The 72,089-nt window shown below is 25.1% G+C and overlaps 1 protein-coding gene across 1 annotated transcript; it reads left to right on the plus strand.

Moving 5' to 3' along the window:
* The first annotated feature begins 15,126 nt into the window (after positions 1 to 15,126).
* LOC145836535 (uncharacterized) lies at positions 15,127 to 50,169 on the plus strand. The gene is made up of 13 exons (XM_082944330.1): positions 15,127 to 15,230; positions 18,086 to 18,209; positions 18,344 to 18,401; positions 23,526 to 23,597; positions 24,775 to 24,838; positions 25,499 to 25,580; positions 25,719 to 25,766; positions 26,116 to 26,163; positions 26,593 to 26,840; positions 26,931 to 27,065; positions 49,373 to 49,513; positions 49,709 to 49,765; positions 50,126 to 50,169. Exons 2-13 carry the CDS (start codon positions 18,088 to 18,090, stop codon positions 50,167 to 50,169), a joined length of 1,119 nt encoding a protein of 372 aa, XP_082800456.1. The 5' UTR covers positions 15,127 to 15,230; positions 18,086 to 18,087.
* Positions 50,170 to 72,089: the final 21,920 nt, after the last annotated feature.

A 72,089-nucleotide genomic window follows, 5' to 3' on the forward strand; every position in this document is an offset into this window, starting at 1 on the left:
GCTAGTTGCAAGTTTTCAACTAGTAAGAATGTTTCACAATAATGTATGTCGCTAGTATATACGTATGTAAGGATGTTTTTTTTTTTTGAAACAAAATTTGTTACATTGAAATCAATCTAACATCTTTAAGCAATAACAAAAATTTAAAAATATTTTAAATTTTTGTTGAAAAAAACGAAATATAGCTAGGTTTCGTTATTTTATGGTAAGAAGTGTTTCTTAAGCAAAAGGTATTGCATATCCAATATAAAACGTCTTTTCTGAATTATTAGTAATAAAACAATATTAAACGTTTAAAAAATAAAATTATGAGCTATCGCTTTATAAAGCTCTAGATTATTTTTCTGATTAGATTTGTTTATATTCTACAACTGAACAAAGTCTGTTTGTAATTTTTCGAATAACCTCGAAAAAACAAGCATAAAAATAAATGTTTAACTTTGTAAAGGTAAAATATACTTGTAACACTATTTTTAAGCTTTTTATTTACTGTCCGACCATTTTTTTTTTTAATATTTACATACATTGTTTTAATTTAAAAAAAAAGAATCTAACATTTAATATCGTTGATTCAACTCTTTCCCGTTGTTGTTAACTTTTTCTTTTCTTTCTTATTTCTTAACTATCACTGTTACCTTTAACCTTTACCCTTGGTCGGTATTTTTTTCTTTTGTTCATTTTTTTTGTTGTTAAAATTGACCATCCATGCAAAAGTGACCCTTCGTGCAAAAGTGTCTTCGTTCAAAACTAACCCGTCTCTATTTTAAATAAACAAAATGTGTTATAAAACCTAAGTTTTCACAATGAGTTCAAAGTTTATAAGAAAATTTAAGTTTAATTTTTTTTTTAAGAGTTATTTATATATATATACATATATAACTTATGGAGTTGCTGTAATGTAATACATCATAGTTATCAAAACAAAATTTTAGTTTTATTTCTTTATAAAACGGAGATACAGAATACCATTACGTTAAGTGTAATTGTAAAAACAAATTTGTTCAAAAAAAAGTTAAAAGTTCACAATTGAATTAGCTGATAGAAAACCAATGGAAAAAATACAACGTGAATCTTTGTGTAGTTGATAAACTCTGTGTTTGTTTTGAAAATTACTTTAAATTTAATATTTGTTTTAAGTTCTAAAACAGTTTTACTTGTATTTGATCTAATAAACAAAACTGTACAAAACAGTTTACACAAAAAATTTCTCGTTTTAAAAGGGACTATTTTTTAGTTTTGGATTATATATAGTGATAAACATAACAATACGCAATAAAATTAATCGTTTAAGTAACTTATATTATTTATCTTGTTTTTGGAAACAGGCAATGCGTACAGCTAGTAAACAAACTTTAATACCGTATAATAATTTAATAACAAAACTTAAAAATCAACTTTGCACTGTTAAAGCATAACACAGGTAAATATTATATTTGAATGCGAATTAAATTCAAGTAAGTTTGTCAACAACTTATTCACTAAAGATAAATTTTATTAAAAGAAAAGTTTATAAAGCAATTACTGTCTTATTATTATAACTTAAATAAAGTACTTAATAATTTTTCATATACAAAGGTTCGGTTTTTATTGGTGTTACTAAACACATATATCTTTTAGTGTAAAAATTAACTTAAAAGATGTTTAAAATACTTGTTAAGATTTAGGAAATGCAGCCCTCGAATGTACATATTTTCCATTATATTAAAAATCGTTTTAAATTACATAAATTATTTTTATTACACCAACGTTAATAACAAAGCACGCCACATTTGTAAATAAGTTTTAAATAACTTCTGTTTAGAACTATTCGAACTATTAAAGTAATTTTTTTGAGTATACATATCTATAAAAGCATATTTTTATAATTAAAGACTTTATGATTAGGAAAATTAAAAGATATTTCTAGTAAGCCTTTCTTATTTTTTAAAACAAAGTACTTGAATCATGCTGTTTGAAATAGATACTGCATGAAATTACTTTACTACTGAAAATAAGTTAAACTTCATTTCTTTTAATATTTAAAAAAAACACTTTATAGCAAGGCTCTAAAATAAATTTGACTTCATCTAGGTTTTCGCTGGATTTTTTTTTACATATATTAATTACAACTAAAACACAATAGGCACAATTTAAGTTTATTTAATTTAAGTTTTATGATCGCAACCCACAATTTTACGTAATTTTTATCACTTTTGGTAAGTTATGTTGAATGTCCTTTTATTTCAAAAAACAAAGATGTGCCACGATAAAACATTTTTAAAAAGGTCCTACATTGTGCACATTGTGCTTTTGTGGTAATTGTTGCATATTAAAAAAAAACCTATTAAAAACTCTAAGGTAGGGGTGGACAACGTACGGCCCGCGGCCCGCAGAGTGAAAATTACAGGCCCCCGACCGTTTTTTAAATTTTAATAGGATCGGGCCCGCAAATTAAAATAAATGGCTCGTGAGCGAAGTGACAGGCCCGCAAAGGCCTTTTTAAGTATCAAAAAAACTATAAAGTTTTGTATCATACTTTTACTAAACAAAACTGTAAGAATTTGACTTTAAAAACATGTTTGAAAATGGCTTTTCAAATTAATGTGTACTAATAGATACACAATTCTATCCTAATACTATGTGTTGTTCTAACTTAGTTGGAATAGCTTTTTGTCAAATTACCCCAAGCAAAGCGTTTATCTCTAAGTACGATATTTTACATACGTACCTATGTCAATTACCATGTCAATTCTATTTATAGACATTATATAAACATCTGACATATCTCATCTACGTCTTCAGTTAAGCTTTTATTTGAAATATAATTCAACCAGATCCGAATCTTGATTTAAAATTAGTATAAAGTTGAATCCGGATAACACTTTCAAACTAAGATCCGGCCGGATCCGGATATAAAAAGTTATTAGTTGGCTGGATCCGGATACTGGACCCGGTAAATAAGTAATTCGAAATGCTCCGGCCTGCTAAAGACTAGTTTTTTACTGATCCGGCCCGTTGATTGAAAAACGTTGCCCACCCTTACTCTAAGGCTGCATTTTTGTGTCCCATAAAGTTTGCACTGGGGTGGTTTTCAGAAAATCGAATTCCATTAAAGTGAAAGTTTTTTCAAGTCATCTAAATTTTTACACTGGTTATATTTATAGTATTTATTTTTTATTTTATTTCCAGCATAACACTCCAAATTCGTCGTATTTATAAGCACCCTACAGTACATACTACAGTTGTTTAGCTTTTTACCTGAACACTTAATTATTAATTATGTAAAAGGACAAACTGTTAATTAGTTTAATTAAGTGATTTAAGACTTAAAATAACATAAATGTTAAATAAGTATTTTTTGATATATTACAGACAATTCAATTTAAGACATTTGAAATTCTGACGAACCAAACTTCGACAATTTAAATTCCGTCAACTTCATTTTGACAAATTCTGACATTTTAAGCTCGTGCTTTTCAATTTTTTATAACTTAAATTCCAAAAACTCAAACTACGACATATTTATTTCAAGCAATTCAAATTCCTACAATTCAAATTCTTAAAACTTTAATATTACACATTAAATTTCTACAACTTACTTTTTCAAATCAAATGCGTAAATTAAAACTTCAAGACATTTTATGTTCTGAAATTTTTAAGTCGAATATTTGAAATTTCAAAAGATTCAAATTTTGTCATTTAAATTTACATTTGTTTTTACGTGGAGTTTTGTTTGTTTAGATAAAGATTTCTTAAATAATCTTTATAATTGTCCTTAATCAAAGTTCTATGTTTTTATTTGTTGTCGTTTACTAAGTTTTATTCATAGCTGTAAACAATAATTTTTAAAGTGGATTATTTTCTAGAGACTACCTTGGACAAATCAAATCAAATTTTGTTCTTATAAATTAGTAATATTTTCATTTTCATTTTTCTTTATTATCTTAAACAATTAGATTTGAGTAAATTAGTGCCATTAAAAAAATTATTAAATAGTTATAAGACAATATCTAAAAAAATACAGTTTTACATGCTTAACCCTTACAACTTTTTAATTATTTAAATCCTTACATTTAAAAAATAGGAGATTTTTTGTATTTTTAATTAACAAAAGTTGTTACTATGCTAAATAAAAAATAAAAACAAATCAGATATAATGATGTATATTTTAAATAAGTCATATTTTTTACCAATATTTTTTTCAAATTGGAAACGAACAGTTTGTTTTCTAGTTAGTTTTTTAAAAACTCGAAGTTAAAAATTAGTTGAAAACCATATTGTTTAAGTAAGCTAGCTAGAATGATTGAACCTTATATTTTTTAAGTTGTAATCGGAGAAAAATTCTTAACATATTTTATTTAATTAAGATGTCTAAAAATTTATTTCTATTAATGACAAAAAAAATTTATTTTTTTATACTTTTCATACTTTTCTCGATTAAAAAAAACTTAACTTAGTATATTTAAATATTAGTAGTAGTACTTTTTTTAAGTATCTTAAATTAAAGATTAGGCTCTAACAAAAAGTTATTATATTTTTGGAGATTAAATTTATAACTGTTTTGTCTATAAAACCAAATAAAAAAGTTAAAAATAATAGTAGTATCAAAATATAGACAAATATTTTGTAAATCAATTCCAAGAGAAATGCTTAAATGATTAAAATACTTAAAAAGATTAAATTTTAGCAGTTAAATAATCTTCAAAATATATGATAAAATGATGCTGTCTTAGAAAAAATCATTTTTCTTTAAGCAAATAATAGAGTTTAGATATTTGAACCTAATAACAAAAATAATGAACAAAAAATCAAAATTTAAGTTGGTTAGTGTTAAACTGTCTGCGGACTAAATGTATATAATGGTATAAGGCATTTGTTATAATAATTTATTTGTTTAACTCTGTGTTATGCTTAGTTTTGCAAATGCCAATTGTAAAATTTGAAGCCGTACAAAAGTGACGCTCTGAGCAAAAATAACACTTATGCAAAAACCACGACTCGTGCAAAATTGACACTAGTTCAAAATAAATACTGTACAGAATCCATGATTATTTTTAACTACACATCAAAACTATTTAAAAACAGTATACTCCAACAGTTTATTTTAACTTATCAAAAATAAAAAGTCATACCATCAAAAATGGAAAACTATCACTGAATGTATTCATAACGAATTAAAATTTTTTGTCAGTTCAAAGTAAACGTTGTAATCAAAAATGTTGTAGAGCATGTTTTCGTAGCCTGAAAAGTAACAACTTTAACAAAGAAATCGCAAATTTCTTAATTTTTATAGAAAAATTTAAAATCCGTTATTTTCGAAGAAATAGTACATATATTATCAGAAATCTTAAAAGTTTTAATTTAAACTGCCGTTTTTTTAATCTTTGAATTTGAAATGTCTGAACTTTATTAATAAACAACAGTTCATAATTAAATTGAACTAGTCAATATTTGTCGCTAGCTATTATCACATACTTAAATTATTTATGGAACATTTTTTATTTTCTTATTTTAGATTGTAAATTTAACCATAATCAAGTACAGTCTTATTCTGCCTAAATACACACTTTAAACACAGCCAAAAACTGCAGGCTCAAGAAATCCTCATAGAGAATCTCATACATTAAGGCTTTTCTAAGTATGTTGAAAATCGCATGTTTTTTAAAAATTAGTTAATGAACCTTCTTTATAAGATTCGTTGTACTGTGCAGTCATAACACAGATAAAAGTGAATTCATAATTTACGTGCATAAAGGGCAATTATAGATTGATAATACAATTTTTTCGCTTATAACAACTAAGTTTTTCAACTTTGCGTGATTAGTAGTTTAGTTGGGTCTTAATTTGTATTATCAGTTAAATAAATCGAAAAGTTAGGTCTAAGGTTCGTTCTAAGGTCATTCAAGAAACAAACTTTCAGTTATCGAGTCATACACAACGATTAAAGTTAAATGTGTTGTCCTGATTTTTTTAAAGTAGGTTATTGAAATCAAAAAATTATAAATTTTAAACTGAATTTAATAACGATTACTTTACCACAGATGTTTTTGTCTCAAAACTTTATTCCGACTAACGGCGTTTCACTGCTCTCAAATAAATTTAAGAACAGATCTACGGAGTCTATAAAATATTAACACACATTAGAAAAAAAGCATGTACAATTATGTATAATATTTATAAGAGTAGTAACTATAAACGAACTTTATGGTTTAAAAACAAAGTTTGGAATAAAAACATAAAAATATAAAATTGTCTACAAAAACTACAAAATTAATAAAAGCATATATTAACCTCAAAAAAGCTCTAAGAATAGGCGAGTTTTTTTTAAATGAAACATAAATTAACTTGTGCAGAAATGTTACGTTATAATAAATTTAACAAATTAATCAATAAGTTTTTCAGCTTAAAAACATATAGTGTTAAACTTAGTGTTTGTGATTGTATATGTAAATGTTGTGAAACAAATAAGTGCATAAGTTAACAGAGTTATTCAAAGTAGAGTCGTCGGTTATGAGTACAAATATTCGATAAATCTTGCCGCTTGTTCAAAAGTAGGTCTTTGTCTTCTACTGCAATTACTGCTTTTTCTGTATTGAAAGTTGGGCAAATTCTACTTACTCCGTTGGATGTATGTTTGATCTTTGAAACAATACTCTACTCCATTTTTGGCCTTTTACCTCCACTCCATGTTTGGCCGTACCTGTGAAAAAAGCTCCAGACATAATCCGATAAACGCGTGCTTTGTTTTTTAATTATATTTTTAAAAGTATGTTTATGATTAGCATATCTATCTTTGAAACTACCTGCTGTACTTCCGATATAAATTTTATCAGGGCCCTTACTTTCAACTTTAATTTTATAAACTACATTTTTAATTAAACAATTACCTTTTAATGGGCAGTTATCTTTATTTATTTTACGGCATTTACAAGTTTTAAGCATGTTACTTAACTTATCACTATTAGGCTTAGCTGGTTTTGTATATTTATTTAAACTATTATTGTTATGCATTTTACTTAAATTTTTGGCACGATTATCACTTACTTGTTCTAAGTTTTCTTTTATCATTTTAGTAATACTTATAGTTATAGGTTGATTATTATAATCTACACTATTATTAGTATTATTGATATCAATATTTTCATTATCATTACTTTTAAAATTATCATTACAGCTTATATCTTTTATGTTAAAGTTTTAATAGGTTTTCATTATTGTTTACATAATTAAAGTTACTACTATTAGGATTATCATCATTACTACTGTTATTATCGCTACTATTAAAATTATTATTTTTATTTTTACTGTTATTATTAATATGATTAGTATGATTAGAAGTATTATAAATATTCACATTATTACTAGAATTATTGTTTGTATTAGCTGTGATATGTCTATTATTAAAGTTTTAAATTACTGCTTTGTTGTGCGATTGTATTAAAGTTTTAACATTACTCATGCAACTATAAGAAAATTTAACTGTCTTTCTATTAAAAATTTTATTGAAAAAGTGGCTATCGGAGAAGTGTTTATCAACTAGCTTTAAAAATTCTTTTCCTAAGTTTATATTATCTGAAGAGCAGTATGGAGGATTATACCACATTGTATGTCGATTGTGCGGTCTTTTGCGTTTTTTATCTACATCTAATTTTTCATATTTTAAATTACATTTAGAACATCGATTTTTAATTTAGTTTCGTACGGTGCTTTTATTTCGTTGAATATCCTTTCATTCGAAGAGAGGGTACTTAATTGTTTAAATTAAAAATATAACTTATAAAGTTAAAGTTGAAAGTAAGGGCCCTGATAAAATTTATATCGGAAGTACAGCAGGTAGTTTCAAAGATAGATATGCTAACCATAAACATACTTTTAAAAATATAAACAAAAAACAAAGCACGCGTTTAACGGATTATGTCTGAAGCTTTTTTCAAAGATACGGTAAAAGGCCAAACATGGAGTGAAGTATTGTTTCAAAGATCAAACATACATCCAACGGAGTAAGTAAAATTTGCCTAACTTGCAATACAGAAAGAGCAGTAATTGCAGCAGAAGATAAAGACCTACTTCTGAACAAGCGGCAATATTTATCGAATATTTGTCCTCACAACCAACGATTCTACTTTAAATTACTCTGCACACTCATGCACTTATTTATTTTACAACATTTACATATACAATCACAAACACTAAGTTTAATACCCTAAAAGAACTTAACCTAAAAAAACTTATTGATTAATTTGTAAAATTTATTATGACGTAACATTTCTGCACAAGTTAATTTATGTTTCATTAAAAAAAACTTGCCTATTCTTAGAGCTTTTTTGAGGTTAGTATATGCTTTTATTAATTTTGTAGTTTTGTAGACAACTTTATATATATAGTTTTTTATTCCAAACTTTGTTATTAAACCATAAAGTTTGTTTATAGGTGCTACTCACAAAAATATTATACATAATTATACATGATTTTATCTAATGTGTTTTAATATTTTATAGATTCCGTAGATCTGTTCTTAAATTTATTTGAGAGCAGTGAAACGCCGTTAGTCGGAATACAGTCACAAACATCTGTGGTATATATTCCGACAAGCTTAGCTCATCAGATCTCTAGAACTTAACTCCTTTTAACGTTACATCTTATAACTATTACTTTATATTTTTTAAATCTACTACCAAGTTTTTTGTAAAACAAGCGCATAAGTCAACTCGTATTACAATTAAATTGTTTAACGACCAAAAAAAGATGCTCAAAATATTTGGTCCTAGGATTTGGTGCACAAAGAAGCTTTCGGTTATCGAGTCGCATACCACTTGGATACCTTTTAACGTCTTGTTCAGGACAAACTTAACTTCACAAATTAAACAACTTTTGTTTAGTTTTTTTGCTAAATTTTAGTTATTTTTTCGTAATTTTACGTTTTTCGAAATTACAACTTTTTATCTTTTTGGTATAATATGATATAATACTTAAGTTTAAAATAATTTAAATGATGCTATAAGAATTTTTTAATGAATTTTTGATTTCTCAATAAGCCAAATAAAGTTTGAATTATACGCTTGACTGAAGTTCAACTCAGAAAAAATTATACAATTTGATCTTTTTCTCTTTACTAATTTTACTTATCGGCTGTATTTTAAAACTGCTGAATAATCTCAACCAAACTGTCTGCACATAAAGACGCCTCTCACATTTAACTGATAGCACTGGCAAAAGTAAGTGTTTTTACTTGTTGTTTAGTTTGTAAAAAGTTTTTAAGAGCTGTTTTTTTTATACTATTAATGTATTTAATAAAAGTTTTAATTACTTTTTCAAAAAATTTTATTTGGTGTAGTCAAAAGTTTATATTTGTTTTTAAAATGTTTCTATTCTAAAAAAGTATTCCACAGAAATAACTTAGTTTAACAAAGGTATATTTTTAAGGTAACAATGTTTACAAAAGTTTATTAAAAAAAAAAAAGCAAAGACCCACAAAATTGTTTTTTATAGATAAAGTTTATTGGTAGAATAATAATAGTGTATATATGTATTTTATTTTAATTAACAATTTAGAATAAAACTTAATAAATCCTAAGTAACAAAATCACTTTAATTAAAATTATCTCAATACATCTAGGACTTTTAACAAAGGATTAAGTTGCTCAAGATTAAATTCACTCAGTTTACTCAAAACTCTAAAGCTAGGTTTCCCAATATTTTTTTATAACAACCCCTTATGAAGAAGTAAAAAAGATATGGCCTCCTCCAATAAAATTTCTCAAAAAACTAACTTTAAGTACCACTAAGGTTTTCTTTTGCTCATCAGTATCAACTCCAGAATATCAATCCAACTAACATATCTTATGTAAGTTTCAAATTATGGCCCACTGACCACCCCCTCCCTTTGGCCCCTTTGCAGCTTATGGCCCTCAAAGGGCTTTAGTTTAGATTGTTGGAAATTCTAAAGTTAAGGTCATAAGAGGTAATTTTTACATGCTGATCTCATTTTTAATATTTTGAGCTTGGCTAGCAATTGCTTTTTTAGTGTTTTAAAATATCCAAATAAAATATTTAAGGGTACAAAGTTGAAAAGTTCAATAGAATTCTTATGGAATGATCAAATAAAAAGACAGACAAATACTATTTCATTAGAAATCTATCTTGATCTATAGTTTTAAGTAATAGTTCTTAAACATTCTCGGCCTAAGCGTAACTTTTTAAATTTTAAATGCTACATTTTTATAACATATTACAGAGAATTTTTTCTTACATTGCAAGGAACACTCCCTGCAAATTTGAAGTAAACTGCTTAATAAATGAAGTAGAAATTTTTTTTTATTAAATTTTTCTAATATTTAGAAATAATGCAATAAATAATATTCTCTCCATACATTTGCAATGGAAGTTTTTTATTAAACTTATTATGTATCAAAATTTAAGTTTTGTGTTGTATAAAAAGTATTTTATAGTTCTTCATAACAAATAAAATAAAGCAATGTTTAAAACTGTTTAGTTCTGCTCTGTTTAAAAATATTTTTTTTAAATTTAAAACTTATCTAAGCACATGACTTTGGTTATTTATGTATTATTAATAAGTTTTGTTTTTACTATAGTATTTAAATTAAAGTTAAGTTTTAACTTTCTACTTACCACTACTAAAATAAATAAATTAATTTACTAAAGGTTTGTGAGTAGCTTATTTACTCAGGAAAACTAAAGTTATTTTGCTTCAAAGTAGTGGTGACTTGAACTTTATTTCAATTTTTCCTTAATTAATTTGAAAATTGGTCAAGAATTTTTAGTTTTTAATGAAGTTAAAATCTATGAAGTTTGTAAGTATAAGAATGATAAAAAATGTAAAAGTTTATTGGTTAGTACTTGGGGTATTGGGTGTTGCGTGTTAAAAATTAAAAAAAATATATAAAGGCTATTTGACATTGAAACCAATAGACTCCTCCTTAAGCTTATATATGTAAAGTAAGTTGTATAAAACGACTGTAGTTCTAAACATGCTTTGCCTTGTTTTCTTTGTCAAAATTTGCATACATAATGTGTCTTAATTACAAAATTACATATAATCTCTTATTAAGATTTTATTTTGACAGCATTGTTAATTTTGGAGTAAATTAAATATTTATGCTAGTATAGTGTGTGTTTATTACAAACATACAATTGTTATCTTTTACATGTTGTTTTGCCATTACATGATATAAAAACGCTTTTTTGATTAATTGTAAAAAATTTACATAACAAATAAAATTTTAAGATTTTAGTTAAAAATTCTAAGACAAATAAATATATTAAAGTGTTATTTTCATTTTAAATTAAATCTTTTTTAGACTTTGAACATTTCTTAGAAGTCTAGTATATTGTTAGAATATACTTACTTGTTTTCTTTTTAAATTGTATCTAGGACATAAATTTTTATAGTGCAATATTAAATATTGGTTGCCACAAACTCAGGGTATTCAGAATAACTCAGAATATTTTGACTTTTTTTTTTTTAACTTAGGATGACTCAAAACAATTTTGATTTTTAATAAAATTCTCAATATAGTTTTTTTTTATCTTAGTACAGGTTTTTTCTTAGGTCTAAAAAAAATTAGTTGATCCAGTTTTAATATTTTGTTTGTTCAAAAACATGATTTTATTAAATTTGAAATGCATAATTCAATAATTTTAACCTTTGCAGTTCTACACTTAACTTAGAATTAACATTGTAGTTTTTGATTTGATCTAAAATTAATATTTTTTTTATGATTTAAGTTTGTTCATGCAAGTTAGTACTTTATGTGGCAAGAATTGAGTTTGTCAATTAAAATGTGAAAAAAAATAAAATTGTTTTCTGTTATATATAAAGTTAACTAATATGGTTACATAAAATTATACACAATGTTTGTTTTTTAATTTCTATTGGTCTAAACTTTTAATGTGGATCTTTAAAAACAGTACAATTTTACTTATAAAACATACAATGCATACACAAACAACCTCCCTTTTAATTTTAAAGAAGAAAAATGTTTATGAGGTTTAAGTAGTTTGCGCTCCAGAAGCAATTTTTTTTAGGTTTGAAAATAACTCAGGATGACTCTGAGCAGTTCAAAATCACTTAAGGCAGTTTTAGTGACTCAGAGAATGGTAACTACTTAAAATATTAGTAAAATATTATAATTTTTTAAAAAAGCTAATTATAAACAACTTTTAAACAAATATTTTCCTTAACTTAATTAAAAGCAAAACAGTCTTTTTCCTTCACAATCACAATGATTTTTATAGTAGCTGTAAAAACAAAGGTTAATGTAAGTGCTATTAAATTATTGAACTCTATTTGAAAAGTCAACATTAATTTAAACCTTTTGCTGTGCTAAGTTCTTCACAGAGTTATAATTACTAAATTAAGTTGTGACCAACTTTAAAATAAATTTTATTGCTAGAAGGTAATTACATGTTACAAGTCTGTGCTGATTTATAACATCTTCTTAACACTCTCCATTATTTAAATATAAACTTTTACAATTAATTATAATATAGTCATCTACTAAGTGTATAAATAATAATTCAAAAAAATTAAAAGTTTTTTTTTCACTTTAGAACAAGGTTACCACATACTCAAACTATTTTAAGAATGCATTAAAAGTATGCTGGTACAGGTTAATTTGATAAACAGAAAAACTATTAAAAATTAAAAGAGGCTGAATTGGTTTAATTTTTGTTTCTGTTACTTATTTTATAATAGATTACTTGTTCTCCCATTCAATTTTGTTAAATTTACCATGCTGATGTCCACTATTTGTCAAAATTAAAAAAATTTCATCTTAATATTGAAATATAAATTTTAATTTAGAATTCAGTTAAGACTTCAATAACAAATTTAGTGTTATAAACTTTTTGTAACTTGTTATTTTTAGTTTAGAAATTTTACTTTAATGTGTACATGTTTATACTTAGCTAATAAGTTGTCAAGTTCTTTATAACAACCATTGTTAAAACTGATTTTTCTATAAAGATAAAACAACATGTTTACTCCCAACTTTGTATTACATCTTCAATGTTTTGAATTCTTTAGGCTTTTTCACTTTTGCAAGGGTTAGTAAATACATCATTGTTGACACAAAGTGAATAAGCATATATCTTTAGTCGTTCCCAAGCAGATTAAAAACAATTACATTTGTAGAAGTGTGTGTCAAGGGAAATTGCTCTAGAAGGGCAAATAACTTTTGAAATGTTTTTGATTTAACTCAGAATAGTTAATACTGACTTAAGTCATTCAAGCTAGTTATTTTTTGCTCGCCCTGCAAATATGTTTAAGATTTGTTTTTGTTTTATAAATATAATAAGTAAAAACAAAAAACTGCAGGAAAACACAGGGAGTTCATTTTATTCTTTACTTGCTGTAAGAGTTTTCAGTTGACAGACTACTTACATAGTAGTTCAGTATTTTCAAGCATGTAATACTTAAAAGTTATTAGAAATTGCAGATGAATTACTTAAAAATAAATCAAATAGTCTATATAAACTCTTCACTATATTAAAAATGAGTTCTAGCATATAACTTTTATTATGTATGCAACTATTTCATTTACAGTTTAGATTTTAAGTAGGATTGAAATATGCTTAATATTTATTACAACTTTTTTTGATATGTTGTAGTAAAATTTCAATAAATAAAAATATGTCAGTTCCCTTTTGATCTTAAGTTTTTTTTAAAGTGTAAGCATTTTATATTATTTCTATTTATTACATAGTTGTCTACTATGCCAGTTGTTTTTACTGTATGGCACTAAAGTAAATTTAAAAAGGTGAAAAAATATATTTAAATGACTATTTTTTCTTCCTTTTGATAGAAAAATCTAACTTTTTTATAAACTTCTAATTCTTAAGATGTTATTTATGAAATAAGACAATCAGTACAAAACAAACAGTGCTTATTAATAACATTTCATATTTTTTATAGTATACTTTGCAGTAATTTCTACACCGCTTTTTAAAATATTGAGAACAACTGCTCTAAAAGTAGTTTCCACAGAAAATTTTCCACTAGGTTTAAATAACTTTTGAATGTATATCAATTGTCAAATATTATTTCTAAGAGTTTTAACATTTTTCTAATCAATAACTATATTAACTTTGAAAAGATTTATGATAATATTAATTTATTGGCAGTAGTCTAGTGTGCTCCAAAGTTTTTCTTAGTGATCTACTGTGAATAATTTAATATACAACAGTTCTATACTATTAGCAACCATAATGTAAATAGAATTAATTATTTAATGTCAACCAAACCTAGTTTACTAAAAGTATTTGAAACTTTTTACAGTCGATTATTTTGTGTAGAAAAATTTATGTGAACACTAAACTGTTAAGTATATAACCATTGACTCTACATTTTTTATTTTCTAAAAGAAAACTAATAATTGTTGTTTAAAACTAAAAGCTAAAAATAGTATTACAGATTACGAGAAACATTTATTCAAATAGTTCTTTTAATACTTAGCTTCTCTAAATATATTTAGTGAGAAAATCTGAAAGTACAACTAAAATATGTCAAAGTTTTACTAAATTACTGTTAACATGTATAGGTAGTTTTTCAAATAAAAGTTTTGTGGATATAGTTTTTGCAGCTAACTTTGAAACATTATCTTAAGTATCAATAAGACATTAAAAAAACTCTTTTTTAAATATTTTATATTTAGCCTCTTATACTTAACTAACTGTTTAAAATACACTTGAGTTAAATGTTTTTTATTATTAAAAGATTTGATCACATTTAAGTATATTTGTTCAAACTAATAAAGTTAAAGTTGTCACTGTGAAAACATAAAATGTTCCCTTTTAAGAAATTAGAAATTTATGTTTTTTTTTTAATTAGTTTTCATAATACTATATTATAAAATATAAGTTAGAAAGTACATGATAAATAAAAAAAAAAAAATTGAAATACTTTGTCTTGAAATCTAGAAATTGTTTTATTAGCATCCAGTAATAAATAATAATTTTTATGAGATTGCTAACTATACAAAAACTTAACAACCAATAAAAGCTAAAATCATTCAAATTCCTAGTAATTAATTTATAACAATTATTGTTTAGTAACGAATAATATCTTTTAGTTATGTAAAATAATATACATTAATTAACAAGGTTTTAAAATTTATCCAAGCATAAATAATTTAAAAAAAATTCTGTAAACACTGATGTTGATAAATGTTCATTTGATGATTTGATCAACACCAAAACATATCACTAAGTATATTATCAAGATTTGCAATACTGTGAGTTTTACAAATGTTCTTATTTACAGACTTTCTACATTTATAAGACATAAAAAAAATATTTTTGTATAAATAGCTAGTAGGACAGTCTTTAGCTTATAAATTAGTAAATCTGTTCATTTATAAAATCAAAGTTTTTTATCAAATACTATCAATTAGGTGTGTATGCCTACTTTTAAATATGTTGTTTAACTTTTTTAAATTTTAGTTTAAGACTAAGAAAAATTTACTTAACATATTTATAAAAAAAATAGTTTTGAAGTATCTTAATTCTTTGTTGTAATTTAAGAAATCAATGAATTTCGGAAAATAATTTGAAGAATTTAATAAATATGTTTAAACATATTTTTTCCATTTTCTTAGATAGTTATTAAACTATAATTTAATTAGAAAATTGTTTAAACCATTATTTATATGTTGAAAAAGCTTAATTAAACATATTTCACTTTTTTTTTTAACACACTTTTTTTATACACTAAAAACTACTGTGTAAAATTTTAATAGGTTTTTTTTCTAAAATTATTCATTTTAAACTACTATTTTTTTCATTTTTTCATATCTATGTGTATCTAATTATATTTTTTTAATGAATTCTCAATATCAATTAGTAGATAAATTGTATACTGAAACATAAGTTTGACTATTTTTAAATTCAAAATACCCTTCATTTAAAAAAAAAACTTTTCATGGCCTTCTTGATAAATTGAAATTTTCAGTCTTTTAATTTTTTTTGTAAATCTAATTTTTATAGTTCTTTTGTTTGTTAACAAAATGATTTGGTATTTTTCTTGTTTAAAACTGTTAAAAGTTATGTTTTAATAGTTATATTAGGACTCAGTATTTACATATTCTATTTTTTTAGATTTTAGTTTTGAATAACTGTTAGAATTATTTGTTTACATACATATAAATATATGTTTTATTAACAATTCTGGATTATAAATTTAATATTACTTACAAAGTATAAAATTTGTAAAGCCCTTAAAGATTTTTTTTATTTAAATAAATTCAATTATGTTCATCTCAATTTACAGGATATACTAATTTTAATTAAAGTTAAGATTATGTTTTATTGCAAATTAAAATTATTACTTTTCAAGTAATATTAGGAGTGTTCTAAAATAAATAACAGTTTTGTTGTACATCCTTAAAACTTAGTAGTTAAAATTAACTTTATTTTTATATGAATGTGAGAAAAACCATTCTTGTTTATTAATTTGTTGTATTAAAATAAATTCAAAAAAGTTTTAGATTTTATATTCTTAATGTTCTTCGTTTGTTCGACATGTAAAGACATTTATATTATTTGAATCAATATTACTCTAATGTTTAAAAACAAAATTTTACAAAGGTAAATAAGTCAGTACTTGAAAATCTTATATAAAATATGCTTTTTCCTTTGAAAAATTGTATACTCCAATCTGTTTTAGCTATATAAAAAAAAGAAAAAAAAGACAATAAGTTTTACAAAAGTGACTAATTTGAAAAGTTTCAATAAATCAAATTTTCTCTTTATAGTCGGTACAGAGATTAATTGACAAAACCAAAGTCAAGAGCATGTTGCTGTTTGTATTTACTTTGTGGTTAAAAGTAACAAACCTGTTTTATAAGTATACTGTGTTATAATATTGGATAAAAAAAAGTTTTGATTTTAAAAATATATTTGATGTCACTATTGAATTTATTTATATTTTTGTTTTATACATACATACATTTTAATATCTCAATAAGTTAAATTTTTTTTAAATGTTTTAAATACTTAAGTTACAATAAGCATTAAGTATGTTTATAGCTTTTAAGTGTGACAAGCAGTACTAACCACAATCAAATTTTACAAATGTAGTTATTCGCTATATTAAAACTTTTAATATTATTTATAAGTTAAGTTCTAAATATAAAGTTTGAAATAGAGTTTTATTTTGATAAGTAATTTGTTTAAATATAATTTTATCTGACATGTTAGAAGAGAAAAAAATGTTGGATACATTCGTATGCTAAACAATATGGTAAAAAAATAATTAAATTCTGAGGTTTTTTACTATAAAATTACAAAACACCAGTAAAACTGTATAAACATCAAATGTTTAGGTAAACTGTTTCTTATTTTTTACCTTTTTTTGTTTCATGTGTTACTTATAGTTTTAACTTTAAATATTATTTAGATAATAAGCAACTTTCAAGTTAAAGAAATAGTTAACCTAGTTTGATGCCACACTTTAATAATTTAAAATATCTTTCAAGCTAAATATTTAATGATTTACAAAGGAATCTGTTGAGTAAATAGAAAAGTAAATTAGAAAATTGCATTTGTCGCAGTAGTCAGCTGCATAAATTTTCTTGAATTTAGAAATAACTGTTTTTGTCAACTTTTATGTTATATTTAGCTAAAATTTGTAAAAAGAAACTGTTTTAATTTTCATGAATCCATTTAACAACAATATTATGTCTTGCAACTTGAATTTTTATAATTTTCTGACTTCATCTAATCTTTATGTAAAATAATTTTAATTGTACCAGACAAGACAATTAAACTGTATCCGTGGAGTATGACTCAATAATCGAAAGGTTTTTTTTTGTACACCAGGTCCTTGAAAGAAACTTTTTTTAGTGATTATTTGTCGTTCAGTAAACATTATATATTAGTAGATAGTTTTATGTGTTTTTTATTTTTTAAAACTTAACTTAATGTATTAAAAAATATGATCAAAACTCATTAATAAATGACAAAAATGCTTAAAACACATAATTGTTTACGTGTTTTGACCTGCATTCAATATGTGAAATTGTGCTGTAGTTTACTGTATTCTACTTTTAAAAAAGTGAATGCTTATCTTTAAGCATAATATTAAACGCAGAGATGATGACAAAAATTTATCTGCCAAGGTCTTACGCGCTGGGGGTGTATATTATGATATACTTGTTTCTGATGACATGGACCACCTACGTCATCAAGTTTCCGGATAGCTTATTGAGCCCAGTGTTTGTTTTTTGTTGTTGTTTTACTTCATAAAATTCGATAGTTTAGTTGATAAATTGTATACTTAACTTCACCAAAATGCAACATAGCTTTTTAAGCTTGTGTTTGATGTTAAAAAAAGTTCAATATTTTATAGGCTTTTCAGGCCAACTGTTGCGAAAGGTGAAATGGAAAAGAGCATTGACATTTTAAAAGTTAGTATTGTTTTGTATTTTTTCTTGTATACTTTTGTATTATAAGTAATTTTATGCAAATATATATTTGAGAGTATGCTAAATTGATGAGATTGTATTGTTATTATAGAGGACAACAATATGATATTATAAGGTAGAAATAAGTTGGGTTTTAATAAATCAGACGAGCAAAGTACGTCTGAAGTTAAAAAATGATATATAGTAATAGAAAGTTTATCTTTGATTCGAACAAAAGTTCTTTATACTGAAATATTTTTTGTTATGATTTTTAAAAGGTCTTCTTTAAGCCAATGATAGTATAAATATTTGAGTTCGGTCTTTACAGGATCAAAAATAGTATAAAAAGTGATAAACAAATGTTATAAAAAGTAACTCCAACTAAGAAATATGGCTGTAAATTAATTTCTCAAAACTAAGTGTTTATTATGTATAAATTGTTTTTGCATGCAATCTGTTTCACGTTTTTAAACTTTGTACTTAAGGAGCTGTTTGTGCTGTTTTATAGTGTTTTTATTAGCAGATGTAAAACTTTTGAATTTGAGTAATGTTTATATTCTCATGAATTATATTAGGTTAATAAAGATATTTTAATGTATATTGTAGTTATTTTAACTACTCGTCATACTATTTAAAATTACTTATTATCAAATTATTTAAGATATTTAAGAATATTTCAAGTGTGTAATATTTTAATATTATGTTTATTTCAGTATTTCTGATGCGACTGTTTTAATTTTTTTCCTGAAAGTATTAGAGCCTTTTTTAGATAAAAGTTTTCTAAACAATCACTACAATCAAGCCATAACATGTATTAACAATCATAATTTGTTTTAGTCAACAAGTAAACTACATATTATTTTGTTTTAAACTTTTACTAATACATACAAACCAAATTTTAATGTTATAATGTTCAGTAACAAAAAAAGGTTTATGGCTTTAAAACTAAATAGTTTTAGAAATTATATGTTATATGGACACTTTATGTTTTATGTTGCCAAGTTTTGTATTGATTTAACAAACATTTTTTTAATTGAAAAACTATATATCTAATTTAGTTAAGTCAAAATTTTTTCAGAAAGGAAACATAAAGTTTTTACTTAAAATATTATTAATAACTTACGCCAATATTTTTAATCAAGTAAAATAAAACTAATTAAAAAGGGGTATCTAAAAAAAAAAGGTTTATGTTTGCTTATTGGATTATTACTTGGCTTACAGATAAACTTTTTTGTTTTTTGAGTTCAATAATATTATTTAATTGAAGATTTTTTCTTTACAAATGCATTTTAAAGTTTTCAATAAATTATTAAATTATTACTATTTTATTTATCATTAGTACTTATTATTTTAATGGAAGAAAAATCAAAAATAAAAAGTGTACCACTAACAAATTTATTTCCGAATGTTTTTGTAAATACTGAGTTACTGAACTCCTTTTATGATTTCTTTGATGAAAATCATAGGATTTTCCAATGTCCACCTTGTTTTCAGGTTAAACTTATTTTCTAGAGCTTTATCTTAAATATTTTAATAATTTAAATATATACTATGTTACCAATTCAGTGAGTTCAATATGTATAAATTATAAGTAAGCAATATTGTAGTTCTTTATAAATGGCGTTTGGTTTACCAAAAGAGCGATAATGATATTTAACAAAAGTTTGTTTCCTTTTTTAATCAATATTTTAATTTTACAGTCAGTCGGTTACTAACATTTAACTAATTGACTAATTTGCCCATAAGGTAGTTTTTAGTTTAAAAAAAAAAACGACCTCTTTTTGTTTAAAAGTCATTAATGTGTTCTACAAAATGAGATCTATAACTCAAAAAATTAAAGAAAAGGATTTGGTGAATATTTTAACATCCTAGAAAATTGAAACTTAAAAATTTTCTGTCCATACCTTAGCACGGAATTTTTTTTACAAAAATTAACATTTCCAAAAGTTAAATGTTTTTTATACTCAATAAATCTGCCTTATATTTTAGACTTTAACCTTTCAGATTTTACGAGCTCGTATTAATATTATAAATATTTTTTTTTTGTTACCCCACTTAGATTTTAATTAACAGTATTCCCAAAACTTCTTCTAATCTAAATTTATTTAACTTGGAAATACTAATGCGATGAAGTAAAGTTTCTTTACAACAAAATATTCTTTTTTCAAAATTAAACTGAATTAATTTAAATAATTCTTTAAATAAGGCTATTGTTTAAGACTTGGCTAAAAATTAGGCTTAAATGTTATACTTATAAATAAAATATTTAAATAAATTCATAAAGAAAATTATAAAACTTAAAAATTTTATTGTTACTTTTTTATTTTTACCCTTGTTTCTAACGAAGAGGTATTCAGAGTGACATGTTATAAGATTTTTTCTCTTCAGATATGATAAACAAAATTAGTTTTAGTTAAAAAATGCATGAAAACATATGTATTATAGTTTAGTTACTTGCTGAAATATATTTTGTTTAGTGTAATACCACTTAATTTTTAAAAGATCATGTTTGTGACAACAAATGTAGCAATGAGTTGATGATTTAGATAATTTCAATCAATTTTATCATAAATAACAAAATTTTAAGTAATTTGAACACAAGTGTCTTATTAACACAAGATGTTGTAGTTTGTAAATTACGTTTTAATTAAACATTTCTTACTGTAAAAAAGAGTACGCAATTATTGTTTTGTCTAATTATTATAAATTACTTGATTAAGTTAATTTTTTAATCAAACTACATAAACCTTAAAAGGTCCAAATTTAATTACCTAACACCATCTGATTGTATTTAAGTATATTAAATTTATAATTAAATTAACTACAAATATAATGAAAAGTAGTAGTTAAATTAATAATAATACAAAACAAAATTATGTCTAAGTTAAACACTTGGTAAAAAAACATAAAATCTGTATGGACAACAGTCTATTTGAACAGCTTGAAACTTGAGTTTTGTATAGTAAAAAAAAATGCTTTTTTAATTTAATGATTATTAATTGAATTAATGATTAAAACGATAAAACACACTTTTTAGTTTTAGTTAATTGATTCACTTGTAACTTCCTTTAGTTTAAGCTTTGTGGATGTTATTTGAATAATTTCCATGTTTAAATTTTCATGATTATAATGGACCAATGCTTCTTAAGTATAAAAATATCTACGAAGTCTCTTCATACTAAATGAAATAAAAAAGAAAAGTATGTGCTACACAGGTTCTTAAACTATTCTAAACATTTTTATTTTTAAGATTTGGCCTTCAAATTAGTTCGTGAAAAACACATGTAATTTAAATGCTTATAATAGAAAATTACATATGGCTATGTCATAATTCGGGTTTAAGCACAAAACGACAGTAAGAAAAATTAATAAAATTTTTGTGCAAAGTATTAAAATCATGTTAATTTATAACCGTGTTTTTCAGAAAGAGGCAATATGTGGTATAATAACGTACAATTGCAAGTAGGAATTCCGAAATATAAGTTTTTATATTAAAACTTTCAACTTGATTGTTGTAAGCACTGATTAAAATCGATCCTATTAAAATTTACCAAGGAAGTGTATGGGCATTTGTTGAACAATAAACTAGAATGTTTTTTACTTTTTTGAAAACAATAATCACAAGTACAATTAATTTATAAAATTATCATGAAAAACAACCTTTTCTAAAGTTCATCGACATCAGGTGCTAGTCTGTGCTTGTTTTGTTATTTGTTTTATTGCACAAAAATGTGAAGTGCTTTTTAATTGTTTTTCTTCTCAAATAATTATTCTGTACAAATGATGCAATTTTTTTCTCATGAAAAACAAGTGTTTTTGGGACAAAGTTATTGCAGCTTTTTGTCTTGCTGTCACATGCTAGTTTTTGTCTGCATCACGTCCATATTTTCACTCGTCTTTTTAATTGTTTTCCTTCTTAAAATAGATTGCACGAGTATTTCTTACTAAAACAATTTGTAACACGTCAATCAAGTCTCTTTTATAATGGAGGCAATTTTTTAGTTAGCTAAACACTTGTTAGTTCGTTTTATTATTAAGATTTAAATATGACTAATTATTTAATTTTCACGGTGGTACATAGCAGTTGCTGATTTTAATGCAAAACATACATATTGTGCTTTTACAACTAGATATCGGAAATAAAATTTCATCTAGTTTTGTTATCAGTGTTTATTGCACTTTAGGTCACTTATTCACTAATCACTATACAGTACACGTAGATATTTAGTTTATTTAATTATAGTTTTTGTTATCTTTAGTTGAATTATATTTCTACTGCAATGTTTCTAAATTGTTTAAATATGTACACAGTTTTTTCCTGACTGAAAAAATCTGTTCACAAAATAATTAAACATCCAATTATTTTCACTAAGAATAGTGTTATACTTGTTTGGCTGTCTTTATTTGTGTTGACTATTACAAAATATCCAGAAAAATTAAGTAAAAAGTTATAAATATAATAAAAACTGTATACTAAGCAACTTTTTTTTAATGCATTGTTAATTGATTTATACAATCACTGTTGTTCACAATTTTGAAAACACTGACGTAGTACATAAATCTAGATTATACCAATTCATCGAATGTAACTGAAAATAGGAGGTATATTGAACAATGTTTGTTTCATTTTTAGTGAGGTATATAGATAAATAATTAAAAACTTATGGTGTTTTTATTTTAAACAATTTAAATCGAAAAGCTCCAGGGTTGAAAGCTCCAGGGCATTATTACTCTTTCATATTAAAAGGTTTGAAAAAAATACACCCAATCTTTATTATTATTATCTGATTTTAAGTTTGTTCCGATTACGTTTAGTTTCTTACATTTAATAAAATAAAGAATTTCAAACTTGATTGAACTACATAGAAGCAAATATCACTAAACTTATGAAAAAATAAATTAAATAATAAGTGCTTGATATTTTACTAATTTCATTAGGCTAATTATTAAGTTATGATGCCATGAGATTACTTAAACTAATGTTTTTCAGTCAATAAATTAGTTTGTAATACAAAATATCAAAAATAAAAACAAAAGTTATTTTCATATAAATTTGAATGCTGACTGTTAATGAAACATTAACTTTCTTGGCATTTAAGAAAATAATATTGAAAATTAATTTTTTAGATTTTCCGCCAATCCTTTTGCTCATTTGTGATGATATGGATTTTGACGAGCTGGATTATTTTGAGTGCTTTGGTAAGTATGTGTTAGTTAAAATATAATAATAATATAATTAATAAGAAGTACAACAACACAAAATGTTTTTCTAACTGTTCTCCCTTGATATAATGTTTAGTCAAAACTAATCACTTAAGATAAGCTAAAACATTTATTTTTAACAACACTTGTTTTTTGAAGTTTAAATTCTAATATAATTCACAATAATTATTTTTAAACTTATATACTAAGTAAACAATTAAAATTATAACCTTTGTGTCGACTATAAAGTTTTTCAAAAAAAAAAAATTAAATGAAACTAAGTTGCCTATAAATTTTGTTAATTAGTTTTTTATTTCAAATATTGTATATAAATACTAAACTAATTATCAGTATAAGATAACATATTAACCACAGATGTGCAGGGATTAGGCAGCCTTTTATAAGTCGTGAGCTAATTTTATTAAAAAAAGATATTAAAAAGTCTTTGCAGACCGTAGTCATTCTAAAATAGTTGTAACAGTTAATATAAAAATACTATCACAAGACTAAAATATCATAATTTAGCAATAAAAGAGCAATAGTAAAATATAATTATAAATTAAGAGCCTAATTTTAAGGTTTTACCACCGAGGTTTTTCTTTTTATTGTTTTAAAAAAGTACTTTGCGTTCCGTATATTTTGACTTTGAAGGCCGCATTTAGCCCGCGAGCCCGCGTTTGCCGATCCTTGCTTATAGTTTACTCTGGTAAACTCCACAAATTTATTAGAACTAACTAAAATATTCATATCTATGTAGTATAATTTTTTGTTTACATTTTTGTAGGGTCTAAAGTAGTTTATTTTGTGTATTTGTCCAAATAAACTTTGGTTTAAAATTTAACTGTTTAATTGAATAATTTTTTTTTGATTAAGTTATTCGATTAGTGTATTTAAAGTCGATTTTTAGTTAAACTAATATTTTAATATAAAGTATTTACTAAGTATTTTAAAAACTTATGTCGCAAATAAAAAGTTTTTAATTAAAAAGTAATTTGGCACAAATACCTAAAAATACATTGACAAAATAATTCGTTCTATACTTCTACAAAAAGGTTAAGTCAATAAATTTGAATTAAAGTATTATTTTACAATTTTGTTTAACTTATAGTAGAAGTTAGGATTTCGTTTCACAACCGAAACATTAAAGTAAACTTTTATACTATTTTTATTACAGTTGATTGGAATAAATTTACCACTGTTTTCACGGTACATTAAGATTGGTGAAGCTCCTAAAAAATGTTTGTTTGAGTTTTTATTAGCTATGATGAATTTATTAAAAAGTTTTTCCTTAAAAGTAGTTACTAAGTATATTGTACAAATCTGTACGATTGATAATACCATCGAATGTAATTTCATTTAAAATTTATATTTTATGTGATCATGTTTATATTTGACCGTTTTTAATTCACACCTTTGATTTAATTTTTTTTTATTTTTTATTTATAAAATGAAGATAAAAAACATAAGTTAACTTTTTTCAAATTTAAATGTGAAGAAACACAGTTTAAAAGGTAAATTTGTTATTTATTTTTGCTTAAAATTATTACTAAAGAGTTTTTTGGTTGTAGAAGTCACAAAATTAGCAAAGCCGTAAAGTTTTTTTTTTGTTAGCAAGTATACATATATTAAAAACTTTGTTTTGTTTAAAATCAATAAGTCTTTAATGATTTACTGATTTAAAATTTTCCAAGCTATTTATAAATTTTAAAATTATTTTTAAACTATAGAAGTCGGAAACTAGTGTATAAAAGAATACTTTTAAAAGGAGTTTGGCGAATATATCCAAAAAAACATAAACATTTTATTTAAAAAAAATTACGATGAAACACTACTAAAGATGTTCCTGAGAATTTTATTGTAAACATGAATTATAAATTCATAATAATGAAATATGTCAGGTACTCACTGCCGATGTAGGGAAGCACGTGCTGCTCCATCCAACTTCGACCTTCAACGGGACTTCAACGAATTCATGGAAAGGTAGTTTTAATTTTGATTTTTAAAGTTTGTATAAACTAAATAGTTTTGTAAAGTTTCATTATAAAATTTTTTGTTTTAAAAAGTATTTAACCTTAAATAAATTTGATCTAATTGAAAAAGGATGTTATATTTTAACAGAATAATGAACGAAGGCGTCAGCGATCGTGATGAAACATCAGATGACAGGTAAATTAAAGCGAATTAAAGAAATTTTTGAAAAGAGAATTGTTTTATTACTTTACATAATTTTACAAACATGAGTTTTTAATTAGTTTTCAAATTTAAAAGGTTAAAGTTGTTTCTATGTTTGACATAATAGTTTTTATATACCTTAATTTTAAAACAAATACAAAAAACTTCTGAAGGAAAGAAATGTTTGTTGTTTTTTCCTTGAAAAATAATTGATAATTTTGATGCATTTAATCTTGTTTTTTTCTGTTGTAACTTTTATGTAAGTAATGTAATTTGTTTATTACATACAATGTTTAAATCCTCAACGAATTCCATTTTGAAAAGAATATAATTTTGATTACAGAATAAAAATCCAGGAAGTCAGTGATCAATATGATTCTTCGGATGACAAGTGAGTTGAACTACTCAAGATTATTTGAAAAATATGAGTTTTAATTATTTTTGCAATTAGAAATGAAAGTTGTTTTAAAACAAAAATCTTTCGAAAAAAACTAATATTTCTTGTGGATTTCATTAAAAAATACTTGGTTATTTTTTAGTATAAATAGTATGTAAATTCTTACTGTTGCATACAATTTTCTAGATATCATTTAACTAAAAAAATGTCAGTGATATTAAAAAAAAATATTGTTATAACACCTCATAGTATTATGTGTATAAGTTATAGAATAAGCCTTATAGAACATTACTAAATATAATTTTTTAACGGTTATTGATTAAGATTAGTAAGGTGATGAAAATAGGATATTCTTATTAGTTTATTTAGTTGGTATAAATATTCATATGAGCAAATGAAGATAATTAATTTTCTTAATTTTAGATCTTTCAAAGTATCCATTGAATCGGATACAGAGGATCCGGAATATAATGAGAGAGATGAATCCAAAAAAGAAGTTTCGAACAAAATTAAAATAACCGCATCTAGAAGTAAATGCTCAAGTTCAAACAATTACGAAGGAACTGAAAACAGTGAATTCATAAATTTCATGAAAAGCATGAAGATTTTGAGTTTTGAAGACAAGGAAACAATGAGAATAAAGTATATGAATCTACAAAAAAATCTGCAAGGTTCGTTATATTAAAAAAATTTAAGATGTAGCAACATTTGCAGTACTGTTACATAGAAAGACTTAATTAAAATTATTTTCCACTCACCAGAGCCGTGTGTGTTGGATAATTCGGAGTACAGCACAAGTGGAACACCCGCTTGCGTCGAGGAGTCTGACAGCAACGAGTTGAAATCCGCAATCAGAAACAATAAAAGTGACTTCCTTGTCAAGCAGAAAATTCCTGGTAGTCTTTGCGCTGTTTCGCTGCCAAATTTGTACCAAAATGCAAAAAATGTAAGTTATTCTGAACTAATTGAAAAAATAGCTGTCAATTTTAAGTTGTGTAAAAATGGTTAATATTTTTTTAAGATATTGCTTAGTATCTTATATGTAGATTGTAATAATTATTTTTTAACTATGTAATATATTTGTATTTAAATAAGTTAAGTTATCTATCTTACATAAGTTTTATTGTTTAACACTGTAACGTATTATATGAATATAAAATTTTGAATTACAGTGATGTTACAAAATGTTAATTACAATTAAACTATGATAATATGTAAAATATTTCAGGTACAGTTCCTAAGCTTGGTAAACAATCTAAAATATTTCAAAGTCAAAAATGGATAATAATAACATAATAATAAAGTATTTTAAAAATTTCTTGTATTTAGTTGTAACTTACGTAGAAATGTAAATTATAAAAGTATTTGTTTATTCCATTAGTTTTAACTACTAACTAATTATAAGTCATATACAAATATTTATTTTCAAGTTTCTTACTTTGATAGATAATTTAATTTAACGTTACTTAAAAAATTGTTATTGAATTTTAATTTGTTAGTTTTGAATACAAGCAAAACTAGGTTTAATATCATGTTTAAGCTGAACAACTATATTTGTAAATAATGTGTTTCTAACAATTTAGTTTTCAACTGGCATTCTTTTTTTTTATAACTCGATCATCTTGATAATTAGCGTTTCCTACTTGACCAAGTTAGAAATGTAATACAAAGTTGTCAAAAAGCCTGAAGTTAGAGAAATCTTGATAATAACTTGGAATTTTAAACTATTTTTACATGTAAAATAACGAAATTTCGATTAGATACGAAAAATCTATCATAAAGAAAAAAAAAGTATCATTGCAAAAACTATTCATAAAAAACACATTTAAAATAGCTTTAAAATATCTTTTCAATGTTTGTATACTATTTAAGATAGTTTTTTCACCCCAAGTTTATTTTATACTTTAAATGAACTAAAATCTTGTTTTCAAAAATCTTATAAGTTAACAAAATAGCTTTGACAACTCTGGTACTAACTAGAGTTGTAAAAGTTAGAAAAGAAAAAAATGAGATGAGTGCTATTAAGAAATAAGAATTGAATAAACAGACTTATAAAGACTATAAAGTTAACAAAGTATCGTAAAAAAGTTTAATCACAATAGGCTGATAAACTGTATCTCATTTTACTATGATTATAAATAGAATAATTTAAGCAATTTATACATATATATAATATATTTATTTATAGTACTTAACAGCAAATTAAAAGTTACAATATGCTGATCATATAGATAAATAGATTGTTTTGTGTAAGCAGATAAGGTTGCCAAAAACCCAAAAAATATCTGGATTTTGGTAATTTAGGCAAAAAAACCTGAAATTTAAAAAAAATTGAAATTAGAAAAACCTAGAATTTTGAACAAAAATCACTAAATACCTGAAAAAACATGGAATTTTAAACAACTTTTACATGTGACATGATTAATTTCGATAGTATACGAGAAGTCAATCATATAAAATTATATTGAGAAAATAATGTAAAATAAATAATTACATTTACAGTAACATTACAGTATCTTCTTAATACTTTTGTACCATTTAAGACCTTGAACTTAATTTTATACTAAAAGTAAACAAACAAATTGTACTTTAAAAAACTTAAATGAAGTTTATAGAACATGGAAAAACTTCAAAAAACCTTTTGCAACCCTAAACCAAATATTTATTCTTTTTAAAAAGGTTGAAGCTCTTTTATTAATTTTAAAATAAAAGCAATATTATTTGCTGTGAAGTATTAAGTATTGCATTTTTAGTCAAATTAAGTAAGTTAAGTGTTATATTTTTTATTTATTTATGCATAGTTTTTTATAACTTATTTATATGAATTTTCCACAAAATTTATTTCTTATATATTTATTAATTTTACTTTTCTATATGACTTGATATTCATCAAATTACCTTTAACCAAAGCATTTATTTTTTTAAGATAATAAATTTATCCTTATTTTAAAGGTCTTACTTCTGGAATTAATCCACACTATCTTTCTGTTATTTGACTTTTAGAACTAGTTAAAAAAAGTATGTAATAATAAATATAAGTAAAAAAATGTCCTTAAAAATAAGTTATTAAATATGTGATTCAGTATTTAAATTGAAGATGAAGTTGCACTTGAAACCTGTATAATTTTTTTAAATTTTCGTTTTGCTTTTGTTTGAAATATTTAAAAAATATCTAAGTATTTATTGAAATGAGTTGTACTATTGTGAGTTGTAGAAGTTTTGTAATGGTTTTAATGTTTCATTTTGAAAATAGAGTTGCACCACTTCATTCGCTGGAGGACAAATAACGAAAATAGGCAATGTTCTCGTAAGTTGTTCGCTTTTGAAATAATAAGTTTTAAAAGATAATAAAAATTTTTTAAAGTATTGTTTAAATAGCGACTTTATCAGTTTACTAATACATTTTGTATAAAGATCCAACTGTAAGGTTATTACGTAAAAAATTACAACTACATAACTCTAGAATGGTTAATTTTAAAGTTTGTTTTTATTTATAAATAAATCTTAGTGTTATAAAAACATACATTAGCTTTTAAATCTTGATATGTCAAATTAGTTCTAAGTCAAAAGATGCTTTAAAATACAAACTGTTTTGTTCATATTTTGATCATAAGAAATTTCAGTCAAACAATAAACATGATAGACTTTGACCAAAATGTAAAAACTTTTGTTATATTTTTCTTAACGTAGCTTTAAAGAAACTATAATAAAAAATGACTTGTTAGACTGAACAAAATAAGTTCAACCTTTTACTACAATTATCTATGTACTGGCAAAAGTACTACAACAAAATATCTCAACTACTAAACATGTTTTACAATTTTTAAAATTGTGCAACCTTTATTATAAGAGTAATTAATGCTTTGGTAAATAAAATTGAATGCTTTATAATTTTAGGTATCGCAACCACGTCAATTCACTGTTCAACAGAATTTGTTAGTTGTATTTTTGTTTATGTTTTAGTATTACTAATCTAATTTTGAATATTTAACTTCGTTTTTTTTTATAAAATACGGCATTTAGTGTAATAACTATTTGGTAATTTGAAAAAAAATCTTAAATAAAAACAGTTTCTTATATTTACAGTTTGGTTTTTAAGAAAGCAAAAATAATTTTTTAGTTAAATAGAATTTTAAGTGACAAATTCATACTGACAATTAATATTGAATGTTATTTTTTCAAAAATTTCAATAATGATTATTTTTTTAACACTGACATTCAACAAACAATATAAGAAAATATAAGTAGTTTAGTTGAAACTGATAATAATTTAGTGGCACTGATAATGAGTCTGATTGGAATGAAGTTGATGATGTTGTTTCAAAACAAAATCTGTGAAAGGAAGTATTTTGATTAAAATGATTGGTAAGTCTTTAAATTATATTTTTTGTTATATGTTAAAACTTTTTTTTTTTTAAATGTATAGTATATGTATGTGTAACCTTTAGTAAAAAATTAGATTTCTTAACTGTTTTAAATTGAAACTATTAGTAAAAAAAAATTAAGCATTAAATCAAAAAATAGATTAGTTTTCTGAAAAGGTTAATATTATGGTGTATTTATACAAGATAACTTACTAAAAAACTTGTATCTTTTTTACACTAAAAATTGGTACAAGAAAATAAATCGTTTCAAGTTCTATATTAATCAGGGTTGCCACTTTACCTGGAAAATCCTTGAAAAACCTGGAATTTGACAATTTAGGCAAAAACAAACCTGGATAAACATAGAATTTTAACAAGTTTCACATGTGCAGTAGTTAAATTTCGATTTGACTTATAAAAATCTAATACAAATAAAAAAATTTGTCATCCTCAAAATTTTTTTTTTTTATTCAAAAACATATATAAAGTAGCTTTACTGTATCTTTTCAATGTTCTTATACTATTTAACACGGTTTATTACCTTAAACTTTACTTTAAACTAAAAATAGACCCTAAAATGTGTACTTTTAAAAACCTGGAAGAAATTTGGAGAACCTGGAAAAAATTTAGAAAAAACGAGTTGCAACCCTGATTAATTTGAAAACTTGAACTATTTTGTTTTGCACTGTATTACGCTGTTTTAATTTTAAACGTTATGTGTTTTGTAAAAAAAAAAAAAGAAGTTATAAAATATTTTACATTAAGATATGTAAAGACATTATCTTGAAAGTTGTTATAAATATTTCTACTAAATCTCAGCTCTTTTAACGCATTAAGACAAACTTGAATTTTTGAAATATAATTATTTTATAAACTTAATCTAAAAAAAATGATTATTGTCCTGGACATGACTTTAAACTGTATCCTGGTGTATGACTCGATAACCGAAAGGTTTTTCCGTACACCAGGTCCTTGGACCAAATATTTGAGCGCTGTTTTTTTCTTTCAATAAATAATTTTGTATGAAAACATAATTAAAAAAGTATGATTAAGAAATATTTACATTATTTTATTTACAGAAACGGGCTTTCTTCTGGAAATGAAGCTTTGATGCCGCCCAATTGTTATACCTTTTTTTTTGTAAATAGCGTATCTGTCTCTAATCGTGTCTTTACATTCATTTTTTAATTTTACCTTTTTATGACCTATATTTCAATTTCTAGTACTATTTAAATACTTTTACATCATGTTTTTTTTAAAGTAATCAAGTTTCAATTAAAAAGTTTTCCAATCAAAAAGTTATAATGCAGTCTGATATCATTACAATGTACACAAAAAAAATATTTTGTCAATTTTTTTTGTAAATAAACTGGTGAAAATAATATTTTGTTTAAGTGTTTTTATTTTTTTTTTCTGAATTTAGCCTTACATAAGTAGTTTTAAATTATCTGCCACTTAAAATCAAAACAAAGGGACGTGTTTATTTCCGAACCACGAAGTACAACGTTTTGATAACTTAAAAAAAATTAGGAATAATTTAGTTGTTCATAATGGTCATGGAATTAATACGTTGGTTATAATTTATTATAAAAACTTACTTGTATAATAGGTTTTAGTGAAGGGTTTATGAACTATTTAGCAAGCGGTATTATCTGATATTTAATACGAAGTGATTCAGTTGTTAAAAAAAAGTTTCTGAATGAACTTTTAATATTACTTAATAAAGTTATTACTTCTTTACAACCATAATTCAGTAGAGAAAACAAAATTTTTCTAAGTCCTTCTTTTGTTAAGCATAATCTTTTTAAAGTTTAATCCATGTATAAAATTAGATGTGTATATATAATAGGTTAGTAATCTTATTTATATAGGGAGTAAAATTGGAAACATTTTCACCATGTCTTTATTCTATATCTTGAAGAGTTTTGTATGCTTACAAGTGACATTGTTTGTATTGAGATTCATTGCATAAAGTTCTTGAATTTGAGCCCTGAAGATAACTTTTGATCTACCAGATGCACAAGTCAAGATAGTGGCCAAGTAAATTTATAACAATAGTTCAATTTTTACACCATTAATTAAAGTGGACAAAGATTAAATGATTCAAAAATAAAAAGTTGAAGAAAGTAATGAAACAGAATGGCGTTGGTTTTTTTCATAAATAGAAAATGACACTATCATTTTTTATTAATATTATTAGGATAACATAACAATAAAGTCTAGGTGGAAGAAATTCTTACATTTTTAGGGTGGCTACTAAACCTGGAAATTATGAAATTTTTTTTTAATAGTTTATGAAAATACAATTAAGTCAGTACTTTGGACTATTAAACGGTTTTATATAAATAATTTTACACGTAAAACGGCTAAAAACGCAATGCAAGACAAATATGTATGAACAATTTAGGTTTATCAAGTTTTTTTTAAGAAAGCCGTAGGGAATATATAAAATAATAATTTTTTCATATCAAACATTAATTTTAACCTTTCACCTTGTTTTTGTAAAGAAAGTATTTTAAACTTGACGCTTTTAAATGCTTCACTAAAGTTTCAATCGCTCAACTTAATAATATTGACTGATTCACTAAAAAGAGTAATAGTACTATTATCTTGTTGAAATATAATAATAACAAAAGTTTGTAAAGTGCTAAATTTATTAGGTAGACACAAGTTTCTCTTTCTAAAATAATATCACATTTAAACCGAGTTCTAAAAATTTAAATTCAATTTTTTCAGAACTCTCTAGCTATGAATTATAAGTTTAACACCTAGAAACATGCGAAGTTGATTAAACCAAGTACTTTGCAAATTGTTATACTTTATGAATATATCTTTTAGCATCACATAAAATAAGTTTTCGACAGTTAAGGTAACTAGTTAGGCAAAGTTTCGTCCACAAAGTGTTAGCGTGTTTATAAAGCGAAAACTTTAATTTAACTTGAAATGGTGTTTGGTAAATTTATTAGAAAACTTGGATATACTATTTGTTAAACAATAATTTTTACATATTTACTAATATAATACTATATACTATAGTATATTTGTTATAGGCTAAAATTAGAATTATATAACTAAAGTTTTACAACTTATCAAAAAAAAGTTTTTTATTTGCCCAGCTCCAAAACACACAGATTTTTTTTTTGCAGAGACAAAAGTATTTAAATAGTTTTAATGCTTCCAGCAACTGGTAAGGCTAGCAATACTACTAATGATAAAAAAAAATTGTTTACTAATTCTCTAACAACAAACTTTGAACACAATTTATATCATGTTGATAATTTTTAGTGGTTAACCTTCTATAACTATGCATTTCTCAAAATTGATAAACTTTAAAACCCTAGTAATGCTAAATTGATAAGATAGTTCTTTTTGGCTGCACCAAAGCTACTGCTACTTTTTCCACTTACTGTTGTTTTAACTGAATTCGAAATTATTTTTCGCCTCAATCACTTGAAAATTACGGTTTAGTTTTTTTTTTTCTTATTGTAAGTTGTTACTATGTAACATAAATGCTACTTTTTTCTATCAAATCAATATTTTAAGTTGTTTATAAATATGAAAGGAGATAGCAAGTAATAAATAAGATATAGTTTTTGAGCATAAAACTTTATCCTTGGATTTAGCTAAACATACTAAATGGTCTATTTAATTTTCATCACAAAGTTTTAAAGAAAATTCAGATTAAAAGTTTTGTTGAGATTTTTTTGAGTTATATGTTTTAATACTGTTATACAAATTTAAATGAAAATTAAATGCTGTACAGAATTCTTGAGCTTATAAAAATTGAAGTTTATTAAAATCATATAATATTAATATTCAAAAACCGACAAACAGATTACATTGAGCTACAACGCTATCATGAATTATTAACTCAAAATAAAACTTTTTTAAAAGACTGCAAAAGCTTTGATTGAAATGTTAAGCAAAAATGAAGATTATAAATTTAGAACCGATTAAACTTTTTTTTTGAGTTTTGTTTTAAACTTGGTTGTTACAACGTAAGTAAAAAACTTTAATCTTCCAAGATATTTCTATAATCGTAAAAAAAAATATTTTATACATAACAAACTTTTTCTGGAACATAAAATATAACTTATCAAAAATTATGCGATTTTTTGCTTATTTAAAGATATTGATTTTAAAAACATTATATCTTAACTTACAGTCAATTTTTGGTTTTTGAAAGCAAAATTAAATTTTGGTTGTTAAAAGACTGTAAGTATTGACGGTCAAAAAAAGTTTTAAACAAAGATTTATAAAAAAGCTATTTAGTATTGACAGACAAAAACTCGATTTTTTATTACAGAATCAAACTTATATGCAAAACTAATTTCTTTAAGTTTAAATCTATTAAATGAACAAACAAAGCGATTAAGAAGCTTAGAATATTGAAGTATACATATTTGTATCGTAAAATTTCACTAATTCACTTATAAATGAAAAAATAAACAACAACATAGTTGCTGTAAATATAAAAAGCATCTTTCATAATATTATAAAAACATTTGGTTTTAATTACTTTCTGAAATTTCCATTTTATAAAGGATTTTTTATGTAAATCACTGGTTTATTTATTTGTTTTTCACTGGTTTATTTTCATAAGCAACTGATAATTCTGATAGTAAAAAAAAATTTTGCTTATAATCTAAAAGTTATTTAAAGTTTCTGTAAGTTTATTTCTAAAAATATTGAATTTTTTTTTTATGTTTGTGCTTAATTTTTGTTTTAGATCGATATTAAAATCTTTAAAACTTACAATACTTTAAATGTTACAACTAATAATCTACTTGATCAGGATATTTTTTCAAACCATTTATATTACAACTAAACAAAAATATTTATCATTGACTATATCTATAATATTACAACTATCGGGTATTAGAATTATTAGTTTAAGTATCTGCTAAAATGTTTTTTTACTAAAATGCATAGTTATTTTCCACATGCAAGAACTTTTGACTTTGAATATAAATAAGTAAAAACACAGTAATTATTATGCAAAACTATTTTACTGTAAAATTTATTTGTATTTTGAGAGTAATACTTAAATGTGTTCTGTTCAGTACAATTATACAAAGCAGATTCAGTAGTCTTTTGTGAGTTATATGTTTGTATTTATTTTTTAAATTTGTTACTGCTTTCAGTATTTTACGACAATCTACGCTGAATACAAATTAAAAAAAAAATTGTTATAAAGTTGGCAAGATAGCTTTAACTTTGATTAATACACATTAGTTTTTTTTATACTAAATATTTTATTTACTTAAAGTTTTCTAAATGTTTGTAGTCAATCAAAATTGGCTAAATATTTTACTTGGCAGTAAAAAAGAAGAGTTTCTTTTTTCTGGAAGTATATAAAGCAAAACAAAAAATTCAGTATTCTGCGGTTTATAGTAGGTAGGTAGTTTTCCATCACTATCACAAATTAAATAATACAAAAAAGTAATACAATGCTTTATGAAATTGTTGTAAATTTAAGCATGTTGTCATATATAAAACACCATTAGAATAATAAGCAAATAATCAGCTGTAAACAACAAATGAGAAGTAATATAAATTATACCAAATATAAAAAATCATTAACTTTTATGACTGTTTAAAGAACAAATTTCCAGAAGTTTTCATCAGCTAAACAAAAAAAAAATATTTATTCGACATCATAGTAACAGTCCTGGACAAGACGTTAATAGGTTTTGTGTTGTGCGACCGATAACCTAAAAGTTCTTCGTGCAGGTTTGATCGTTGTACCAAATATTTTGAGCGTCTTTTTTTTTTGTCGTTTAATAAACTACATCTTAAAAAAAATCATCATTATTAAAAAATTATCAAAAAAAAATTAGTTATAATATAATTTTTTATAGTTAGTATTAAGTTTAATAAGAAGCAATTTATACTTTTGGTCAGAAAAAAAAGTCGTACTATACTAATACGACTGTTTTCATACAAACATCTGAGTGTGTAAATTCAATACTCTTACAGACACGGTCTTAGATTTTTTCTGTTATTGGCCATTTTCGTCGTAACTTATATTCAAGGTGAGAATAATGCCAAAGGATATTCGATTAATTAATGAAGTAAAAAAAATCTTTAAAAACAATCTTTCTGTAATTTCATATCAACTATATTTTTTTAAATTGTGCAGAAATCTACAAAAACTAATATTTTATTTTTTTTTTGTTTTTTAAGGCTGTTATAAAGTAATATTTAAGAATTTATTTTTAGTGAAAATAGAACCTTTTTAACTAACTAAGTTTGAAAACTGCTGTTGTTGCCAATCATACTAGTATGAATTGATTAACCCCAAAAACATTTATCTATAATAACTTTATATAATTGATCTATCTGTATTTAATAAATACATTATAAGAGGGTGTAAAGTAACTATCTTATTTTGACCAGATGACTTAAAAATTGTTTAAAATAAATTTTTTATAAAACATTTCATTGAAACAAAGTTGTCATTTAAATAGACATTGTATTTGAAAACAATCCAAATGTTATATGCTGGATTTAACAAATCAGCATTTGCATAAGCTGCTATTAGCATGCAATGCATGTATAAAAAAAAACAGCAAGGTTCTTGATATTGAAAGTTGTAAAACTGAATCATTCAGATTTTTGTATGAAGTTTAATACTTATTTTTCTACCATATGTTTTACTTGATGGTTTGAAGTATGACTGTAATTGTGCAAGTAGCTTTGAAAAAATAAATAGTTAAACATTTAGGAAAATTTTTAGTCAGTATTTTTTTTTAAAGTTTATGTTAAGAACTTTTATTTAAAACTTAACTTTTAAATGTTTAATAGTTGTATTAAATGAAAAAAGTACATGTTGTTATTTTTTTAGTAGTCATGGTAATAATAGCTTATACATTTTCTAAAACTTACTTATAAAATTAAATACTTAAATAAAATAGAAATATGCTTATTAATAAAAATTATATTTTACATAAAGAGTTTTGAGATAAAAGTAACTAATTAATGCTTTAAAATATCCAATTCTAGTTAATATTATTAGTAAATCTTTTATTATTTATAAATTGTTTTCAAGCTTTAATCTATTTCCTAGCTATACCTTTGATTGCTAAAGTGTGCAAGAAATCACAGTAGTGTGCAAGTGCATAATAACTGTTAATTTATTTTGCACAGATTTTTTTCAATGACAAAAAAAGCCAATTATATTTTAAAAGTATTAGTGATAGTTCTTAATAGATTTTAATATATTTTGCAATTAAAATTACAGTTTGACCACAGCAGTAATAGTTTTGTATTAAAAAAGATGAAAACAAAGTGTCCACAGGTTGTATTTTTCAGTGATCATAGCTTTTGAAACTATAAGAAAACACTGTTAAGAAACAAACAGGCTGATACTTGATAAGGGTCTCAACAACTTAGTTCACTTAAAGTTCACTTATTATATTTTCATAAAAAAGATATAAATTTTAACATTGGTATACAATAATCTTAGAAATACAATTTTTATGTTTTAGATCATTTTAAACACTAAAGCTAGTTTAAGTAAAAGGAAAAATTTCTAAAAAATTCAAATGTATCCATTTTACTGACCATTATAAATAGTTAATTATTTAAAAACTACTTATTTAATGACCTAAAGTCAAGTTTAGACTAGTTGGTTTATAATTAGTTAAGTAAAGTTTAGTTATATGTACAAATGTTCTGGTAACAATTAGAAGCAGTAAAAGCTGAAATATAAATAAACAATGTTTGTTAAAGTTTATAACTATGAAAATAAATAATCTAAAAATACTAGTTTTTCTCATAAAAATAGTCTTACCAAATATTTTTGTTATTACCAAGTAAAACTTTTTTAAATCAAACTGTTCAAAAGTAAAGGTAATTAAAGTACTTTTTAGATATTTTTGAAATTTAAAGAGACTAATTAAAAAAAAAACTAAGTCTTTTTTACTTCTTTAAGTTGATATTTACCATATAAAGTTTTAATAATCGCATACAATTCTGTCTGAAGTGTGCTTTAAACTCAATTTAGTAACTTATTTTATACTACAGCAATGTGTCATTATTTTTTCACATATAAACAGGTATAAAAAGTTGGGGTATAAAAAGTTAAGGTATAAAAAGTTGTAAAAAAGTTATTTATTATTTTATATTTAGGAGCATGTTTATTTATTTATTTGAGCTTTTTGTAGATCTAGATGTTTTGAATGCTTGGTTTTTTACATTTAGATTGTCATGCGTTATATTTTAAAGTTAAGTATAAAACATTATAAAATTTAAAATAGCTAAATTTTAAAATAATTCATTTATAAGTAAAACAGCTCTGTTAAAGAGTAAAAATGTTCAAAATCAAGTTTATAATAGACATCAAAATGGATTTTATTCGAAGAGATTTGTAATATTACACTTATGCTCTTCTCTAAACTGGTGGTAAGTAATGTTAATAAGTATTATTTTAGAGGATATTTGAATTTTTACTCTTTTATTGGATGCAATCTTTGACGTTATTAGACTGAAAGATTCAGGCTATTGAAGACCCATGTCTTAATTGCTCTGATATTAGTAAAAAAAACCCTTAACTACTTAAGCTTAGCTTTACATTTAACGTAATTGGTTAAACATAAAATAACTTATATATTCGGCAATTAAATTATAGCTAAAAATTGTAGATAACCTTTTTAATTGTATTTCTCAAGGTGTCTTAATGTTAGCAGCAATGTGTATGTGAATTTTTTTTTTGATGTTTAAATTTTTATAAGCAGTCTTACTTCAACTCAAATATCTTTTTTAACTAAAAAAAAATTAAATGGAAAAACAAGCAACTAGTTCAAAGTGCTGTCTAGATTGGTTTTTAAACGCAAGAGTCATAAAACATTGCTTTAGGGCATATTTGTACTTTAAATGTATTGAGAAAAAGAGTGCTTTTGACTCAGAATAAGTAGTATACACCAAAGGCGTCACGTGGGGTGAAACATTTGAACAGGTACTCCACATAAAAAACAGAAAAACAAAATATAATATTTTAAAACTATGAAAACTGTTGTTGTATAAATAAGTTTTTTAAATAAAAGTTACTTTTTTAAAGAAATTGGATACTAAATTAGTCTAAAACTATCAAAATACAAATAAAAAGTTTTCGGAATGCTTGTAAATCTTCTGCACTCCATAACAAAAATACCGAGCGCGTCGCCACTGGTGTATATATATAATGTCAGAGCTTTTTTCATACTGACCTTAATGAAGTTTTAATTTTTTAAACCTAGATAATTTCAATTAGTTCATCTATTCTGCTGAGTTTACACGAAATTAAGTTTCTTCTAGTAACTTATAGCATTTCAACGTTCAATTAATATTATAATGTTATAATTAATTGGCCAGATAGTTAAAAACAAGAAACTTTTTAATTTTTTGTTATTAAGTTTTAAAATGGTTAATTAAAGACAAGTTGTTAACAAGTAAAAAGTCAAAAATTAGTAGGTTATGTAATGTATATAATATTATTTAAAAGTACTATCATGCTTTGTAAGGTTTATTTATTAATTTTTTTTAGAAAAAAGAAAATTATTTTAATTGTAATTTATTTTTTATTATTTCAATTTTAGTATGTATTTAAACAAGCTGTTTCACCATTTAAAAAAGTTCCCAGTTTTTAGTGTTTTTTTTTGATGCAAGTAAATTAGTCGAACACGATGAAAAAAGGAAGCTCGAAAGTATGTTCAAATACCTGGTGTACAGAAAAGTATAAAAGTACGTTTACCACGTAACAAAATGCACATTAAAAACTTATCATAGTTATTTTTGGCTAAGACTCCTCAGTAAAGTCCTATAGTGAAGTAATATCAAACTTAAACGTATAATAAGCAAAAATTTAAGTTCAAGATGTTATTATGATTTGATAGCAGATAAGCTGTGAGGACCAAAATTAAGCCTAAAGTCAAATATAGTTTTAAGTTCAATACGAATCTAATTAAAGTTTGAATTATACATTACTAAGTAAAAAAATGTAAATAAAGTTTTTCAAATAGAATAATATTTGTAAATCCAGTTAGAATATTTTGACTGCTACTTATATAAAAACTGTTTGTCCTTTTGACTTTTTGTTACAAAGTACAATGCCACGCTTCAATGATTACCAGCAGTGTCGACAATATTTTTCCCTTGTTTTTAAGATAAACTAAAATGTGCTAAAAATATCAGATACTATACTAAAGGTGTTTTTAAAACAACTTTTATTTAGTTTGCCGATACTGAATCAATAAATTTAAGTGTGCGAAAAATTACTAGAACGATTTTTCTATTGTGTTAGAAGAAAATTTAAGTTCTACCTACATATTCCGATGCAACTTTATTTTGAATATTTTACATCTGAATAGTAGTAACCAGTCATCTGCTATGTAATTATACATATTGTGTAAGTACGCTATTTATTTAAAATAAAATTAGTTTCAATATTTTTCCCTTTTTAAAATTATTTCTTAACATAAATTATTAAACAACGTTTAACATTTGACCAGCAAAAAATAATTTTATTTTTATTTGTGTTTGAGGATTACTGACCACAAAGACCGTAACTTGCGGACTTCGAATTTTGAACCAAAATAGAAAATTCTCCACTGAACTATGACGTTGGTGCAAAATCAATAAAAGAGTTTTAACTCTATTAAATTTTGATAGCACTTATATCAAAAATGGGAACAGGTCACTTTTGCACGAGCGTCACTTTAGCACGAAGACACTTTTGTATGAGGGGACACTATTGCACGAGCGTCACTTTTGCACAAGCGTCACTTTAGCACGAGTGGACACTTTTGCACGGCGTTAATTTTGCACGGAGGGTCACTTTTGCACGATGGGACACTTTTGCACGGCGTCACTTTTGAATGAGGAGACATTTTTGCACGGTCGTCCAATTTGCACGCAGGCTCATTTTTGCACGGCGACATTTTACACGTCAAAAATTTTGCACGACCTTAAATTTGCATGGTGACATTTTTGCAAAGCGTCGTGTTTTTACACAGCGTTATTTTTTCACGGATATACTTATGAATTGCGAAAATTTTAAACAATCAGTCAATTTCGAACGGAGCTTCACTTTTGCACGCTTCTAATTTTTAATTAGACAAATTTTTATTAAACAACGCAAGTTGTTTCGAATGAATAAAACGTGGTAGTTTTATAATGAAATTTCAATGTAAAGTTTTTATTTGAAGTTTTACGTAGAACAATATAATAACGTAGAACAATACATTAATTCATATTTATAACCTTAATTTAAATATACTAGATGAATACACATTCTCTAATTTAAATAAAAACAATTTTGAATACTTTAAATAAAAATAATCTTAATTTTGTTAATTTTTAAACAGAAAGATAAACTTAATTTGTTAAGGCTTTAAAACACGAATCTTAAGTATCATTTTTTACTTATTTTCTCTTGATGTTAAAGTTAGCATTATATGGTTGTTAAACAATTATTTTAAATTTATTTCAATTTAATTTTTTTTTAATTAAATAAAAATAAGATTTAGTTAGTTTATGAAGTGTAAAGGTATTTGAGATTTCACTTGATGTTTATTTTATTTATTTATTTTCAATTTAGCGTGAGAATTTAGACAAAAATCTAAGCTTAAGGTAGTATTTGCTTTTGCAGTATTGCATAATGAAAACAATTTTACATTTAAATCTGATTGTAATAAAGCCTTATTTTTATATAAGGTCTTTACGAACTTAACAAGTTAATAAAAACAAAAATTAAAAACTTGTTGATGAAAACAGTCTAGAAGTGCAAATTGTTTTTAAGCAATGATAAATTAAATAAATTTATCAACTAATTGAAAGATAAAATAGTACAAATACCAGATAATATTCCTTCGTATTTTATTAAACGTACCACTTATTCTATAATTTTTCAAATAATACACCAATCTTTAATTGTTCTCTGGCAAAAAAAATGGAAAATTTCATTTGATATACCAATACACAAAAAAGGTAGCAAATACAACCCTTCAAAAAACATAAAAATTTCTTTGACAAGTAGCTTTGGCAGAATCTTTCAACATATAATTTATATAAAAATACTTGATTATCTTATTGTTTAACAACCTTATATTCCTTAAACAATTTAGTTTTCTCCCTAGCTGAACGTTCTGTTTTCAATTACTAGATTGCTAATACTCTTGGTTGGTACCTTTTTTAAGCAATATGTCTACTAAGTTATCTATACAGAGTAAAAGTTTTTGACTCTGTCTCTCCATTTGAAAAAAAACAAATTATTATTGCAATACAAAATTTATAGTTGTCTGGTTAATTAGTCAACAAGTTGTTTCTAAATGATATAGCTTTAGAAGTTGATGTTAGCAGCAACATTAGCCTTTTCGAAGATGACAAAAAAAATGTTTTACCAATCAAACAAAACTTTACAATATTCCTTAGATATAATTTACGATTAGCTTAAGTAAATCAAATTAAACTAAAACATAGTTGTTAATTCATATATTAAAATTCAAAATAAACTAGAACAATGTACTTACACTTAAAATTTTTTTTTATCTTAGTTTCTAAAAAAATAAAGTTTTTGTACCTGGTATGAGTCTTTTATAAATAATTTTATTTTTTCTTTTCATTCGTTTGTTTCTAACTTTTACTGTTTAAGATTTAAAATCTTTTATTTTTTGCCTCTAATATAACTATGTTATAAAACTATAGTTTTCAGCGTCTTTTTATGTTACAGACTTGGTACTAGCTAAAAAACTTTTAATCAGCATGCATGCAAAACTTATGTTCCGTGCAAAGAAGTTATCGTGCAAAAATGTCGCTGTGCAAAAATTTCATCGTAAAAATATGGCGTTGTGCGAAATTATTGCGTAAAAAATTGTCATAGTGAAAAAGTGTCGCCGTGCAAAAGTGTCTCCTCGTGCAAAGAGACGCCGGGCAAAAGTGACCCTCCGTGCAAAAGAGTCGCCGTGCAAAAGTGTCCCCTTGTGCAAAAGTGACCCTCCGTGCAAAAGTGACGCCGTGCAAAAGTGTCCCCTCGTGCTAAAGTGACGCTTGTGCAAAAGTGACGCTCGTGCAAAAGTGCCCCCTCGTGCTAAGGTGACGCTCGTGCAAAAGTGACGCCGTGCAAAAGTGTCCCCTTGTGCAAAAGTGACCCCTCGTGCAAAAGTGTCCCCTCGTGCTAAAGTGACGCTCGTGCAAAAATGACCCTTCGTGCAAAAGTGACGCTCGTGCAAAAGTGTCCCCTCGTGCTAAAGTGACGCTCGTGCAAAAGTGACCCTTCGTGCAAAAGTGACGTTGTGCAAAAGTGTCTCCTCGTGCAAAAGTAACGCCGTGCAAAAGTGCCCCCTCGTGCTAAAGTGACGCTCGTGCAAAAGTGACGCCGTGCAAAAGTGTCCCCTCGTGCAAAAGTGTACCCTCGTGCTAAAGTGACGCTCGTGCAAAAATGACCCTTCGTGCAAAAGTGACGCTCGTGCAAAAGTAACCCTTCGTGCAAAAGTGACGCTCGTGCAAAAGTGTCCCCTCATGCAAAGGTGACGCTCGTGCAAAAGTGACACCCACCCATCAAAAATACAAACCAGAGGCGAGAGCAATCTAAAAAGTTCTAAGCAGAAAACTATTTTATTTTTCGGTAACTTGAAAAGTATATTTTGAAATGTTTATGATTAAGTTTAGTATACTTAAGTGAAGGAGTTTATCTTTCTTTTTTGTAATTAAAAAGCTTAAAGCCTAGTAAACCTTTAAAATTTGTGAAACTAAACTTTTATATACATTTCACAATGTTCTAACAAAGTAGTAAAACTACTTTTTTCAATTATCCATGTATAAGCAATACTTGAATTATTTTTTAATTATTTTAGATTTCAAATACATTTAAAAATCAACTAGCAATGACCAGTTTGCCTTTTTTAGAATAAATTTGAAGTTTTATTACTTTAAATTAACCGTTTTAAAACTTTTATTAAACTATGAGTTTAAATAGGTCCTAATTGTTTAGGAATTTTTTAATAAACTTATTTTTACTAGCTACTTTTTTAAATTTTTATTTCTTTTTACTTCATGTTCGCCGTATGGTGCAGTAAATAGCTTTAACAAGTACACTTATACATAGTTTTATTATATAAACCTTGATTCTTAATTACTTTAAAGTAAATTGAGTTTTGAATCAAAGTGAGACATTGTAAAGTAATTAAAATAAAATTTTATGTCTTTTGCTTTACTTTAGAGTTTATACAAACTTTAAGTAAAAATTGAAATTCAAACTAGTTTTAATCTCCTAAATAATTATTTACATAATTTTATTTGTTTAAACATTTTTTTTTGTTATCTGTAACTTATCTATACATTTATCTTTTATTACCTTTAAGTCTTCTTGCATGGTTTTTTGTTTTTTAATATTTCATACTTAATTGTACTACACCTAAATTTAGTCCCTTGTTTAATAACTTATTTGCTTAAAAACAAATATCTATTTATCCGTTTATGGTTTAAATGTAATAGAAAAAAAATCGGTTTTTAATAGATATATTTAAAAAACATAAATCATTATTTAAATTTCAGCAACTAATATTAAATTAAAAGCCACAACACCTTCAAGCTAATAATGGGTGAGTTTAGTTTTAATTAAAACATATTATTAGATTAACATAACACAATTTTTATCAACTCTTTAAAAAAATTTTATACACCTATAAACAATCTCAGTTCAGCAACTACAAAAATATTTTTTTAGAGAGTTGTTTTTGTACTACCTTTTAACAAAGAGCCAACATTTTGTTTTAAGTTGACTTTTGTATGATTTAATACATTATGAAATTATAAATGACTTCAACAATATTTAGTTAAAAAAAAAAAATTAAAATACTAGTTAGGATTTTCTGTATCAGGTGATAAAAACATTTAGATATTATATTGAAACAAATTTTAGTTTTACTACAAACTTTATACCAAAAAGTACAATTTTTTATTATAATACACTTCGTTCAACACTTTTGTTAGACTTGTCTCATTGTTTATGTTAAGAAACTGTTTAGCTTCCTTTTATTTAGTAGTCAATAAAAAATATTCTACTCCAAACTTTAAAAAAAAATTATATAGGGAGAAAGAAATCGATAGATTTTTTGGTTTATAACTTAAACTAAGAACATTTAAATGATAATAAAACTTTTCAAAAGTTCTAATGTTTAAAAGGTAGTAGTAGTCAATTCAAGAGTATCGTTTTTATGTTTACTTTAATTTAAAGTTAATGTAACAATTTTGAGTAAAGATGTATTCTTTATTTCTATTTTTCAATTAAAAATTATTCTGATGTATTTTTTTTTAAATCTCCTAATGACAACTACTTTTGATTTTAGCTGAGAACCAAAAGTCTAGTAATGTTCCTCCAAAACTTCTATCGGAAGGTATTTTTAAGTTTAATAATTTCATCAAAAGTTTTTAAACTATTAAAAATTGATTACGTTATATAGTTTTATAAGTTATTGTATGTTTTAAATGACATTTGTATTTAAGTGTAACATCAGTGCAAACTGTATTTCTTAGTTTAAAGTACTCTTCTTAAAATTTTGTATTTTTTTGTAAAGTTTTCTTTTAAAAACTTTTACTTGTTGAGTTCCAAAGCTACACTCATTAATTTGATACTTGCTTTGTCAAAAAAAAAGTTATAAGTCTAAAATTCATATTATTGTTTGAGTAAGCTTGTTTACATTCTTAATTTGAGTTTTCAAATTTTAAGTGTTGCAATTTATATCACAGTTAATGAAACTTTTTATGTATTACCTGTAAATTGAAAATTCGTAAGTTTTGTATTGTTTTTGTCGTAATTTTATTTTGTTAAAGATTTTTCTTTTTATTTTAGCTGATTGTTTAAAAGTAATTATCGGAACAAACTAGTGACACGTAATGAAGTCTCTCTTCGCTCATTAATCATTTTGACAAGTTGCTACGCTAAGTGTTTTAGTGCTTACTAGTGTCTATAAATAGCATTATAAACTCTTCAAATTTCAAACTTATTTTTTCAGCTTATTTTTATTCTTTGTTAAAAAAAATGACGCTTAAGTGTTAGTAATTGAAACTTTAATTTGTTTTTTCTCAATAAAAAAACTTTTAAATGTGTAGTTTTTAAATAAAGGACTTTACTGATTGTATTGTGTTGTTGAATGGTAAAAAATAACTAGCTGTGGTCTTTTATTAAAAAAAAGGATACTTTTTATATTGGTAATATTTAAAAACAGTTTTTTCTAAAACCTTTTGTTAGTTTTTTAATAAATTACTTGAGCTATATAGTTCCAATACAGTTTAAATTATAAATACAAACTTTACGCTGTTTTTAGTTATTACACCATAGCTTCCAAAATGTATCTATCAGGGCTCTTAAAAACATGTTGGTTTTGGCTTTAAAAGTTTAAAAACTTTAATTATTATGCTAGACAAGGGGTCGGAAGGCATTTAGTGGCCCCAGGCCGAATTTCAAAAAACAATTGTTGGCTGCAGTTGTTGTTTCAGTTTTTACTCTTCGTAGCAGACCAAAAATATCTCGTGTAAGTTTCAAAATTTTCCAAATTTTATCCAAATTATCTTTTTACTTTTCACCACAAACCTCAGAATATACAGTGTAAGTTTCAAATTTTTTTTTGCGGGTCTAACTTACATGCTGGCGGACCGTAGGTTGTACTTTTTATGGGCTGCATCCTATTTAAATTAAAGTCATGCTCGCGATAACCGCTTTCACCTTTCATAAGCCGCAGGTTGCTGACCCCTGTGCTTGATGATCTATATAATAAAAAAGCTTACGTTTTGCAACCGCTACGTTACACAAAGTCAAAGCAATCTTGAAATAAGAAAAAATTGAAAAGCTTGTCAAAAATACTGTTAAGTAAATATCAAAATTATTACTGATAAAATAATCTGTAAAAGCTTATTTTTAAATAATACAAAGTTAAAGATGTTTATGCAACAGTTAAACACTACTTTTTTTTTTTTAAGTATACATATTAATATTATTTGTATCATATGCAATAAAAATGTTTTATTATTTAACAATTCGATTTTAAAAGTAAAATTTAAAAATATTGATACAACTATGTTGTTGAATAAAATTAAGTGTTTATTTTTAGCTAAACTACTAACATATTGGATTAAGCTTCCAAATTACTTTAACATGCATAAGTTTATTTGTATGATACTGTACATTTTTCTTATTATAGTTTTATTAAATATAAATCAAACTTTTGGTGTTGCCTTTAAAATCATAATTATTTTAAAAATCTTAATAAACAAAAAAAAAATGTTAAATAAAAATAAATTACCAAGTTGTGTTTGAACATGCACTAGTATTTAAAAAGTCAACAATTATGTCATAGTAGTTTAATAAATAAAGTATTTATTATTGTTTACTTTTTGTGCTTAAATAAGCTACATTAAATGTTATTGAATACTTTTTAACCTTTGCTAAAACGCTTAGGTTACAAGTGAACTGAATTGAATATTAACTTTATAAGTTATGATTAGAAAATATATTAAAACTAAAATTCTTACTTAATAACAACATTATTTATCATAGCTTAAATATAAAGTAACAACTAATTAAAAACTTAGAATTTATACACATTCATCACACAACATATTTTTTCTTTAGAACTTTTCATTTCTACTTTTAAAGTGGTTTACTTGTTTACTTTTAAAACTATATTTAGGGGAATATTAAAAGTTTCTGGATATAGCAACAAAACCAAAACTTCAAAGAATTCTGTACATACAAAGTATATCGGTTAAGTTGTATATAAGTCTACACTAGTTGACTTAGAAACTGAATAACTTTTAGAAATCAGTTTTACTATGTAAAAGTTCTCTTTCTTAATAATAAAGATCTTTAATTTTAGAGCAAGTAGTTGATAAAAAAAAAACTTTCAAAACACTTTAAGAATATTATAGAATTATTTTTCCTTTGCTTCAGTTACAAACTTTATAAAAAACTTATACTGGTAAACACCTACTTAGACCATGTACTTTAATTCTTTCATTTCTTTATCTAAACATAGCTTTTTGTAAAAAAATAAAATTTTGACAGAGTGTTTGATTGAAAGTCACTATTATAAACATTAGGTCTCAATAAAATTGTTTATTGAACGACAAAAAACAGCACCAAAAAGTACGGTCTAAAGACCTGGTGTAAGAAGGAAAATTTCGGTTATCGAGTCTTACGCCACTTGGATACAGTTTAACGTCATAGTCCAGGACTAAAATTTATTTTTATTAGATATATGTTATGAAGCACTAATTCAAATAAGTGTTTGTACTTTTTAGTCGGCCTTAAAGTACAACTCAAAATAATAATTTCAGTTTTAGTTGCATATTAAACCTAATGAGCCTGTTTTACTGTGTTAGTTAAAATCGTATATTAAATTAAAATAAACTTTAATAGTTAAGTTTTTAAAGCAGCAAAACGTTTTTATGATTATTATTTTTAAATCTGTTTAGAATTTAGCGACAAAACAACTATTTTTATAAAATATATGTTATTATTTATTATTGGTATAGTAAACTAAATTCTAATAAAAAAGTCAGTTGTTACTATAAAAGACAAATATTAAGCACAATTCAAACTTTATTTGTTTGGTTAACAAATTAATTATATTGTATCAGTATTATAACAGCGTTATTACTTGATTTGAAAGGCGAAAAGAGTTGTCTTTCAAATAAACTTTCAAATACATTGTTTAAAAAAAAATTATTAAATATATATAGAACAACAAATTCGAAAAATTGTTACATTGTAAAAGTAGCTGAGAACTTACTTCAAAACAAATTAATCTTTTTAGTTATACTCAGTCTACGAACAACTATTAAAAAAAATATTAAAAATTTAGAAATTGAAGTGTTCAGAGAACGAAACGCCACCAATCAAGGTTCAAAGATTGTAAAAACGTCTTCTGGAACCTTCAAATTTGTCAAACCAATCATCATAGAGTCAAAGCAAAATTTGGAGACAAAAAGCACTATTAGTGAGAGTTTGGAACTATAATTACATTTTAAATAATCTTACATAAGTTAACGAACGTTAAACACTAGATTTTGTTGTAACATCGTTAAAAAATCAAACAAAAATCTTTAAATTAAAACATGGAAGTACTTTTATACTAATTTGGTTGGTTAAACTGAACCTTAACATAAAACAAAAAATCTGATATATTTTATAACTTCAGCTCAGGAATCTGAAGAAAATTCTGAAGATGAAGAATATCCAAGTAAGGCAGTGAAGGGTAAATTTTTAATGAAAAATTAATTCTAACAAAAATACTACACTTATTTCCATACGTATAAGTTATAAAAAATATTTGAAAAATATTGTAAATTAATTTTTACAACTTATTTAAAAACTAATAATGTTAAAATTTTAAAATTTCGCAATAATATAAGCTTAAAGTTTTTTTTTTAAACTTACTCGTGTATTCCTTATACAAATAACTACTAAGCTTTTATTAAAAATAAAGGAGTCCAAAAAAACTACAAACAAATAAGGTCTCAAGGCCCACAAATTGCAACCAGCTCTCTGTTGACAAACTTTAGTGAGTTCATTTTTTTAGTTAAGTTTTCGTAAAAATGACATTATAAAATTTCAGAACCAAGAAAAGCGAAGCAACAATATCCACCTAAACATTTCTAGACAATCAACTTACCAAAAGGTCTTTAAGCCGACTAGAAGAGTATAGATAAACTGTTTTCAAATATTTATTTAAGCAATATTTACGTGATTTATTATTAAAAATCTTTTGTTATACTGTTTGGTAATAAAAAATAATAATTAAAGATTGCATTTAATTTAGTGTTCTCTTAATTAAAAAAATATAAATTTACTAACTTCTAAGATAAGGATTCAGGATGCTCAGTATGAATTTTGTTTTAGTACTGAAGTCTAAATGTATAGTTTGTACATTTCAAAAGGTGTAAATCAAAAATATACTTTAACGAATATTCGCAGAAATGTATAGCAATTAATAATAAGCTACACTAAAATAATAGTTGTATGAAAAAACTTGTGAAAGTAGAATTTAAAAAAATATTAACCAAACAAGTAATAGTAAATTTACTGTGTTCCTTTTTTTATTTTTAGTTACCTCTTAATTGATATTAAAGATAGTTTTTTAAGTTAAAATTCATTTTCTTAAACTTAATAGTTTGATCTGTTTATTATAAATAAATTTAAATTCCAGGTTTATTTTCATACTTTAATTCAAATTTTTTATTGAGAAACGAAAAAATTAAAGTGTACTATCCTATTTAAATATAACTACCTCAGAGGGGAAAAATTAAAACCGGTTTAAAAACAGTACTTAATTTAACTTTTGGATATTTAAAAAAGTTTATTTATACTATAAAATTAAACTAACAAGTTTTTAAGATTTTGAGCTAAAATAATGTATATGGTATTTGAAAAATACACTAGCAGTAGTTAGACTTAAAGTAGAACTTAAGTTACATTTTTTACTTAAAAACATGTCAACTTATTTTTTGTGAAAAACTACAATTTTTTTTCTATTAAAGTCACAAACAAAGGGAAAGTTTTTATACAAATAGGTAAAGTTAAATATGGTACTACGTAAAAAGAAAACAAACACTAACTAAATAATATATGTAACTTACAAAAAATTGAAATAAAATGATTTAAAAATCTTATACAAATAGTTAACACCCGTAAACAATTTTTTCTAATACTCAAAGCAAACATTTTATGTGGCTTTACATTTCATTAAAAAAGATTCACCTTAATTTGAACTTACTGTTTTTTATCAACAACAAACAAGCTTTGAAGCTTATAAATTAACCTAAGGGAAATATATAACTGAAAAATTATAGACACGTAAACATAATTTGAAATTCAACTGATATTGAATAACAAATGCTAAAGTTTTACTTATAACTTTTAATAGAAAAACTATAGAATAAACTTTAGTGTTACAAAGTTAAGTCAAAAAAAGACACTTGAACTACTTGAAGTGTTAAATCATAATTATTTGTTTATTATTGTTGCAAAGGAGTAGTAATAAAATTAGTCCTCTTTTCATTCACTTCTTTTCTTAACACGAACAAAAAAAAAAAGTCATTTATTTTAATCAACTTTTGCTCGTCAATATTTTACTAAATTGTCCTACTGATGAGTTGTTAATCGAGTATTTACTTTTTTCTTGTCTTTAGTCGAAGACTTATTACAACTTCTACTTGGACGGGACAGATCTGACAGACTTTTTATACATAACGAATCAAATTTATTATACATAAATTTTATCGACTACCGTTTTTTTTTCTAAATATATATATATATATATTTTGCTATATTGCCAAACTAGAATGAAAATATGCACCACCGTCTATCTAGTCATAATTAAAAATGTATGATTTTTGTAAACTGTTATTGCAAGATATTTTTTAAATTTATTTCTTTTCTACAAGTTTTTATAGTTATAAACAGAAGTCGCGGGTTGTATTTTATTGATTTTGAGTTTAGAAGAAACCTGATTTGAAAAGAAGTGAATTCTTAATTAATGAAAACTGAACTAAAAAATGTTAAGATTTATGGAATCTAATCACAGACTGTATAAATAATTTCTTTAAGTCCTGATGTTTCTTTATGAAAGAAAAAATAAATTGTTCAATTGAAAATACGATTTTTATCTTTTTAGGAATGCTTAAAAACAATCGAAATTTTTTAAATAATCAAAATTAAAGAAATTGAACGACTATAACCACATTTAATCAGATTAAAAAAACTGTGTTTGATCTTTCTGTTTCACCAAAGTAAATGTATTAATCGTACATTTTTTAAAATTGTAATTCATATATTTTTGTTCTGTTTAGTTTAAAATAAATTAGTCATCAACTAAGCAATTAGTATTAAAGAAACAAACATTATGATCATGAATGCAAATAAGAGTTTCAGCTTAACTCAAGTGTAAATAATATTTTGGTGTCTTTTTACTACGTTTTAAACTTTATGGTACTTTGTATGAAGTAATTAAAAGTTTTGAACATGTTTGCTTATAAAGAAGTGAGAAATTAACTTGCTCTTTTTTTTAGAACGGATTATTTTTAGATTTATAGCGTTGTTTATTTAAATTTGTTGCAATTTAAGTAAACTGTAAAGTATGTGCATTTATACTATACTTATTGGTTCGAAGTTGCAAACCCATACAAAATAACTTCGCTCTGTGTTATTGTTTTTGTTTGTGCTTCAAAACCAACAAAAGTTGCTTTAATAACTTACCACAACGTTTCATCTGCAGTAAAAAATGTTGAGTAACTCGACGCTCCAGATTCTGTATGTGTTTTAAACTGTTTTTTAAACTCGCTTTAGCTCTGTTTTTATAATCGTTTTAATTAAATTTCACTACTTGTTAACCGCGTCCGCACAGTTCCGGCCTTTTTTGAATTGTATCGGGATCTTAATTTTATGGATCAGGCAGATCACTAGATTTGTATACATTATCCTACGTTCAATCCAGATCTAATGATTTGTAATGAGAAATAGTCATTTGTGTGCTGAAAAAAATGTCTTAATTTCAAGAAGCAATTACACTAAATTTGTAACAAAACGTTCCCTGAAAATACACAAGAAAACTATTGAGCATAAACAATTTTAAAGTATCAGTGCTATCAAAATTGTAATAAATGTATATATATATATATATATCAATCATGTTTACAAATGTTTGTGAGTGTATTAAATTTCTATCAAAATACAAAAATGTTTGATGAAAAAACAAACATAAACTTTTTTGCTCTCTATTAACATATGTTTACCATACCTTATCAGTAAAAGCATGTTGATTGATTGACTCATGGTAGTTTTACTTCCGTGTTACATAACAAACCAATACTTTTTTATATAGTCTTAAAAGCTATAAAAACTTTTTTTTTAATTGCTAAAAATATCAGTTTTTGTACAGCTTTTTAACGTTCTACTACAAGGTCTGGTTCTATTATAAAGTTCTTTAGTCGTTGGACCTGACGTGGTTGCGTTTTGTACGTAGCAAGCCGGATTTATTAGTCATAAACTTTTTTGGGACGCTCTACTTTTATTAAACTAGTAACTTTATAGGTACATTATTTTTAGATTAATATATACTAGTAGGAGCAAAAAGATAACAAAGAAGAATTTAAGACTTAAAATTTCTTACTTAAAACGGTTTGAAAAATTAGACAACGTTAAAAAAAGTTCTACTATACACAATAGACAAAACTATTTATTTTACCGGATAAAATACTAAAAAAAAGTTGATCTTAATCATTTTTTATACATAAATTTAATTTTTTTTTTAACTAATTGAAAATTAGATCCGGATCCAGCTGAATCCTAATTTAAAAAAATAGATTTGGTTCTGGCCGGATCTTAGTTTTCAAAATGGATCCGTATCCAATTCCGGCCCAATCCTATTTAAAAAATTATGTCATGATCTGATTCTGTTTCTTAATATCAAAAATAGATCTTAAACCGGTTCCGGCCAGACCCTAAGTTTGTGGATCCGGTAGATCACTAATCATCACCTTAAGTTTAAGATTAATTTATAAGGATTGATGTTAATTTGAAAAAATTAAAAAATAATTGTTTAAAAACACGTTTTAAATCTAGTTTACACTAAAATTTAGATAAAGTATCCATTAAAGTATCTTTTATTCTAAACATCATACAAGTAGAATTTATAAAAATATTATAAATGTTTATTTTTCCTAATAAATTAACATTGTATATACAGCTGCTACTTCAAAAAAAAAAAACTAACTATACTTCATTACATATGATTTAAATATTTAAAAAAAATTGCTCTACGTTTTTTTATAAACTCATATATGCTTGTAATTGTTTTAAACTAGTTTAATCGACTTAAGATATGTCTATTTATAATACAAAGTTTAATTAATCATTTTAAAACAACATTTTTTTTATATCATTCTTAAAAATAATTATAACTAGCATCTCTTAAAGAGGTGTTCCGAAGTTAAAAACATATTATTGTAAAAAATGTAAATTAGTAAATTTCGGACAGATCTCGCGCATAATGATGTCGTAAACTACCTCAGCTTTGAAGATACAAGTTAAATCCAACAGTTTATAATCCAATTGAATTCGATAATGTTGTTTAACGTGATTTAATTACTAGAATAATGACAACAAGATCAAGTAAGTTAAAAAATAATGACAATAGTTTATATAAAACTAGTACTTTACATATATATTTACTTATTAGATACCTTTGTATTCAAATAAAAAGTTTAATGAAAGCTCAAAAATTAAAAGAGTATTGTATTTTAAATAAAGGTTTGTTTTGTTAAAAACTAAAGTTTTAGAACAAATTTTTCACAAGAACTTTATTAAGTTTGGTAACCATAAATTAAACTTTTTACTAAATGTAGAATTCTCCTAAAGTACTTAGCGTTATCTGTTGCTTTTGTGCTTATGCTATAATTTAAAATTTTCGAAAAAAGTGTTAGATAAAGCGTTTAAAAGTTTTTCTTATACTTAAGGTTTATTTGTTTTACAATTAAATTTTGTTATTTATCTTTTAAATCATAAAATTCAAAAAATTAAATCAAAAACACTTGTTAGCAACGTTATTGTTTTTTAATTTTTAGTACCTTAAATGTCTAAAAATACTAGTAGATTTAAAGTAGTTTAGAAATAATTAATTTAAAGCTTTTTAAATCTTTTAAACTTTTTTTCTACTAATTTTTTTCAATACTTATTAAGTTAAGTTTCAAGTTTAACAAAAACGATAAACTTTAGCTAGAGTTACTGAGGTATGTTGAATGTTATATAAGAAAACTTTTTTTAGATTATAGTTGTTAATATTCTATGTTAGTTAGTAAGGCTTATTTTTTAGGTTATGAGAACGTACCAGTACATTTATCTTTTTACTACTGTATAACTACCTTAATTACATTTTTTGAACCTGAGGTGAAGTGATTTTTTTAACCAATAGTCTTCAAAACGTCTGTTCTTCATCATTTACTTAATAACAAAATAAGATCGCTTATTTTTTTTTTACTTTAAAGGCTTAAATCGAGGTTATAGTTTTTTCAAAGATTACTGCTTTTTAAAAATCAAACTCAAAGTGAAGATTAAAAACAATATCATACCAAATATCTAATTGCACAGTCACTGTCTTATCTAACACAAAGGATCAAAGTTAAGAAAAATGTTACTGAAGTATTTATTCAATATTAAATCATTGTTAATTACTGAAAACTCAGCATAAGATAATGACCTAAGTGAGGAGCTTGTGTTTAAGCATAACTATTTTTGAGTCAAAGATGAAGTCAAAAGTCTAGTTAAAATATTAATGGTTACTTAAATTGTATATATTTTTGTGTTACTATATTCAAATAATAGAATATTAACAGCTTTATTTATAGATAAAGAGTTTTTATTAATGTAGGTCTTTTTTATAGTGTAACAATTTTGATAAGCTGTTCTAAGGTTTGGTTTTATTCCCAGTTGAATGTCTATGTTTATAATACGGTCAATTAAACCAATCAAAAAAAGTTGTACATCCCTTGTTTATACAACTTTTGTTTTTATTTCTTAAAATTTGCATTGAAATTTTTTTGATAACTATGTTTTATTAGAATAATACTGTTGAATCAAACTTGAGTTTAAAAGATTTTACCTACATCGAGTTACCTAAAAGGTATAATATTACAACAAGAAATGTTTGAGATTTATAGAATTTGTAATTTGCAAAGTACAAAATAACTTGGAAAAAACTTACACTTGATGTTTTTATATCTTTATTTTATTAACTTTTAAATAGTTATTGTATAAAAAGATTAAGTTATTAAATATAAGTTGATTAGTTTTAATTACTTACTTCTACTGGTTATAAAGAATGCTAAATTGATAAGCTTATAATCATCTAATAGTTTTAATTAAACCACTTTTTTTTGTTTGAAACTTTGATTGCTAACAATCAAAAACAATATCAGGAGTTATTAAAACAGTTTAAACTCAAATTTTTGTAATGAACTTTAAGTAATAAAAATTGAAAAACTTATAGTTCTATTTTAAGTACTTAATAAAAATAAAAATATAAGTTAGAATTAAAGTACTAATAATATTTTAGTTCGATATCAAAAAACAAAGTAGCTAAAATTAAAACATTGTTTATTTTAAGCGCACATAACTTAATAAGGTAAACATACTTTATGTGAGCTAACTGATTTATTATTACAAAACTTTGCAACTTAAGAACAAAGTTAGTGTAGGTATGAAAACGAATTAAATTTTCACAAATCATCAATATTATTATTTTAAAAGTTAACACACTTAATACAGGAAGCAGAATGTTTTATTTAAAGCTTAGAATTTAGATTAGACTGTTGTTTTACAGCTCTGTGTTTTAAGCAGTAATAATAAATATACCTAGCAATTTAAGTTATAGAAAAAAGTATTGTTTTCAGTAAGTAAACTATTTGTTATACTGACAACGTAAAACAAAATCTATGATTTTTTGAGTTACTGAAGAAAATTGTTTTGATTTTATAAAAGGCCTTGTTTGGATCTTTAGGATTTAACTACGTTATCAAAAAAATTTTAAACATATGAATTAAAAAACTGCTTATGAAATATTTAGTTTGATAAGTAAAATTTTATTTTACTAGTTTGCTGTTTCTATAAATAGTATATTGAACGACAAAAAAACTCTCAGAAAGTTTAGTCCAAGAACCTGGTGTACAAAAAAAAATTTTGTTATTGAATCATTCATCATTTAGATACCATTTAACGTCTTGTCTAGGACAAGAAAAATTTGTAAATTATATATTATATGCAGAGTACTACCTGCAAACTATATTTAATGATATATTTAAGCAGTTCTAAAATAAAACAATTTCTGAAGAAAATCATTTATACAAATTTGTAAGACGTAATATTTTTTTTAATAATGTATAAGCCATGATTATAGAATATTGATTATGAAATTTAATTCTTGTTCATAAATTTTAATTTCATTATATTATTATTAAGTTATAAACAAAAAGTTAATAAGAACACATACTGTATAAGATTTTTGTGAAAATAAATCTTTTCAGCTATCGTAAAATACACAATAAATAATACTTTCATTACATAAAACCACAATTTTAGAAGCATTGTCGGTAAACAAAGTGTTTCCAGTAAACATAAGTGAGGGTTTAAAGCTTATTAAAACATTTCTTCAGGTAGATATACCTTAAACAAATTGCTTGCTTACACCAAAAACAAAAGCTTTGGGTCACTAACTAGATATTGTATTATTATTCTATTCTTACAAAGTCTACTAGGCAAACTAATAATCTAGTTTCTGATCATTTTTGATAAATGTTAGTTAATTCTGCTACTCAAACACTGAGTTTTTTATACCTTGTAAATATCACAACGCCACTGTTATAGTATATATCATATTTTTTTTTGATATTGGGTAAAAATTGTTTTTGATTTCAACAACGCTTTTAAGGTCTTTAAATCTTTGTTTTGTAAATTTTTCGTTTGTCTAAAATAAGAATTAAAAAGATCTTCTGTTTTTATATAATTAATTTACCCGAGGTAAATATGATTAAAGTTTTGTAGTTTGTAGTTTTTAGATCATCTTATTTTTTAAAATTATGACAGCATTATCAACAGTGATAAAAAAGAAAAACAGCGTAAAATTGAAAATAAATTTTAATGCCTTTAATATTTTAAAAATCGTATCGTTCATTATCATTTTACAAAGTCATGTTAACATTTTACAACAGAAAACTATTTATAAAAATAACTTAATACTTCATAATAAAAAAAATTTAGACAAAAGCGCTCTGAATAAATTGTTTTGTTATACACAAACATTGCTAAACATTTTACTTAATTGAAGCACCGAAAACTATGGGCATCTTGTTTTCATTAATTTAAAGTAGTTAGTAAATATCCAAGTCTATTAATTCATATAGATGGTAAATTGTGTAATTCTTAAAAAAATCTAGTTACTTTTCTATCCAAACAAAAGTCTGTATAGAGAAGTGCGTCTTTTTATGTACATAAAACGTAACTAGATGTAAATAATTTTCAATAAACTTTCTATTACTTTTTGCTAAGTTAATTAAAAATTTATTCATATATTACAATTGCCTGTTTTTAGATCGTTGTTAACAGTAAAAGAATGGATAGAATAGTTTCGGCAGCTAGAAGTAAAGTTTTCAAAATGCGAAACATCTCGCTCCTGAGCAAGCTGGAAGAAAGAAACAGAAGAGTGATGCTCGCTTACATGGACGTCTTCTACGCTTACTTGAAATTCATACTGTATGTTTTCAGGAGAAACTTCGCGAACAACGGCGACAGCCGAGCAGTCTTGCATTTAAGAAAACTTTGCGCTGTCGACAGAGAGTACAAAAACTTCCACGCCAACCACCCGTACGTGAAGCTGTTGACGACCAAGCTCACTCTCATCTGCAGGTTCACCGATCTGAGAGAGCCCAGCCGGCGAGTGCTCATGCGGCTGGGGGGAGAACAAGGTTCGTTTGTTCCCACTTCCGTGCTGTGGTCGATCTGGCATTACTCGTGGTTCGACTATGGAATTTGCAAGATAAAGTACAGCAATGATTGCCAATTTGCCCCCGATTGCCAGTTTGCACAGGTGGAAAAATTTATTGAAGAAAAACGCAAGCTGCTCTCCAAGGAGAGCTTCGACGAAGAAGGCCACAGGGAAATGCTCAAAGAAATAAGAGCTGTTGAAAAAACGATTGAAGAGAACATGCACCTGGTGCCTGCCTTCCAAGCACTTTTTACCGACGTGAAAACGCGCAAAGACGCGTACAGGAACGGCAGGTTCACGAGGAGGCAGGTTAGGAGTTTTACGAACTACCGGTTGGAAGAAGGAAGCGCTGAAGTTGAAGGCGGCTGCTGCTCGATATGCATAGAAGACTACGGGTCGGGCGAAAGGGTGAACAAGCTGGTTTGCGGCCACGTGTTCCATCGGGAGTGTTTGGGCGAGTGGCTGTTAGTTAACACCAGATGCCCCAATTGTAACTATGACTTGTGCTGATTTTGTTTCGGTTTTTTAGTGATGAATAAAGATGTTTATTTTGAGTTTTAAAAGTTTTTGAGAAACTACTTTTTTGACTCTCAAGAGTTTTAGCCTAAACTGACTACAATACAATTTTCATTTAACATTACTAAAAATGCTTATAAGATTTTTATACACTTTCTTTCTTAAAACCTTATAAGTGTTTATAAAAGTAAAGTACGGGTAGATAAGTTACAAGAATAGTTGAGATGAATTTACTAAAACTTATATTAGTCCATTTAATCTACAAAGTGTTCGTAAACCTACCTTTAGATATTTTTCAAATACATATATAGGAGGAACTACTTTTTTATTTAAAACTGTACTTAACTTAAACCATTGGCATGTCAATTGAAAGCAACAGTTAAATTACAAAATAAGTGTGCAAACTTTTATGTTATATTAAATTTAAAAATTGTCACTGTTAACATTGATCTTCGGTAGATTTTTTGAGAAAGAAACCTTTAAAACAGTTTCATACAAAAAAGCTCAAACTAAGTGTATTAAAAAGTTATCGATTGAATTTTTTTATTTTTAAGGTTTTTTTCGTCAATTGCTACGTATTCAAATATTTTTCCAACAAAAAATTAATAAAATAAATTGTTAGAGGACAAAAAATATTAAGTTTCATTACTACTTTCAACTATAAATCCTTGATTAATTATAACACATATGTCCTGTTAAGTACTTAATAAGATCTTATAAAATTAAAATTTTAAACCAGTTTCGAACTTATTTTACATAACATATACTTATTTGGATATATATGCATCAGAAAAAATGACGTGAAACTTTTATAAACATACTAAGTTTTGATATACTCAAAAGTTTTTGTCTAGCTTATTTGTACGATAATAGTATAAACAAAAATTTGTTTAACTTTTATACATTGTTTAGTTTAAGTTTAAGAGATCACGACAAAAAACACATAGGAATACTTATATACTTAAATATACTATAATTTTTTATTTAACCTAACAACTTCTAAATAAAGTAATGAGACTATTTAGCCACCATCAATAATTTACATAATTTAAATTGAATAACTGAAAGCTGTTTAGCTAGAAAGTTAAACTATCTAAAATTAGTCCCGGACAAGACGTTAAAAGGTATCCGTGGTGTGCGACTCGATAACCGAAAGGCTGTGTGTGCACCAGTCATAGGACCAAATATATTTAGCGTCTTTTTTGTCGTTCAATAAACTATAATAATAACAAGAGAGAGCAATAATAATTTGAATTAAAAATAAACCACATATTTTTGATATATAATAAGATTAATATCAAACAATTGCATGTTTGATTTTAGGATTTAGATACAAATAAGTTATATTTAACGACTTAGACATTTTAAACTAAACGCTATAAGTTTGATCTAAATACTGTCCTTAAGTTGAAACTCATGACAAAGTTGTGGAGTATCTTATAGATAATTTTATTTTTATATATACTTTTTTGTGTTTTTTTCTAAAGCATTTGGTAGATTTAAGATAGACTTTATGAGTCAGTATTCTCAATTTGTGCATGAATATGTTTACTATATGTACTAATTTAGACATACACAGATCAAAAATAGTATTTTGTAAAAGTTTTACTACTGTTATTATTTTTACTTTAAGTTTACATATTACTAACATGGTTGACGTGTTTTTTAAAAAAGTCTAGTTATAAATATAGAAAAGTAAAAAGATTACAACTGATTAATATTAGAAAAACAAAACTATATGTACTTACTGGTACCGATAAAAAATTGACTTGATGTATAGAAAAACGTTTCAGTTATTAAACTATACACTAACAACTTACTTACTTTAACTATTTTAAGCTACAAAAGAAATTTTCAAAACTTTTAACTTATGATTTAAAATAACAAAAAGGTGTAAGTTAGATAACTTACATAAAAAAAATCTAAACTCGAAAAAAATACATAAATGGAAAAATATTTAATTTGAAAATCAGGTGATATTTTAAAGATAGTTTTTTATCCTAGAAAATAAACTTAGGTATTTTATAATTATATTGAATGGTAAAAATAGATAAAATAGTAAAATTTAAAATCTATTCAAATCTAATTTAAAATCTACGAAATATTACTCTTTTTTTTTAAGCTAATAAAGTTTTTAAGTTTGTATATATATATACGTATACCTTTAGACCAGAGTATCCACCGAGAAAGGATATCGTTTATCAGGACAATTTTGACTATCAAGGGGGCAAAAAAAGTAAAAGTGTAATTAAATAGTAAGAAGTGGTTTTTTTAGATACCTGTCAATAGGCGAAAATGAGTTTGGAAAATTTTGCTTTAGTTACTAGGTACTTTTTTTTTTTTTTTGAAATATCTGTTTAATCTAATGATTACAAACAATTTTGAAGATAATAATTTTACAACTGAGAAGAAAACATTTTAAAATCGATTAGATAGCTATAATCATCCATTTTTTCCTTGAACTTTATACTGTATTGTTTAAGCTGTTTTCGAACTGAAATAAAAACTGACTTTTGTATTTTAAACTTTATAGAACTAGAAAAGATAAAGGCTTGATCATACCAATTCGATCATCAGACTACAAACCTTCGATAGACTGAGATCCGGGATTTGTTCTAGGTTGCGGCTGACTGACAAGTTTCAATACAAACGAAACCGAAGGTCTCAGTCTACTGAAGGCTTGTGATCAACTGATCGAATTGGTATGATCAAACCTTTATGTTATCTTGAGTCTAATTTTTAGTCTCACGGCATACAAAAGTCCAGGCTTAGACTTTGTAGACTTTTAATGAATTTTTCTTTCAACTAGAAAAGATTATTTATGTATATTGGTTTTATTTTTAGAACTAAGAAAAAAGTCTTAACTTCAATACGTCTAATATATTATAAATAATTGTTCTAAGGCTTTTTTCTGGTAAAAAATCTATTATGTTGACTAGTTTTGGTGTACACTTACCACTCGTTTAGCCATTGTTTATATTTTAAAACTTATAACATGCTTAAAGTATAAAATCCATTGGGAAATCATCCTTTTTACTACATATATTTTTATAAGTTTTACTATTAATAATGCAACATACAGTATATAGCATAACTTGTGTAAAAGTAATGAACAGGATAAGCGAGTCATTTTACGTTTTTATTCTAATTAATAATTTAATTATACTCTAATGGAGCTGAAGAATTTCATGACACCCTAGCAAGTGCAGTTTACTTTATGTTAAAAAGTTATATAGTTACTGTCTGCATAACACTTGCATATATTTAAAATGAAGATATCGTACCGTTTAACAATCAACTTTTGGCGTTTTTGTTGACCCTCGGCGACATTGCAGTTGGTGTTTTTTAGCTCGGGTCCTGAAAAGGGAAGATTATGTGATAGGTATCATTCTTTTTTAACATGACCAAACACTTGTAAAATTAATCTTGCAGTTACATTGGTAAGTGTAGAGAAATAGTTCTGTTATAAACTACTGTTTAAGCTTGTTTGTTGTTTATGAATTTTATTGTTTTTTAATAAGTTAATTGAATTAATTCTTAGAGTTAATGACTTTAATCCAAAAGATAATAAAAAATGATTTTTACACTTATTAAATTGAAATTATAACAAAAACAGTACAATAAGAAAAATACTGTTCAACTGGCAACCAATTTTTTTTATGCACGAGTTTTCAATCAAAAGTACGAACTATTTTATTTGTTAACAAACTAATGAAGGTCTAACCCCATAAAAAAGCATGCAACTTTAGTCTTTTATTAAACTTAAAAATGCAAATAAAGTTTTCACTGTTATAATTTTTTAGGTTAACGACAAAAACTAAAGGTTTAAAAATAGGCAGTCCTGACGTAGGACCATATAGTTCGGTCAAAGGACCGCGTAGGGCTCTCAGCAGGAATGCATAGTGGACGGAGAAGACGCATTGAGAGAGGGTGAAGTTTTGGCATCAAAATGCAGCAACGGGTAATCCCCAGTTTGTGGCGCCATTACGTGTACGAAAGTTGGTTGGTAGCGAAGTTCGATCGATGAAGGTGGACTTGTATTCTAATTACTTTTTAACTTTAATTTTTATATTCCACAGTTACAATTACCACGGTTTTTTATTGGTACCTGACAAGACTTATTAAGAATAAAAAAATTTGTATGGTTTTCAAAACACTATTGATCTACTTAACTTCTTTATAAACTATTCGTTTATTGTTTTAATTAAAGCTTACTTAGAAGTAAGTTCGAAGTAAGACATAAAACAAAGTTAACGCACGGAGAAATACAACATGTGACAGCGTCATAACAAGTGCGAAACAACATAACAACTTTGAATATAGCAACTTTAATTTTTTAGCATATAATACAAGTATTAAAACAAAAAAAAAATTAACATTCTAAGTAAGAAGTTTAAAATAGTATAACGATATAAATATAAATGAAAACAAAAGTATATATTTTTAAAGAGTTTTTTAAATGTTGTATTAATTAATTTAAACATACATGAATTATTATGTTAAGACTAAGTACTGGTACTATTCTGATCTATATAAGAACAAGTATTAAATATTAATAGAATCATGTTTTTTTTTTCATATAGTTAAACAAAATACTTTATCGTTGAAAAAATAAAATAGTTTTAAACAAACTCGAAAAATAAAAAAGTTGCACAACTAACCAATTTAAAATGTATAGAACTTTAAACACTTTTGTAAATAATGAAAAACTAAACTTTAAAAAGAACAAGAACTTAGAAAACTGTTTTTTTTACTTGTTTTATATTCTATAGAAGGATAAAAAGTAATTCGCACGTCAAGCAAAATATTTAAAAACTTTAAAGCAGCTTATGAAAATAAAATGAGGTATTTTATAACAAATATTATTCACGCGTTTTTTTCACTTTATATTCAGTAGAAAGTAAAGATTATTATGTGATCATTTCAATACAAATTTGTTCATAAACATTTTATATTTCTACATTAAAAAGTTCAGGCCACGAAAGATTTCTTCTGGTAATTCTGGTCTGCTAACTAAAAGTGTTGCCTAGTGCTCACCCCTGTATCAGAAAAAAATTGTTTAATACTTTATGTCTTAAAAGTTTAAATTTTTTTTTTGATAGTTGGTTTCACGAGCTTTTAAACAGATAAGTTATTACTTTAAGCTCTTACCTTTAACATTTTAAAATAACAGTATGCAAAATTGTATTAAGTAGCTTTTAAAAAGCTTACATTATTCCTTACTTAATACTTTCTCAATTATGTCACAAATTTGCTCCACATTCATTCTAAGCTGTTCTCGATCATAGTACACGAACGGCATTCTAATAAAGTTAAGTTTTTTGCCTTCTAAGGAATAACTGCCAAAAAATATTACAATTAAATTTCTTGGTAGAATAAAAGTCTAAAATGACATTGTTTAAAAAACTAAATTTGCATCATTATACATTTGTTTTTTATATATAGCAACAAAACATAAAATTTAATATTGTTAGAACTAACAACAAAAAATCATCTAGAAACTTTTAGTTACTTTTGTCCCAAGAAAAAGTCAACATCTCCAATTTTCTTAGCTTGCTCCAACACATGTTCGCACCGCAAACCTTCAAGAAATTCGATCTACAAAACGCAACCTCTTTGCGGAACTTCAAAGCGGAAGCCGAACTTGAAAAGTCTCCTCTTCAATATCGACGCACAAATGTCTCTCCGAGACTTGAAACGATTCGATTAAAAAAAAAGTTATTGAGACAGTATAACTGAATTCTCTCAATTAAGACAAGCAGTTCTAACAGAGTGGATATAAAAGCATTTTTGTGTTAGTTAACGATACCAAAAATCTTTGAACTCACAGAATGTTCGTCTTTCAAGTAATCAACAAGCTCTCCCGTATCGCCGCTTCGTATCATCATCAACATGTAATAGCTCATGTACCGAGATATGCCGGCGTTTGCTCTGAACAAAAACGATCGACTTGCAGCATCTCGATTTATCCAATCAGGACTCTTCATCCATCCCACGTGCACAGTGCAGGTGAGTATTTTACTGAACGACCCTGAGCTTATGACGTTACCTGAAATTCAAATACCTAATTGTAAAAGCTTGTTGTATCCTGTGAAAAAACACCAATTTGTTTATAATTCTTATTTAAATCGGTTTTCATTGAAAAAACTTTTAATCCATCTGATTACGACTATAACAACCTTTGTAGTCGGCATCACTTTTGCTGTCATAGTAACGAAGTCGTTAGGGCGGAACGTCAAAGTTTTTCCCGTCTGATTTCTTGTAGTAGAGCAAGTTGTGGACATCGTCGGTTATAACCAGAATATTGTGCTTTCGCGCCAGCTCAACAACTTTTTTGCATTTTTCTGCAGTGAAATTATTTTGGATTTTTGATGTATCAAACAAACAACAACAGTTATTTTGCGTTCAAAACTTGGTGTAGGAAAAAATATATATATAAATAAACGTTTGTATTTGCATCAACTCTACAACATATAACGTTTTTAATTATTTATTTACAATTATTACTACTTAGTAGCTTGTTTGTAATATACCTACTGTTTATATTTAGAAATTATTTTATACTTTTCAACCGAAGTTTTTTTAAGTTCAAAAGTGTAAAAAAAGTTATGGGTTAGAAAGAAAACTTTTATTTAAAAGTTTGTGGAAAAACAAAGTTTCCAGCTGAGTAACAAATTCCAGTAGGATTGTGATTTACCGACATAATAAATAGGGCTGCTTTGAATGGATGTTCTCTCGAAGTTTCTGTTTCAGAAAAACGACTTAATTTATTTTCTAAAACTTCTAAGTTAATTCCGTCTCTTTCTAAAGGTATGCCTTCACTTTTTTATTTTACTGTCTAAATAAGTTATAGAAGCACTAATTTTATACAAACATAAAAGTTTTGTTAGTACGCAAAAAAGTTTAAAACATTGTTTTCTTTCATATAACTTCACTAATATTAAACAAACTGTCTCAATCAATGTAACAAGCAAGTTATGTACTAATTTTGTTAAAGATTTTTATTTTATAAAACTGCTACTAACTTGAGGAAAGTCGTTTAAAAACTTGCAAGCAAAATCGTATGTTAGATCTTCAACAAAAACAATGTAGGATTCGTTGAAGAAGTGTGTGATGATGAGTTGGAGTGTCGAGAACACTCCCTCGGTAATACAAAGCTCATCCCTGTTGATTAATTTTATAATGGATGTTTTTTTGTTTTTTCTATTGTGTTATACCTTTAAATTTCACAAAAAAAAAATTGTAATTTTTGTCTATTTACTTTGAGTCTTTGAGTTTTTAAATATATTTCGGTACTTTTATGTCAGGTATCAGTTGAAAAAATTAAACAAAACTATATTACACTTCTTAACTCTTATTTTTCAAAAAAAAAAAGCTTATACTAATAAAAATTTTTTATTAGTTCATTATGTATTTTTTGGAAGAAATTAACTTATTGATAGGTTATAAAACAAATAAGTTTTATCTTAAGTATGCTGAGCTAAACTTTTCCAAGCAGGTTAAAGTAAGAAGCGACTCTAGTAAACATTGTTTTTTCATTAGCTTTCAAAACTTTATAATTCAATTACCTACCTAAAATACTTAACAGGTTTATAAGTGAAAAAGAATGCATATAAACAAAATTGTAGTATGTTTTTAGTAAAAAAGTATTTAAATTATTTGATTTCATCGCTTATGATGATATAAAAAGGTGGAACTCAGAAGCCTTTTCTAACAGTGCTGGACAAGTCACTGGACAGCCTTCTCACGTTTCTGAAGAAACCAAATGTAAACAGCGCCATCTAGCTTGTCAAAGTATCCTCCTTGTATTCTTTTTGACGGTTTAGAGGCTCCAGCTAGTACCAACTTCTCCTTTTCGGCTTTCAACTTTTTTAACTTTCCTCGCTTCTCAAAATATCGTTCAAGGTCGGCTTGTTTATGCTATACTGGCTCATTATAGAAGATTTAAGCACATAGATTTTTGCCATTTCGCAGACTTTTAGCTTGTTTTCAATTATTAGCGTTTTCTTTTATTTTGCTGTCTTATCCAGTTTTTAAACCAGGTGTGTTTACTGAATCAATAGTATGTAACTTACCAAAAAACTCAGAATACCTTGCAAATCAACAATAAAAAATATTTTTTACTTAATGAAAGCGAAAACTATGAACATTAAAATCTTACTACCAAAACAATGTTTCACTCGTTTTAAATTTTTAACCTGATCTTCAGTTTGTATAATATGTTAATAAATAAAAACTACTGAATATAATGTTATACATATTGTTCTCCTTACTTAAAACTTAAGAATTTTTAATATAATCTTGAAAGATAAAAGTACACAAAAACATAGATTTTAGCTGATTTAAATAAATCTACTTCTCGACCAAAACCAGCCGAATTAGTAAGGACCGGAAAAGTGAGGAACCACTAACTATAAAATAAATTACAAAAAGCTTATACTTGCTACTACCATAAAATATTCTTTTAATTTTTGAAAAAATAAATAATATACTAAAAAAAACTTGATGACTTTTTTAAGTATTGTTTAAATAGTTTGTACTTAGAGTAAAGTTATTATTTTTTCACAAGAAAAACCAATTCTTGAAAAAAATAACTATGTAAGTTAAACTATTGTCTTTTACTAAATTTAATATTAAAAGAACCGAAATAAATTTGTAAAATCTCAGACAGTTTTCAAGCTGATGAAATTTTTAAACATTAAGAGCTAGGATGTTTAGTGTAAAAAGCAGTGTTTACTTATTTGTTGTATTCAAACAACTTGCAATTTTTTTTTTCAACTTAGAATTTTGCAAGTACAAAATGCCTAAAAACAGTTTATGTTCCGAGTAATTATTCTAATCTACCAAACAAAATTTACAACTAAACAGTGTCACTGTATCGTCAACTAATTTAGGGGTAGGTAATCTGCGACCCGTGGGCCAAATGTGACCCGAAAAAGGTAAGTGTGCGGCCCACGAACATGTTTTGATTATAACTGGGATGAAGCTCACGAAAGGTAAAACTGCGGCCCGCGAGGATAAAATTTCAATCCGCTTGATTTTTAAAGTGTACACCAGGGTTTCCCAAACTCATTTTATAAATCGCCCCCTTTTCAGAAATTCGAAAAATAATCGCCCCCCACGATTTTACAAAGTAGTTTTTCTCTTGAGTAGAAACTTTTGAGCCGAAAAAGTTGTGTTCGAAATGTAATTTAGTCTGGTTCTGGTACTTCTTATGCACGCACTTTTGGGCTGTGTTCAAAGTAATTTACAGGGCTTGAGAAAATAAGTTACATTTGTTTTCTTATAAACCCAGTTAAGTGTATTAAAATACTTAATTACTAAAAAGCCTTGTGTAATCTGTAATTAATCTTGTTTAGATATGAACTGTTTTGAAACTAATGAAACTTTTAGGGTAGTGGTGGACAACTTTTGTAGTCAGCAATTCATATATACTAAAAAAATCTTTTCTAGTTTCAACTCGTTTAAAAAATGTAATTGCGGGCTGCATAATTTGAAAAATAACATATATAAAAAATAAAAAACTCGAGCAAAATTGTAATAAAATGATTTAGTATTATTCTGATCTAGGAAATACTATTGTGAACTGAAAACCAAATTGAAAAAGTATTTCAAAATATTAAGTATCAAAAAACTAAATTTTGATTCTTTTGCACAATTAGTTTCCAAGTTACTTAGCATGTCGATATTTGACTGGATCTTAACCGTACGTTACCCATCTGAAATCTTAATTTAAACCTGACATTATAACAATCTCTCATATAACGAATTTCGGACATTTAGAAGTTAATACTAAGTAACTTGTTTAAGCCGGACAAATTACTAAAATGATTTTATAAATAGGTATATTCTAAAATAACTATACCAGAGATTAGGAAACTATAAAAAATGAACAGTTTATATTACACATAATAAAATAAATAATAAAACATAATTTATGATCTAGTTTGAGAAAGTTTGACCGACTGGTTGATTATCTCACATGAAAAGTGGTTTCATCAACAGCTTCAGTTAATGAAGTAAAGTTATTAATTTTAATGCTAAGATATATTATAAGCAAGTTACTTGTAAAGTAAAAAACTTAATTTTAAACTTTTTAAACTACATGTTTTGTAATAGAATACCATTAAAAAGTATTTGACTTGGAATAACCTTTAGGAAACTAAACCTTAATTTTAACATTTTTTTTTTATATATATTCAAAAAAAAAATCAAAAGTTTTACAGTTAATTCTGTGAACAGAAAGCAATCGATTAAAACATTCTTTTAATTAGCTTAAAGTCTTGTTTTGTAACTGCAGCAGTCTTTTTAATGGCTTATTTAATACTGTTTTAATTTTTTTTTTTAGTCATTAGCCTATGATAATTTACCAGAAGAAAATAGTGAAAAACTAAAAGCTAGTGTTGAACTATCAAAATAAACAACACATTCTAATTGCTAATATATTAAAAATTAAGATAAAACAAAAAACATTTGTATTAATAATTTAAAATTCCTTAATGTATGGGTTTTTTAACGATAATAAATCAAGTTAGAAAATAAAATTGAGTTTAAGAATCTTTTAAATGAAAAATTTGAAGTAATTTCAAATAGAGACCTCAAATTTATACTCTTTTAAAACCAAAAAAAAAACTTAAAATAAAAACTTTAATGGTCATTAAGATTTATTTATTCATACAGATTAAACAAGTAATAACAAAAAAAATTCAAACAAACACTTTAATCACTATGCTATAAAAACTTTTAATGTAATGTAAAATGATAAATATAAACAACAAAATTAACCAGGTCAAAATAAAACTAATATCAAATTTAAAACATAAATGATTTAATAAATACAGTAGAATTCCGTTTCAGTTGGCACTTTGAACGAAATCAAAATGTGCAAACTCAAAAATTATTACCTTTTATTTTACAAAATGATAAATTTAAATATATTATATGCAATAACGTTATGCATAAACATAAAATCAACTAAAACATAAAACAAACATTCATTAAAAAATAGATCTATATAAGATATTAAATATTATGTATTTTTTGTTTTATTAATACTTAGTTAGTAATAGACTTTATTTAAGTTAAATTTTAGAAAATATAAATTTGCACTTTTTTTTTGGGTAAAAAGTGCGAACTCAAGAGGAAGTCTACCGTAATTAATATTTATTAGGCATTATGCAAATCTGTTGTAGAATAAATAACTTAATAAAATTTTATTATAAAAAGACTCCTTTAATTCAATACAAACCAGATTAAATAAAAAGTATTTTGAAAGATTAAATAAAACAAAAAAAATTTCATAAAATAATGTCTGCTACTGAAGTCTAATATAATGTGAAGGATGAGGTTCATGACTGCTTGCAAGTTTTTCTTATCTGATTCTTAATCAGTAATAAAAAGCCTCCTTTACAAATATCTAGATTAGATCTTTTGCTCAAGATGTTGATAACTGATCTGAAAGCTTTCTCAACAACATAGCTAGAAGGAAAAACTATAAACAACAATCTATATTCCTCTCAAATGATTGGATACTTTTGCCTTAGTTTTTGTTGAGTCCAAAAGCTTTTATTTCGTTCTTTGGAAAAATTCACTTTTAGGTCAGTCACTTTTCAAAATACAATTGGAAATATCATGAGGTAATATAACTATCACCTCATGATATTTCCAATTAATTTTCGAAAAGTCACTAAGTTACAATAAGAAATAAAGTTATACAGGGTTGCCAATTTACCTAGAAACTTAATAATATATAACATAGATTTTTATGAACGATTTATGATCCCAAATAACATATATGTCAGGTTATAAAATGGTGAGAGGGATTCCGATCGTCTATGATCTATGTAACTGTTAAATAAGAAAATATATGAATGAAAATATGTAGTTTACTTGAAAGTAGGAGTCATAAGCACTTGATTTTTGTCTCTATATTTTACATAAATAAAATAAAGTTTTTTTGTTTAAGTTTTACCTCAGGGTCAAATATTTAATAGCAAGCTAAAATTAGTATAATAGCAATTTAAAAATTTTATGACAGCCCAAAATCGCCCCCTTACTAGTTATCGCCCACCCTTTCGCCCCCTTACTAATTATCGCCCCCAGGGGGCGATATCGCCCACTTTGGGAAACCCTGGTGTACACCATATATTTTGTTTTGCGCTTGGAATAAAGTTTAAAATAAAATCAGATGTAATTGGCGGGAGATTTTAAACTTACATAAAATATTCATGATTCTGTTATGAAAAGTAAAAAAGGTCAAGTTGTAACTAAAGTAATAACTGCATTCCAAAAAGATTTCCAATTTGTCGTACGACAACCAAATGCCTGCCGAACCTTGATGTAGGGAAATAACTGCTTTAAATTTTTTTTAAGGAAATTATTTAGCATCATTGGCAACAGAATTTTTGTTTATCTGAAAAATTAAATAGAGTTTTTTTATGGTTAGGTTTAAGTGAGTTTGTACAAACTTTAATTACGTTATTTTAACACCTCTGTCCTGGACAAGACGTTAAAAGGTACCCATAGTGTGCGA

Source organism: Thalia democratica, chromosome 5 (assembly GCF_965202585.1).
Source record: "Thalia democratica chromosome 5, ktThaDemo2.hap1.1, whole genome shotgun sequence".
NCBI lineage: Eukaryota > Metazoa > Chordata > Thaliacea > Salpida > Salpidae > Thalia > Thalia democratica.

Bases quoted from the DNA above. Each gene is read 5' to 3' on its own strand.
- LOC145836535 (XM_082944330.1), top strand. From the start codon at position 18,088: ATGATGACAAAAATTTATCTGCCAAGGTCTTACGCGCTGGGGGTGTAT. The intron at 24,839-25,498 runs GTTTGTTTGAGT...GAAATATGTCAG, and splicing joins TGGTGAAGCTCCTAAAAAAT to GTACTCACTGCCGATGTAGG. The intron at 27,066-49,372 runs GTAGTCTTTGCG...TTAAAAATTTAG, and splicing joins TGTCAAGCAGAAAATTCCTG to AAATTGAAGTGTTCAGAGAA.